This window comes from Lolium rigidum, chromosome 1, assembly GCF_022539505.1.
Source record: "Lolium rigidum isolate FL_2022 chromosome 1, APGP_CSIRO_Lrig_0.1, whole genome shotgun sequence".
Classification (NCBI taxonomy): Eukaryota; Viridiplantae; Streptophyta; class Magnoliopsida; order Poales; family Poaceae; genus Lolium; species Lolium rigidum.
In genome coordinates this window covers 123,994,282-124,064,441 of record NC_061508.1, presented here as the reverse complement: position 1 = coordinate 124,064,441, position 70,160 = coordinate 123,994,282, and the positions used below count along the sequence as shown (strand labels likewise).

At 43.9% G+C, this 70,160-nt stretch overlaps 1 protein-coding gene and 2 long non-coding RNA genes across 4 annotated transcripts; 2 read left to right on the top strand and 1 right to left on the bottom strand.

Annotated features, from left to right (window-relative positions):
- Positions 1-29,545: 29,545 nt before the first annotated feature.
- LOC124681697 (tuliposide A-converting enzyme 2, chloroplastic-like) lies at positions 29,546-31,574 on the bottom strand. Its single transcript, XM_047216544.1, has 2 exons — positions 31,548-31,574; positions 29,546-30,742 (listed from the first exon to the last, which is right to left on the bottom strand). Exons 1-2 carry the CDS (start codon positions 31,572-31,574, stop codon positions 29,804-29,806), a joined length of 966 nt encoding a protein of 321 aa, XP_047072500.1. The 3' UTR covers positions 29,546-29,803.
- Positions 31,575-37,372: 5,798 nt separating this feature from the next.
- Positions 37,373-38,199, top strand: LOC124684773. The gene is made up of 3 exons (XR_006997150.1): positions 37,373-37,431; positions 37,953-38,035; positions 38,132-38,199. It is a non-coding gene; the product is annotated as an uncharacterized LOC124684773 (long non-coding RNA).
- Positions 38,200-40,065: 1,866 nt separating this feature from the next.
- Positions 40,066-42,404, top strand: LOC124681687. Of its 2 annotated transcripts, none has more exons than XR_006995999.1 (3): positions 40,066-40,152; positions 40,258-40,389; positions 42,352-42,404. It is a non-coding gene; the product is annotated as an uncharacterized LOC124681687 (long non-coding RNA). The 2 variants fall into 2 exon arrangements; XR_006995998.1 differs by having other exon boundaries at positions 40,066-40,181; positions 40,292-40,389.
- Positions 42,405-70,160: the final 27,756 nt, after the last annotated feature.

The window sequence follows — 70,160 nt, the reverse complement described above, 5'->3', positions numbered from 1 at the left end:
GGCTAGGGTTTGGGAGAGGGGGTGGCCGGCCTCAAGGGGTGCGGCCAGCTTGGTGGCTTTGTGGTGGTCGGCCCCCTCCCCTATGTCCCTCATTATATAGGTGGAACCCCAAGTGTTGGACTACAAGTCTTCGAATAAGACCCCAACCCAAAACCTTCCATGTTGTAGGGAAACCTACCCAAGGTGCGACTCCCGCCTCAAGTGGGATTCCCACCCTTCCATGTGGGGGGGTGGCCGGCCCCTATGGTGGAGTCCACTTGGGACTCCACCCCTCTTAGGGTTGGCCGGCCATGGTGGTGGAGTCCCTCCGGGACTCCGCCTTCCAAAGTGATTTCTTCCGGACTTTTCTAGAACCTTCTAGAACCTTCCATAAATGCACCGGATCATTTCCAAACTTGGAATATGACTTCCTATATATGAATCTTATTCTCCGGACCATTTCGGATCTCCTCGTGATGTCTGGGATCCCATCCGAGACTTCGACAATACTTCGAACTCCATTCCATATTCAAGTTCTACTATTACAACATCAAACCTTAAGTGTGTCACCCTACGGTTCGTGAACTATGTGGACATGGGTGAGAACTCTCTCCGACCAATAACCAATAGCGGGATCTGGAGATCCATAATGGCTCCCACACATTCAACGATGACTTAGTGATCGAATGAACCATTCACATACGATACCAATTCCCTTTGTCAAGCGATATTTTACTTGTCCGAGGTTTGATCATCGGTATCACTCTATACCTTGTTCAACCTCGTCTCCTGACAAGTACTCTTTACTCGTACCGTGGTATGTGGTCTCTTATGAACTTATTCATATGCTTGCAAGACATTAGACGACATTCCACCGAGAGGGCCAGAGTATATCTATCCGTCATCGGGATGGACAAATCCCACTGTTGATCCATATGCCTCAACTCATACTTTTCGGATACTTAATCCCACCTTTATAACCACCCATTTACGCAGTGGCGTTTGATGTAATAAAAGTACCTTTCCGGTATAAGTGATTTACATGATCTCATGGTCGAAAGGACTAGGTAACTATGTATTGAAAGCTTATAGCAAATAACTTAATGACGTGATCTTATGCTACGCTTAATTTGGGTGTGTCCATTACATCATTCATATAATGATATAACCTTGTTATTAATAACATCCAATGTTCATGATTATGAAACTAATCATCTATTAATCAACAAGCTAGTTAAGAGGCTTGCTAGGGACTCTTTGTTGTTTACATATCACACATGTATCAATGTTTCAGTTAATACAATTATAGCATGGTATATAAACATTTATCATAAACATAAAGATATATAATAACCACTTTTATTATTGCCTCTTGGGCATATCTCCAACAGGATGAACCACGGGGGCATCCCAAGCTTAGACATTTCACTCTTCTTGATCATATTGTATCATCCTCCTCTCTTGACCCTTGAATACTTCCTCCACACCAAACTCAAAACAAACTCATTAGAGGGTTAGTGCATAATCAAAAATTCACATATTCAGAGGTGACACAATCATTCTTAACACTTCTGGACATTGCACAAAGCTACTGGAAGGTAATGGAACAAAGAAATCCATCCAACACAGCAAAAGAGGCAATGCGAAATAAAAGGCAGAATCTGTCAAAACAGAACAGTCCGTAAAGATGAATTTTGTAGAGGCACCAGACTTGCTCAGATGAAAATGCCCAAATTGAATGAAAGTTGCGTACATATCTGAGGATCACGCACGTAAATTGGAAGATTTTTCTGAGTTACCTACAGAGAATCATACCAAAATTCGTGACAGCAAGAAATCTGTTTCTGCGCAGTAATCCAAATCTAGTATTGACTTTACTATCAAAGACTTTACTTGGCACAACAATGCAATAAAATAAAGATAAGGAGAGGTTGCTACAGTAGTAACAACTTCCAAGACTCAAATATAAAACAAAAGTACTGTAGTAAAATAAACACATGGGTTATCTCCCAAGAAGTGCTTTCTTTATAGCCATTAAGATGGGCTCGGCAGTTTTAATGATGCACTCGCAAGAAATAGTAGTTGAAGCAAAAGAGAGCATCAAGAGGAAAATTCAAAACAAATTTAAGTCTAACCCACTTCCTATGCATAGGAATCTTGTAAATAAACAAATTCATGAAGCATAATGCAACAAGCATAGAAAGATAAAACAGGTGTAACTTCAAAAATTTCAGCATATAGAGAGGTGTTTTAGTAACATGAAAATTCCTACAACCATATTTTCCTCTCTCATAATAATATCCAGTAGCATCATGAACAAATTCAACAATATAACTATCACATACAGCATTCTTATCATGAGTCTCATGCATAAAATTATTACTACTCCCAACATAAGCATAGTCATTCTTATTAATTGTAGTGGGATCAAATTCAACAAAGTAGCTATCATTATTATTCTCATCAAGTGTAGGAGGCATAGTATAATCACAATAAAATTTACTCTCCATAGTAGGCGACACCAAAAGACCACTATCATTATAATCATCATATATGGGAGGCATATCGTAATCAACATAAACTTTCTCCTCAATACCCGGAGGGCTAAAGAGATCATTTTCATCAAAACCGACCTCCCCAAGCTTAGAATTTTCCATAGCATTAGCAACAATGGTGTTCAAAGCATTCATATTAATAACATTCCCATTAGCATGCATATAAAGTTCCATGGGTTTTTTTAATTATCTCTTCAAACACATCATGTCCTAATTCAAGATAAAGTTCATAAAGATCTCTCATATTTTTGTTGTTTTCCATTATGCCTAACTAGTGTAAACAAGAAACAAAAAGATGCAATTGCAGGATCTAAAGGAAATAGCTTCGAGCACACACACAACGGCAACGAGAAAAGTACTTAGTTACCTGGGACCGGAGTATGAGTGCCTTTTACCTTTCCTCCCCGGCAACGGCGCCGGAAAAGTGCTTGATGTCTACGGGTCTTCTATTCTTGTAGACGGTGTTGGGCCTCCAAGAGCGAGAGGTTTGTAGAACAGCAGCAAGTTTTCCTTAAGTGGATCACCCAAGGTTTATCGAACTCGGGGAGGAAGAGGTCAAAGATATCCCTCTCAAGCAACCCTGCAATCACGATACAAGAAGTCTCTTGTGTCCCCAACACACCTAATACACTTGTCAGATGTATAGGTGCACTAGTTCGGCGAAGAGATAGTGAAATACAAGTAGTATGGATGTATATGAGTGGTAATAGCAATCTAATTAAAATATGGCATCGAGTAAACATGCAATAGAACAGTAAATAAACGGAGTTTCGATGCTTAGAAACAAGGCATAGGGATCATACTTTCACTAGTGGACACTCTCAACATTGATCACATAATAAAACCACTCTACACTCTCTTGTTGGATGATGAACACCACTAATTGCGTAGGGCTACAAGAGCACCTCAATGCCGGAGTTAACAAGCTCCACAACATTCGATGTTCATATTTAAATAACCTTAGAGTGCATGATAGATCATTGCAATTACACCAAGTACTAACATAGCATGCACACTGTCACCATCACACTATGAAGGAGGAATAGATCACATCAACACTATCATAGCAATAATTAACTTCATAATCTACAAGAGATTACAATCATAACCTACGCCAAGTACTACATGATGCACACACTCGTCACCGTTACACCATGGAGGAGGAATAGAGTACTTTAATAACATCACTAGAGTAACACATAGATGAATAGTGATACAAAACTCATATGAATCTCAATCATGTAAGGCAGCTCATGAGATCATTGTATTGAAGTACATAGGAGAGAGATTAACCACATAGCTACCGGTACAGCCCTTAGCCTCGATGGAGAACTACTCCCTCCTCATGGGAGACAGCAGCGTTGATGGAGATGGTGGTGGTGTTGATGGAGATGCCTTCTGGGGGCACTTCCCCGTCCGGCGGCGTGCGGGAACGGAGACTCCTGTCCCCGGATCTTGGCTTCGCGATGGCGGCGGCTCTGGAAGGTTTCTCGTACCGTGGCTTTTCCGTATCGATGTTTTAGGTCAGGGACCTTTAAATAGGCGAAGAGGCGGAGTCGGAGGGCTGACGAGGCGGTGACACAATAGGGGGCGCGACCCAGGCCCTGGCCACGCCACCCTGTCATCTGGTGGCCCTGTGGCCCTCCTCTGCTGGCTCTCGGGTCTTCTGGAAGCTTCGTGGAAAAATAGGATGCTGGGCATTGATTTCGTCCAATTCCGAGAATATTTCCTTACTAGGATTTCTGAAACCAAAAACAGCAGAAAACAACAACTGGCCCTTCGGCATCTCGTCAATAGGTTAGTGCCGGAAAATGCATAAATATGACATATAATGTGTATAAAACATGTGAGTATCATCATAAAAGTAGCATGGAACATAAGAAATTATAGATACGTTTGAGACGTATCAGGGGCCCATGGCGGCCCTCCTCGGCTCCTCCTTTTGGCTCTCTCCGTCTTCTGGAAAAATAAGATTTTCCGTGTAATTTCCGTCAATTGTTGATCTTCCGAAATATTGCATTCTGACGGTGCTTTTTCCAGCAGAATCATGACTCCGGTGCGCGATTCTCCGGTAATCATGAAACATGCAAAATAGATGAAATAACATAAGTATCATCTCTAAATATGAAATATATCAATGAATAACAGTAAATTATGATATAAAATAGTGATGCAAAATGGACGTATCATAGGCCTCCATCTGAGCTTAGCGGAGGCTTACATGCTCGTCAAGCGAGAGGGGATCGCCGGCGTTGCTCCTCCTGCCTCGTCGGTGAGCTCGGTAAGTTCCCAACTGCGTCCTGGAACTCCCGCTCCCTTGCAGGTCCACACGGCGTCGCGGTTCGCCTCCGGGGTGGCGCCGCTGCAGTTCAATGGGGCGCTTCCCGACCTCAACCGGATGCCTAGAAGCGGTGAATCGTGCCCGGGCGCGACACACACGACGCGTCAGCAGCCGGAGGAGAGCATGCCGGTGCCCCGCATCCTGTTTGACGAAATGGCACCAACTGCGCCGACGATGGATGACCCGGTACGTGAGCTCTCTCACTGTGTGTGATTTCCGTGTATCATGCGTCTGATGTCCCGTGATTCGTAGGCCTATTGGAAGGACCGGAATGACAAAGACATCGAGGCCATGATCTTTGGCGGTGGTTTCGTTGGCGACGCCGGGGCCGGGACATGCCCGCATGATGAGTGGACACCGACGCAAGATGCGGAGGACATCGATGCCGCACGGCTGTTCTCCACCCAACCCACGCAGCCAACACCCGTGTTCGTCGACAGCTATGAGGACGTGCCAATAGGGCCTGTCCTCGCCACGGAAAATGCTACCAAGAAGAAGCGGGAGAGCCACAGGACACAAGGATTCATCGACGATGAGGACAGGTGTTTGTGCGACGTGTGGCTGGCAACAAGCCATGACTGCATTAATAGCGCCCAACAAAAGGGCAAGGTGTACAGGGCTAAGGTCATGCATGAGTACAACAAGAGAAAAATACACGAGCCCTACCACATCCCATGCCCTCGCGCGGAAGAGTCCATCAGAAAAAAATGGAACTACATCAAACAAACAAGAGACAAGCAAGTTCTGCTCCGCCGTCGAACATACTATCAACCACCCCATTAGCGACGCTGGCGTGATTTCAGTGGTAAACAAGAGACAACCATCATCATTCTATTCTATTTACATCATATTATGGACATCATTAGCGGCGTTGGCATGATTGCAGGTATCCCGGGCCTTGGAGAGATTCAAGGCAGTGCATAAGAAGGGCTACCATATGGTCCATTGCTGGAAGAAGCTCAAGGACGCGCAAAAGTAGAAGACAAGCTTTGCGGCCTACGATGAAGCTGTGAAGAATGGAACAGCGGTTAACCTCGACGGCGAGGACGACAATCATGGCTATCAAGTCCTTCCACCTCGTCCCCGGGCCATAAGGCAACCAAGGCCGATCTAGCCCGGGAGGCACAGACTATTGCGTTCACCCAGAGTTTGGAGAAGATGATGGCCGACAATCATGCCGCCATGGCTGCTAGGGACGAGAAGAAGCGTCTGGAAAAGAGGTTGCAGCTGCCATCTACCTCAACCTGTGGTGACCCTGCATACCACTGCATGATGTAGTATGCCAGTCGTTGACATAATATTCACGAAGTACCAATCCGCAAATATTACATCCCTCAGAGTAGTACAACAGAACATAGCAGGTCCATAACTCATTCATTTATTATTACAAGCCATATATACATATCATCTCGGAGTTCCTCTTGGGTCCTAAGAGGAATACTCCTGGGTTCGAGGTGAACCCGACTCGACTTACAATATAGAAGTCTTATTAAGTTATACATTTATTCTCATCGAGCAGTTAAGTACTAAGTGTTTGTACTTCTCGGCTACTACTATGATCAGATACGCCTACGCTTGTTCTCCTCCGGAACCCTCCCCGGTTCCGTAGACGATGAGGTAATCCACTCCTTCTACACCTCCGGAGAGGTCTGGTTCTTCATAGCAGATGTCCTCTGCTCCTTCTTGGTTGTCGTTGTCCTCCTCAAGTCGATTCAGACAATCTAAGCAGGGGATTTAAGAGTGGTATGAGTACGAGCGTACTCAACAAGTTCATTATAGAAAAGAGGTGTTTAATGCACTAGCTATGATATCAGACCAGAAGGTCTAATACCCATGCAAGTTTTGGTAACCATTTCTTCAAGAGGTTGCTTTTATTCAAAAGAACTATGTCCGTCAGCCTTCACCGGTTTACTAGAATTTCATGGAGTTCCTTTCCGGCAGCGTTCGCAGTTCCAAATCCTGGAACAGGGAGTGACAGGTCACGATTCATTACACTCTGCAGAGGGGTGTTGCTTTACCCATAAGAGATCTTAACCTTGGTGCCAACCGGGCAGCTTTCCCGTCCACACTTCCTTTGGTGTGAGGCCCGGTATAAGGTCATAGCCAATCATATACCTCCGCTACCTCGCACACCCACCCTTTGTTGCAATCCCTGACCCTGGGTCCTCGCCGGTGTACTTATACCAATTAAGGATGGCCCCCGACCATGACTACAGTTCTGGGATCTAACCATATACTCCTTCGCCGGTAGATGCAACCCATCATAGACCGCAATACCATGGGGAATTAGAGTGGGATCCCCACCCTCCGGTTGTTCTCGCAAGATACAACTTCTACGGTAAGCGCATCCGTTGATGTATGAGAGGTGGAAATACAATTGACTAGTCCGTCCCATTCCAGATCTTATGGTTAACACGAGTTTTACGGCACAAGAATCACTGGACGACATTTGTTGTTTAATCCTAGATGGATATAAACCCATTGCAATGGAACCTCCACCATGTCAACACATTCCATGGTTCCATTGCCAACCACATAGTCATATTCATAGTTATGAAAATAGTGGTTTTGCTTTTTATGCAAGAGTGATAAGTATAGTACTTTGCAAGTAATTTGGTAAAAATACTCAAATGACATGAGCAAGCGATGAACTTGCCTGAAGACTGCAAAGTGTTGCAGTTCGAAGGTGTGGACTGACCCTTGTCCTCTGTTGCTGAAAAATAGCATCATTATCCGATAAGGGCAATGGTTAAAGAAGCAATTATACATGATTCCGTTTGTAGGGTTGGTTCCTCCCTTTTCCGATGTCTTATCACTTCATGTGAGAGGTAATTACTAAGAATGATTTAGAGATACTCTGTTGAGAGTAAAATACTACCTTGAAATGTTGTCAAGGTGTTTTTAGAGTCCAAATGCATTTATGGACTTATTTTTATTATTGAAAATATTAAATGTGATTTGAATGATTATAATATTCATCAAATTAAGACTTAATCTTATTTGTATCCAAAAATTCCTTTTTATATTTTATTATGATAGAGAATTTTATGCTGAGTGGTTTTCATATTTTTATTTATTTTTTTAGAGCTCTTAATCATTTTCTATTCAATTTCAAAGTTTCTGGTTTATTTGGAAAAGGGAAATGACCAATTTGCCCTTGGGCCCACCTGTCAGTGGATCCCATCGGGTTTGGTCTAACTCGAGCCGCACAGTCCGGCTCGGTCGGACTCACTCGCCCCCTTCCTCTCGCTCTCTCTCGCGGAAACCCTAACCCCCTCGCTCGCTCTGGCGACCCGTGTCGCCTCCACCGTCGCCGAATTATTCCGGCCGTCTCCGACCAGCTCCGGCGACATGGTTGGTCGCAAAAGGTCCGCCTCTCGACGGCGAACCCGATGGTCCGCGTCGATCTGGCCCTCGTCGCCTCCTCTGCTCGCCCCCAACGCATCTGCACACACGGCCGCACGGATCCGTGGTGCTCCGTCGCTCGCCGGCGTTCCTGGCGCGATGGGGGCGCCGTGATGATGCTGGCGTTGCGGCGAGGCTGGGGCCTGGCTCGGCTTGGCCTGGCGCCGCCGTTCGCCCGACGTGTGCCGCCGTGCCGCCATGGCCGTGCTCATTTCCGCTTCGCCTGTAAGTGATCCCCTCCTCTCTCTCTCACCTGATCTTCCTCCTCCTCCACTGGATGCCTTGGCATCCAGATGGTGGTGTTGCTGCTGCTCCTGCGCCTATGTGCTATGCGACATACCACTGCTTGTGCTGCCTTGGTGTGCTAGCTGCTGCTGCTCTATGTGCCATGTTTCTAGCTGCTACTGCTCTCTAGCCCTGTTCTATGCTTTGCTGATGCGTATTCCATGTCCTTGCTTACTGTCTCTATTCAATCCTGTGGTTGTGCATGCTACTATCTATCTAGATGCTCATCTGAGCAATCCTAGCCATTGCTGTTGCTTGTTTACTTGTGCTATGCTAATGTTCTGGCCCCCTGGCTCACTACTGTGAGTAGTTCTTGCTTATAGCAAGTGCCAGTGCCTCTGGTGGTTTGTTCATTGTGTTCTAATTCATGGTAATGCTCAACTGAGCATGATGGTTGATGACCCACAAGTATAGGGGATCGCAACAGTCTTCGAGGGAAGTATTACCCAATTTATTGATTCGACACAAGGGGAGACAAAGAATACTTGAAAGCCTTAACAACGGAGTTGTCAATTCAGCTGCACTGGAAACAGACTTGCTCGCAAGAGTTTATCGGTAGTAACAGTTTTATAGCGATAGCAGTAGTGAAATAACGACGACAGAGTAACAAAGACAGCAGTAGTGATTTTAGTAAACAGCAGGATTAAAATACTGTAGGCACGGGGACGGATAACGGGCGTTGCATGGATGAGAGAAACTCATGTAACAATCATAGCAGGGCATTTGCAAATAATAATAAAAAGGTATCCAAGTACTAATCAATCAATAGGCATGTGTTCCAATTATAGTCGTACGTGCTCGCAATGAGAAACTTGCACAACATCTTTTGTCCTACCAGTCGGTGGCAGCCGGGCCTCAAGGGAAACTATCTGGATATTAAGGTACTCCTTTTAATAGAGTACCGGAGCAAAGCATTAACACTCCGTGAACACATGTGATCCTCACATCACTACCATCCCCTCCGGTTGTCCCGATTTACGTCACTTCGGGGCCATTGGTTCCGGACAGCGACATGTGTATACAACTTGCGGGTAAGATCATAAACAACGAATATCTTCATGAATCAATAACATGTTCAGATCTGAGATCATGGCACTCGGGCCCTAGTGACAAGCATTAAGCATAACAAGTTGCAACAATATCATAAAAGTACCATCTACGGACACTAGGCACTATGCCCTAACAATCTTATGCTATTACATGACCAATCTCATCCAATCCCTACCATCCCCTTCGGCCTACAGCGGGGGAATTACTCACACATGGATGGGGGAAACATTGCTGGTTGATGGAGAGGCGTTGGCGGTGATGGCGGTGATGATCTCCTCCAATTCCCCGTCCCGGCGGAGTGCCGAACGGAGACTTCGGCTCCCGCGACGGAGTTTCGCGATGTGGCGGCGTTCGGAGGGTTTACGGCGACTTCGACTTCTCCCCGTGCGTTTTTAGGTCGAGGCGAATAAGTAGTCCGAAGGGGGGCGTCGGAGGCCGGCCGAGGGGCCACACCACATGGCCGCGCGGGCCCCCACGGGCCGCGCCGCCATGTGGTGTGGGGCCCTCGGGCCTCCACTTCAATTGTCCTTCTGGCTCCGTCATTATTCTGGGAAAATAGGCCCTTTCGTCAAAATCCCAAGGTTTTTCCTAAAAGTTGGATTTCTGCACAAAAACGAGACACCAGAACAGTTCTGCTAAAAATAGCGTTAGTCCGTGTTAGTTGCATCCAAAATACACAAATTAGAGGCAAAACAATAGCAAAAGTGTTCGGGAAAGTAGATACGTTTTGGACGTATCAACTCCCCCAAGCTTAGCTTATTGCTTGTCCTCAAGCAATTCGGTTAACAACCGAGCGATAAAAGAACTTTCACGAACACATTTGCTCATATGATGTATATATTCTCATGATATGGCTAATACTTGAGCGAGTTCATAATGAGGTACATGCAAATAAGATCATCTAACAGCTATGTCAATCATGAAGAGGTACCAACAATTAATAATAAGCATCATGAATCATGTATATAAGCAGGATTGCAATGTTCATAAGAGAGTATGATAAAGTGGTATCTCGCTTACCTGTATTTGATTGGCAAAACATAAATGCCCGGGCACCTTTGAAGTTCATAGAAAGACTAGAAGTAGTGATTGTCAAAGATAAAAAGCATCAAAGTTATACCACAATCAATCATATTTTGAGACAAGCATATTATACTAAGAATGACAGTTGTGCTCTCAAGAAAGTGCTCAAAGAAATAATGGAGACACAACATAAAAGTAAAAGATTGACCCTTCGCGAGAGGGAAGCGAGGGATTAACATGCGCTAGAGCTTTTCATTTGTAAATCAGGAGTAAAATTATTTTGAGAGGTGTTTGTTGTTGTCAACGAATGGTAATGGGTTCACCAACTACCTCGCCAACCGGACTTTCAAGAGCGGCTCCCATGAATTATTTGCATTCTTATGTGGCACTCCTTCCAACCTTTCTTACACAAACCATGGCTAACCGAATCCTCGGGTGCCTGCCAACAGTCTCATACCATGAAGGAGTGCCCTTTTTAGTTTACTTTTATTATGATGATGACACTCCCCCCAACCTTTGCTTACACAAGCCATGGCTAACCGAATCCTTCGGGTGCCGTCCAACAATCACAAACCATGGAGGAGTGTCTATTTAAGTTAATTAATTCGGGACTAGGAATCCCATTGCCAGCTCTTTTTGCAAAATTATTGGATAAGTGGATGTGCCACTATTCCATATGAGAGTCCGTCAAAAGTAAATGACAAGGTTGAAAGCTAAACACCACATACTTCCTCATGAGCTATGAAACATAAACACAAATTAAGAAGCATTTTGAAGATTTTAAAGGTAGCGCATGAGAATTTACTTGGAATGGTTTGAAATGCCATGCATAGGTATTTATGGTGGACACTCTGGAATAACTTGGTTTTCATGTGTTTGGAGGCACGAGCAGCGTTCCCGCTCGAGTACAAGTGAAGGCTAGCAAAAAGACTAGGGAGCGACGAATCAAGAGAGCAAGATATCGTCATAATCATGCTTGCGGCAAAATAAATTAACCGAGGCATAAAAGTGATACAAGAACTCTGAAGCAATGTAAGTCATTGAGGCTTAATTGACTTTTGTTCAGTCATATGCATGCGTGAGCATGTGCCAAGTCGATATAAATGAATTATTCGGAGGAGGATACCACAATGCCATACTTACTTATGAATAAAACAATGCAAGCAAACATCCATGACATGCTACTCCTATTAATAGATTGGAGCTAATTATGAGAGATCATGAACTACTAGACTTTCTTAAATAACATATACCTCACATGAACCGACTAAGAATGCTCACATGGATGAGTATATGTACAAAAATGAAAACAAATAGAGTTCATACCAGCCTCTCACCACAATCAGATTGTCGTAGATCGTCATTAATGCCTTTTCACTTGTGTAGCTTGGATAATATGAAATGAAAACCACGCTCCAGCCACCGAAAACCATTGAACTCAAGATGAACTTTACAAAACCAAAGAAGAACAGCAAATATTTTTGGTGTTTTCGAATTTGAGAGCAAGAACAAAAGGAAACAAGCAAACAAAGCAAAATCTTTTTGGGTTTTCTTATAGCAAACTAGCAATAGCAAATAAAGCGAAACAAATGCAAAAACCAAGATAAACAAATGATGAAGAGAAACAACAGAAATATTTTTGGTCTTTTTGTGTTTTGGGAAAGAAACAAAATGGAAACAAGAAATAGCAAACTAAAAGAAACGCAGGAAAACGAGATGACAGAAATCTGCCAAAACCTGACAGCAGTACAGAAATCTATTTTTACAAAAATCTTACGTTGCTCAGTTCGAAAAGTGTTCAACTAATGAAAGTTAGATAACAACCTGGGGAACATGCACAAAAATTTGCAACTCAAAATACTGTTCTGGCTGGGCGCACGAATTTTTACGGTAACAGCCCAGAATCTGTTTTCAGGCAGCATTTCCCAAAATATCATCTTCCTCTCATTAGAAAACCACTCAAAGAGACTAAACAAGTATATACAAGTATCCAGCAATCATAATATGCAAAGAATGAGTGATGCCGGTATACCTCCCCCCAAGCTTAGGCTTTTGGCCTAAGTGGAGTTCAATCCCATCGATCCCATGAAGTAGTGTCTCCGTAATATGAAGATGGGTCGTATTCCGGGTATGTGCTAGAAGAAGCACCCGGATATGTGACGGTGTGGTCGTAGGAGGTCCCGACGTCCTCGGAGTCATGTTGCTGGTGGAAGTCTTTTATCTTCAAATGCTCATCCACTTCCTCCTTAGTGCACGACCATGATTGCCTGTCAATACTTAACAAATCTGGTTGGGGAAGAGGGATTTCCTTCTCCTCCCCGTCAGAAAACAACATTCTATATACCATATTATATAAAGTAGAGTCAGTTGTAACAAAATGATGACTCTTCATAGCAGTAATATCGAGTCTCCTAGGGGCCAATGGCACATCATTAGGATCAATAGGAAGATTAAGAAAAGTTAAAACACGCAGCGCAATAGTTCCTCCAAAAATAGGCCCCCTGGTAGTCAGGCGGCGAGCAATAAGAGCACCAAGGTGATAAGATGTTTGACCAGTAAGTGCAATGTTCAAGAAAGCAAGATGGTAGCTAGAAATATTACTAGTGTTCTCCCTACCAAGAATGCTAGTAGCAATGTAGTATGCAAAATATTTAATGGCGGGGAGTTGAATGTTCCTTATCTTGCCCCGCTGAATGGTGCGACAGTCATCATCGGTGATCCCTCGGTAGAGCTCCAGCAAGTCCCGGGGGTTGTCATCAATCCTACTTGCTGTACCTACAGGGGCAATATCCAAGGCACAACAAAAATCCTTCAACGGCATAGTCATAGTATTACCATAGATCCTAAATGCAACCGTTGGCTCATAATGTTTGTTGTTGAACTGGAAACTCTCGACGAAGATCTTGGTGAGCAAGTAGTATTGCTCCCTTTCATCGCCCATATAGGTGGTTAACCCTGCCCTGTTGACAAGGGTTAAGAAATCCTCCAATATTCCTGCATTCCTTAGGAAATCATAGCATGGAAAAGTAGAAGCATTAGGAGGCCCGTTGTCCTCTTCGGGCGCGAAGCTAGGCGCGAGGATGTCTTCATTGTACGACCGCCTAATTTGGGTGGAGGTCCTAGAAGGCCTCCCGGTGCTGGTTGTTCCCTTCTTGAACAATTCTCCAAATTTGAACTTCTTCATTTTCTGAAATTTTCAACAAACAATATAAAACTTGATTTGGTGACATATAATTGAGGGAAACTACCATAGGAACTTGTTAGAGTACTAATCATGCATCAAAACTAATTTCTACCAATTAGAACAAGCATGCAAGCTCACCAAACATGTTACCTACAGCAGCAAAATATTCAAGATATACTCAACCAAACAAAATTCTACTTGGATGGGTGGAGGAGTCACATACCAAGGAGCAAATGTGCCAAATTTCAGCAGGAAATCGGGGCTGAGCAAAGAGATCGAGAAATCTGGAGTTCTTGAGCAAAAACGCGAGTGAGAGGAATTTGGTACGGGTTTTTTCGGGAGAGAGAAGGTGCTTGGGAGGAAGAGATGACAAAGTGGGGCAAGGAGGGGCCCACACCACATGGTGGCGCGGCCACCTCCTTGGCCGCGCCGGCCTGTGGTTTGGCGCCCTCTGGTGCCCCACAGGTCATCCTCTGGTGCTCCCAGGTGCCTTGTCGAAAAATAGGACCAACGGTATAATTTTCGCGAATTTTTGAAAACTTTGAAAAATGCACATTTTCTGGGTATTAAGTTTATTATTACCGGCCGGGAAAATTTTTGAAATCTCAAATCAACTAAGAAACTTTGCAAATTAAAAGTGCTACAGCAACTAAAGCAAGTGGAGAAAGAAAGAGATGTTGTTTACCTCCTCTATGCATATAAAAGGTATTTGTTAACAAGGTTGATCAAGTCTTGCCACCAAATAAATTTTATATAGCATATGAAGAAATAAACCTCAAATCAATCATGTTACCTTGAATTGTATTGATATGGATCCAATCACAAGAGTTTGATATTCTTCTTTAGGCTCATATATAGGGCAATCAATAGTTCCCACTTTGATAGTTCTCACATGAGAAATAGTATTAACTCCGCACGCTTTTTCAATCCTCTTGGGGAAATAGACGGTGTGTTCCTTGTCATCAACATTGAAAGTAACCTTTCCTTTATTGCAATCAATAACAGCCCCTGCGGTGTTAAGAAAAGGTCTCCCAAGAATAATAGACATATTATCATCTTCGAGCATTTCCAACACAACAAAATCAGTTAATATCAAGCGGTTATTAGTAACTTGAACAGGAACATCCTCACATATACCAACAGGAATAGCAGTAGATTTATCAGCCATTTGCAAAGATATATCAGTAGGTATCAACTTATCTAAGTAAAGTCTCTTGTATAGAGAAAAAGGCATAACACTAACACCGGCTCCCAAGTCACATAGATCAGTTTTAACATAATTATTCTTAATAGAACAAGGAATAGTAGGTATACCTGGGTCGCCCAACTTCTTTGGAACTTTGCCATTGAAAGAGTAATTAGCAAGCATAGTAGAAATTTCCTCATTGGGGATTTTCCTTTTGTTAGTAACAATATCTTTCATATACTTTGAATAAGGAGGCAATTTAATAGCATCGATCAAAGGGATTTGCAAAAATAAAGGTTTCATCCAATCACGAAATTTATTATAGTGTTTTTCTTCCTTTGATTTTAGTTTCTTAGCAGGAAAAGGCATTGGCTTTTGCACCCAAGGTTCTCTTTCATTACCATGTTTCTCAGCAATAAAATCTTCTTTAGTATACTTTTTATTTTTAGCATGCTTTTCGGGTTCTTTTTCAACCTCTTCTTTATCGGAGTATCATTCTTATCATTATCTTCACTATTATCATGTTCATTGCCACTTTCGGTTTCAGCATCGAAATAGAAATACTATTAGGATCATTAACGGGTTCGAGAGGATTCTACAACATTTTTATGTTTCTTTTTCTTTTTCTTAGAATGAGCTCTAGGTTCAATGCGTTGAGAATCTTGTTCAATTCTTTTGGATGCCCTTCAGGATATAGAGGATCCTGGGTAGAGACACCACCTTTAGTTGTTACTTCATAAGCATGTTTTTCTTTAGCATTATTTCCTAACAAGTCATTTTGCACTTTAGTGAGTTGATCAATTTGAGTTTGAATCATATGAAAATGTTTAACAAGCATCTTAACATCATTGGAGGTTCTCTCCACAATATCATGCAATTGACTAATAGCTTGAGAATTTTCCATTAGATGATTCTCTACTCTCATATTAAAATTTTCTTGCTTAACAATATAATTATCAAACTCATCTAAGCATTGCGCAGGAGGTTTTGAATACGGAATATCTTCCCTAGTAAAGCGTTGAAGGGAATTTACCTCAATCATGGATGAAGGGGGAATTATCTCACATATATCTTCTATAGGAGGTAGATTCTTCACATCTTCAGATTTAATACCTTTCTCCTTGAGAGACTTCTTGGCTTCCCTCATATCTTCATCATTCAATTTAATTAAACCCCTCTTCTTCACTATTGGCGTTGGAGTTGGTTCAGGCGAATTCCAATCATCATAATTCCGGCCTATTTTAGCCAATAATTCTTCAGCGTCGTCTGGAGTTCTCTTCCTGAAAACACAGCCAGCACAACTATCCAGGTATGCCCTAGACTCAATGGTTAGTCCACTATAAAATATATCAAGTAAATCATGTTTTTCCAAATCATGGTCAGGCAGAGCTCTAATAAGAGAGCAAAATCTCGCCCAAGCCTCAGGCAATTTCTCTTCATCTCCTTGATCAAAATTATAAACTCTCTGCAAAGCAGCATGTTGAGCACTAGCAGGAAAGTATTTCCGAAAGAAAACAACAAGTAATTCTTTTGGACTTTTAATAGAACCAGGTGGCAAACTATTATACCAAGTTTTAGCGTCATCCTTTAATGAGAATGGAAAGATTTTAGCAACAAAGTAAGTACGCTTCTTAATATCATCAGAAAACAAGCTACTCAAAGTAGATAACTCGATCATGTGTTCAACAGCACTCTCTTTTTCAGTACCACAAAAAGGTGTTTTCTCAACAATAGCTATATGAGATAGATCAAGAGAAAAATCATAATCTTTATCCCTAATGTTTATAGGAGATGTGGCAAATTTAGGATCAGGAGACAAGATTATATCTAACGAGTATGTTCCGCAAGCAACTTTTTAATTTTTCTTGCATCAGTAGTAGCATGGCATTTTTCAATAAAATCATCATCAAGTTCCACATAATCTTCATCAAGATCATCACTAGAGTATTCAAGTTCGGGTGAATTAACGGGTGTAGTAACATCGGGAGTTTCGAGTATTTTCAATTTGTCTAGATCTAGCAATTCTAGCATCTAGAAAAGTTCCCAATGAACCACTATCATCAAGCACAGCAGAAATATTATCAATATTATGAGAGTTTTCAGATTCAGCAGAAGTACCAGCATTTGAAGCATGTGGCGGTGAAACAAGTTTATCAATCACAGATGGTGAATCAAGAGGAGCAGAGGTACTCAGAGTTGTACCTTTTCTTGTAGTGGATGGTAATATGGCGACCTTAGTATCGCGAGGTTTACCCATGATGGAGAATTTGCAGCGAACAATATTAATCCAAGTGAACTTCCAAATAAAGCTATGATCCCCGGAAACGGCGCCGTGAAAATAGTCTTGATGACCCACAAGTATAGGGGATCGCAACGATCTTCGAGGGAAGTATTACCCAATTTATTGATTCGACACAAGGGGAGACAAAGAATAGTTGAAAGCCTTAACGAGCGGAGTTGTCAATTCAGCTGCACCTGGAAACAGACTTGCTCGCAAGAGTTTATCGATAGTAACGTTTTATAGCAAGTAGCAGTAGTGAAATAACAGACACAGAGTAACAAAGGCAGCAGTAGTGATTTTAGTAAACAGCAGGATTAAAATACTGTAGGCACGGGGACGGATAACGGGCGTTGCATGGATGAGATAAACTCATGTAACAATCATAGCAGGGCATTTGCAAATAATAATAAAAAGGTATCCAAGTACTAATCAATCAATAGGCATGTGTTCCAATTATAGTCGTACGTGCTCGCAATGAGAAACTTGCACAACATCTTTTGTCCTACCAGCCGGTGGCAGCCGGGCCTCAAGGGAAACTATCTGGATATTAAGGTACTCCTTTTAATAGAGTACCGGAGCAAAGCATTAACACTCCGTGAACACATGTGATCCTCACATCACTACCATCCCCTCCGGTTGTCCCGATTTCGTCACTTCGGGGCCACTCGGTTCCGGACAGACGACATGTGTATACAACTTGCGGGTAAGATCATAAACAACGAATATCTTCATGAATCAATAACATCTTCGGATCCGAGATCATGGCACTCGGGCCCTAGTGACAAGCATTAAGCATAACAAGTTGCAACAATATCATAAAAGTACCATCTACGGACACTAGGCACTATGCCCTAACAATCTTATGCTATTACATGACCAATCTCATCCAATCCCTACCATCCCCTTTGGCCTACGAGCGGGGGAATTACTCACACATGGATGGGGGAAACATTGCTGGTTGATGGAGAGGCGTTGGCGGTGATGGCGGTGATGATCTCCTCCAATTCCCCGTCCCGGCGGAGTGCCGGAACGGAGACTTCGGCTCCCGCGACGGAGTTTCGCGATGTGGCGGCGTTCGGAGGGTTTACGGCGACTTCGACTTCTCCCCGTGCGTTTTTAGGTCGAGGTGAATAAGTAGTCCGAAGGGGGGCGTCGGAGGCCGACCGAGGGGCCACACCACATGGCCGCGCGGGCCCCCCCTGGGCCGCGCCGCCATGTGGTGTGGGGCCCTCGGGCCTCCACTTCAATTGTCCTTCTGGCTCCGTCATTATTCTGGGAAAATAGGCCCTTTCGTCAAAATCCCGAGGTTTTTCCTAAAAGTTGGATTTCTGCACAAAAACGAGACACCAGAACAGTTCTGCTGAAAACAGCGTTAGTCCGTGTTAGTTGCATCCAAAATACACAAATTAGAGGCAAAACAATAGCAAAAGTGTTCGGGAAAGTAGATACGTTTTGGACGTATCAATGGTTGGCTAGACAGCTCCCTCTCTTGATGATGTGCTTCTGGATACAATTCACATGCATATATTTATTTATCTGTGATATATGAGTTGATTAATTGTGGCTCTGGATGATCATTTGATCACTAGGACCTCCTGTTGGTTCTGGTATATGCATGAGTTCAATTCTCCTGCTACTGTTATTTCTAGGCTTAGCTCTAGCATGCTCTGTCAAGCCCTGATGATCATATGATCATCAATTTCTTGAGAAATGGTTGCTTTACCATGTTGGTGTCTCACTGATGCTCTCCCTTGTGTCTGTGTGACACACAGGCATATGCTGGTGTATGCTTATGCCTATTCCAGCACCTGTTATTGCTTGCAGTGATCACCTGGATCATTTGCAAGGTCTGGTGCACTGTTTAATTATGCATCTCATTTATCTGTGTAGTCTAGCTTGATTGAATAGATAAATGAGATGAACTGTTTGGCAGTGATGATCCTATTAACTGAATAATTGAAGCTAGATGGATGCCAACCACTGTTTGGGAACCCTAGCTCACTTCTGAACCCTATTGGGTGATGATGTAGTGACTTAGTGTGTTGGTATGTGGGTTTGAGGTGGCCCTGACAGCTCTTTGGTGCTGTCCAAGGGTGGCTCCCCCTCTGTGGCTTTGCTGTGCCTCTCACATGCTATTTGTTTGATCCTTGATTGGATTTGTAGTGGCTTTTGATGTTGACAAACATGAATAGACACTATATTGTCTATCTGTCTGATGGTGTACTAGTTATAGGTGCTAGGTGACTTTGGCTGGCTAGATAGGATCATATCATTGCTGGATTTCCTTGGTTATGCCACTGATTTGGCATAACCAGTGTTCCCTTGGGTGATTTCCTATTGGCTTCTCCCATATTTGCTTGCACCAAATGGCTAGTAGCCAGATGATGATGCAACAGGGTTTCTACCCATTCTTGCTTCTGTGATTGATGCATATGCTTATTTATGAGCATAACAGTTGCTTGCTCATGTTTATCTTGGTATACCTCACTCCAGCTCCTAGAAAGGTTGTTGGTGTAGAGGTTTTGCTTCTGAATTGTGGTTTGTGCTTGCCCTGCTCCTCCTGGTGGCTTGTGATGATCTACTCCATCTTGTGCTTGCTCAACAGCCAACAGTTTTTGGTGAAACTGTTTCTGGATAGTTTCTGGTGGTGTGTTGTTCTTCCTGTTCTAGTGTTCTTACCCTTTTGAGCTGCCATCGATGAGCTGCTAGGGTTTGCTGGTGAAAAGCTTTTATACTGGCCCTCCTTGTGCTCCTTTGGTCGACAGCAGAGCATGTACTGGGGTTCTTCTCCCCTGGCTGTGTGTGTGTGGAGGGCATGCAGCTCTCCTTGTGTGCTGCCTGTGTGTTTCACAGGTTGGGACTTGGTCCCTGGCTTGGCTCTCCCGGCAGTGTTGAGATTATCCTCTCAATTTCACTTGTTTTGCTAACCTGCCAAGTGGCTTTGCCACTTGGCCTAACCCTTATTTCTTTTTGTTGTCTTTGATTGCAGGGATCAAAGATGATGAAGATGATCAAGAATTCACGAAGAATTCTAGCTTATAGTTTAGTTATGTGATCATCTTTGTAATTTTCTATTTTTCTTTTCATTTCTTTTAATTTCTGTAAAGTGTTGTAATATTTATAATTCAATTTGGAATATTGTAATTGACAATGTAAATTGTGTGATAATCAATAAAGCTCAAATTTCTCCAATGAGCTTTAATTATATGTGATATTCCTTTATATGTTAGCTTATCTATTTGTGTTAATGAATTTGAATTATGATATATTCATTTAATGTTTGAATTTTGAAATTCAAACATATCTTATTTGAATTCAATCATGCAACTTAAATTTAGATGCACAGTTCCCCTCTCTTCTCGAAAACCATAGTTTAGTTCATTGAGGTCCAAGTCTATCGAACTCTCAAAACCCTAACCCTGTAAGGTGTCGAGAGAGAAACTTGTCCCCCTTTAATGCAGTTTTCTTATAAAAGCACGAAATTTCCCCAGATTTTACATGCAATGCACATCCCTTTCTAAATTCTACCCCTCGATCGTCGCTAAACCTGAGACATTACACAACCTCACGAAAGAGGCCATTGAGGTCCAATGGATGGACGTCGAGGCAAAAAAGGCAGACGCCGAGGCCAAATTGCGTGACGCCGAGGCTAGGAGGATGGACGCCGAAGCCAAGACCCGTGCACAGGACACAAGGATCATGTTAACCGACTTGAGCAGCGTCGACAACGACACCAGGGCCTGGTTCATGAAGAGGCGCGCCGAAATCCGCGCGCGAGACGCCTGATCAGCGGCGCCATGCGCTCAGCACCATGGCCTCCTTTTGAACTTTTTATGTTGTTTAGGCCTTGTTGTGCCCCTTTCGGACTCCACTTTGCGCCGTACCGTGTGCAAAGTGTGATGAACTTATTTCAGACCTTAATTTGACGTAATTTGAGGCTATAATTTCGTGCAAATTTGAGCTAATTGAGGCTACAATCTCTTTTCTAAATTTTCTGAAACTAAACTCGCCCGCGCCGAAAATGCGTTGGGCCGCTAGAGCCAAACCCAACACAAACGGACGCACGACTATTTCTGTGTCCGCGGGCTAACACAAACGAACGCTCACGCACAATTTAAACGTTCGAAATACGGCGCTCCGTTAAAGATGCCCTTATGGAAGAACCTACACAAATGGCCCAGCGTCGGCCTTGGTCTGTCAGTCGGTGAGCACGGATCGGACTTCGTTGATGCAACTGCTACCTGATGCTTCAGATTGCATTGCCTTGTCTTTGCAATGTCGATTTTTCGTTCCTATCAATTTGCAATGTCGAATTGGTGTGTTTTTAGAACGTAAAATCAAGTTTTAATGTATATATACACATAAATGATGAAATAAAAAAGATAAGGAACCAAGGATGTCTTGAAGTAACGGCCCCAAGAGAAACATGTATGGGCGATTAGCGTACCCTGCCTCCCATCGGTGCCGCTGTCGATATGCCTCGCTTATGTGGCCTTTGGGCCATGGAGGTGGGATGGATCTCGGCTCCCGTCGGCGGGAGGTCTCCGCTTTCCTTGTTTTAAGGTTAAGCTTTTGGTGGGGCGGCATTCAGGCGGCGGCGGCGGTGCATTGTCCGATATAGTCTCCCCAGGTAGAGCCTCATCTTGATGATAATATCAAGAAGTTTGTGGGAGTGGTATCGTTCTCGAGTACTTCTGGCTATGGGGATCGCTAGATCGTCAAGGAGCTTCGTGGACGGTTATCCCTTCTTCTTCGTCTCCAGGACGAATGTGGTCTTCTTGATCCGTTCGGTGACATCCCGTTCGCAACCAACAACATTAGGCCGGCTCAGCGAGGAGCGGCAGTGGCCGCGTGCCGTCGACAATGTCTGGAGGTTGAAGAAGAAGTACATCTCGAGTATTTTGTTGTAATTTTCATTTTTATTAATGAGCTTTCTATTGTTCGGTGTTTCTTTTAAGGGTTTTGCTACACAGCGGCGCCGCATAATTGAGAATCTGTGCGGCGGCTTCCGCTGGCCCGAACGACCGAGCAGTGCGCACCATATGCATGCAGTACAGTACACGTGCATGCATATATTTAGACAATACTTGATCATATTTTGTTGGACGCGAACAAGCACGCGTGCATGTGATAAAATCTCTTCGGTGCATGTAGGTGTCACCTATCCTATTCAACAATTAGTAGTAGTTAGCAATAGTTTTAGGTTTTAGCTAGTTTTTAAATTTAAGTGCACAATTACCAAGTTAATTATATTTTTGTTCCGAGCCAAAACTAGCGCTTAACTATCAGGATAATTTTACCTAGTTAACTAATTTGCAGTGCATGACTACCAACTTAATTACATTTGGTGGCCACCCAAAATAAGTGCATAACTACCAGGTTAATTTCACATAGTTGACAAATTTACAGTGCATGATCACCTAATTAATCAAATTTAAATTAATTACATTTGGTGGCCAGCCGAAATTAGTGCCTAACTGCCTGGTAAATTTCACCAGTTGACAGATTGACAGTGCATGATTATCAAATTAATTACAGTTGATGGCTACTCAAAATTAGTGCCTAATTACCAGATTAATTTCCCCTAGCTACCGAAATGGCAGTGCATAATTAACAAGTTGATTGCATTTGGTTGCCAGCCAAAATTAGTGCCTTAATTCTACCTAGTTGCCAAAAGTCGCAGTGCATGATTCAAAGTTAATTTCTCAAAAGGGGCGATGTATCTCCTGCCCTCAAAAAACGAAATCGAGACACATAACGAAGGAATCATTCACAGAACTTGGTTCACATACAAAATTCCAAAATTAAACTGCAAACAAATCAAGATCAGGGAGGAGAGGAAAAACTCAGCAAGTATCACACCAGCTGCCGGAAAAAAATCACCGCACGCGCATATGTCGCGTGTCCTTGTGCTCAGTGCGATGGCCGGCGGAGCCCTCTGCGCCCGTCTGAAGCAGCCAACCGGAGACCCCGCTGAATCGCACTTCCTCTCCACTTGTTGGAGGCGGACTAGTAAAGCTCTTGCCGCAACGCGCCTCCTTCTCCCTTGTCGCCGGCAGCCGGCTGGAGTTCTTGCTGCAGCGCACATCCTCCTCCCTTGTCGTCGACGGCCTGGTGCCACGTCTCCTCCGCTCATCGGGGCGGTGGAGCGCTCCTCTTGGCGGAGCCAGGAGTGTGCCGCGCGTCCTCGTAGCTCGGCGGCCGTGGCTTGGCGGAGCCGTCCGTGCGCCGCGCGTCCTTCCCGCTCGACAGCGGCTTGGCGGAGCCAGGCGTCCTCCTCGCTCGGCGGCTTGGCGGAGCCGTCCCTGCACCGCGCTTCCTTCTCCCTCGGTGGCGGCGGCTGGGCGGAGCCGGGCTTGCGCTTTCGTGGCGCTTTGTTTGTCAAAGGGGGAACGAGTGGACAGGAGAAGTCAGCGTGAGGGGATAAGAGAGAAGGGAACGAGTGTTTCTCAACCGCGCGATCCCTTTATGCGAATCGTCATGAGCCGCCGCACGCGGAAGCGATCCGTGCGGCGCTTATTTGTAGCTTTTCCCTTCTTTTAATGCAGGGTCCTTTTCGCAAAAAAAAAGTAACCAAGGATATCTTTGGTGCTGACTGGGCGGAAAGCCACCTGCTACGGCACGCAAGCACTCGTACTGTGCACGCCTTTACGCTGATGCGAGAATTTGGGACTGGCCTTTTTTGGTGATCTAGGGTTTTTGATTCTTGATGCTAATTTTGTTTGGTTTTTTTTTTTCTGTTTTCCGTCTTAGTTCTGGTTTTCTCGGGGTTCTTTGCTTCGGTTTTGCTCTGTTTTTTTGCGCCACAGGTTTTTTCGTTGGTTTTTCGGCCATTTCTCTGTGTATTTTTTCTATTTGATTTTAAACATTTAAAAAATGCTCAGTTTTGAAATTTTTCACAAAAGTTCAGGTTTGAAAAAATTTATGTTTTTAAAAAACGTTCAGTTTTCAAAAAACATTTATATGTTTGGAAAATGTTCAAATGTAACAAAAATCAGTTTTAAAAATTGTTCGGATTGAAAAGTATTCATTGTTTAAATAAATCAGTTTCCCAAATGCTTATATTTCTAAAAGCGCAAAAGAAAACATGAAATAATCAAAAGGAAATAAAAACAATGTTTGGTGCATAGAATTGGGGTGTGGAATTGAATTGGACTAAAATTTCAAATCCAAGATGGAAATGAATTGGCTTCTAATTCGATTATGTTGTTTGGATGTGTTTGGAAACTACTGTTGGAATCAAATGGTGTTCCTATTTCCAAATCATGTTTGGATTGCAACAACCGTGGAAATGAATTGGATGCGGTGGAGGGGTCATCGGTTACCAGAGTCAGTCGGAGAGAAGGGAGACGGGGAGATGCGCCGCCGCCATTTCCTCCCACGAGCCGCTGCCGTTTCCTCCCACTGTCGCCGCTGCCACCCTTCGAACCTAGTGGAAACGGAGGGAGCGCACGGAGGGGCCGACGGAGCTGTGGATGGGGGCGAGGAGGGCGGGGAAGGGGAGAGGAAGACGTGGGAAGGGCGCAGACACGGAGCTCAAAGAACGGCGTGGATGCGGAACTCTGACGATGATGCGCGCGGATGGGGAGCGGTGGCGGAGGAACCTGCCGGTGGGGGAACCTGGCAGCGAGGCCAGGCGGCAGCGGCGGGGGAACGACGGCAGGCGGCGGTAGAGGCATGTGGTGGAGGGGCCATGCGATGGGAGGGAGGCGGGGAGGGACAAGGCTCAAAGCGGTACGCTCGTTTCCGAGCGTTTCCAAGGGAGCGAGCTCGGAAAGTTTGGCCGGCTATTTGCACAGGAGGATTTGGAGCACGGAATTTGGTTAGGTTTCCATGCAAAGATTTCAAGTGCAGGCCAAACGGCAAAATTGGCCCATTTGACCCAAATTCTAATTTCACGCCCCAATTCTATGCAACTAAATACCGAAACCGAAGACAGATGAAACAGCTAAACTATAAGACAAGTAAGCTTCTTTAGACCATACAAATGCATGTCGAGCCTCAAAGGGTTTGGTTAAGATATACTAAATTCCGCCAAATACACAAATGAAACCCAACCATACATATCCACCAATTGTATCATCTAAATCATCCACACTAACAATCCACCCTTCTTCCACAGACGTAGATTTTAGTAAAAGGAAACGAAAAAAAGAGCTCGCTCACGTATCCTACTGATGCCGTACGAGCTCACTCATGTTAATGGGCCAGCCCGTGTCGCATTGGCTTCAGCCGTGCCAGTCTTCTCGTACCGCAATGGGCTACAGGAGCCCCTGACGAGCCCGAATTGTTCGTTTGCGAACAATAGAAAAAAACGTTTGACTCTAAAATATGGGCTTGCCGTTAGTTCGATAGCTTATCCTTTGAGACTTGGGACGATGGGCCTTGAGACTGTTCCAGACAAATTGGACATACCTACGATGTTCATCTATTAATTCTTTCTCTCTCTCTCTCCCCTTAAAAAAATCTGCTCTCTGTCTTGTCCTTCCTCCAAAGAAATTGTGCATTATTTTGTTTTGCTCAGGCAGGAAAATCTGGCCTCTATCCACTTTGGACACGGCTAGGAGCAATCGGGTGCTAGTTATTTCATTCAAGCACTCACGCTGAAAAGATAGGAAGTTTAGCACACGAAGACTACACGACTACATGTGCATTTAATATCGTGTGATTTTTTTTTTTAAAATCATAATTTTCAAATCGTGTGTTGAAATGGCGTTTCGTTTTCAATGTTAGGCCTCTCGCCATGAGATCTTCAAAACAAGTAGATTCTAATTATATATGTTTCGATAAGAAAAATCGAAAAGCAACTTTGTTGATGTGGAAAACCAACTTTAGTGTTATAGCAAATCAATTCCGTACAAATAGTTGCTTACATTATATTTTAATATTTGAAACCAACCTAGCTTCCGACATACTTACTTAGCAACAATAGCAACAATTTCATACAAATGAGACTTGCAACATTGAGCTACTAGCCCACCATATTTTTAATATCATTATTAACCAGACAACTTAGTAGCAACGAAAATACAACTTAATAACAAAACTGTAAACAACTTAGGCACAGTTGTAGGTAACTCCACGAAAAAGTACATAACCTCACAACAGTGATGCTAGCCGACTTAGTACTACCAGCATGCGACTTAGGCACCTTGATAGGGTTCACTATATTTTTTTTATTTTGTATGCAACTTACTTCCGAGATAGTTAACTCAATAATAATAGCCCGCAACTTCATAATACCAGTACTATTGTTGGTAAGTTGGTTTTCGAGTTAGCTAAATTATGGGAAATTCAATTCGGCTCTCAGGTGCGTATGCTCCCTCTACCAAAAAATCTTATTTTAAAGTGTCAAAAAAATTTGACAAATTTTTTTACATGTACATCTTCATAATATATGTACATTCGTCAAGTTTCAAGAAAAACCAACATTTTTTGTGGACTATGTAAAAAAGAGAAATTTTATCTTGTAAAAAGCATCAATTCTAGCACTGAGTTTTGTCTTTTTTACACATGTCACATGATAATTCGATTTTTTGTGAAACAACTTTGTAAGCGTGTAGCACGTGAAGATGTACGTGCGAATTTTTCGTTTTAATTTTTTTGAAATTTAAAATATGTGTAAGATGCATTTTAAACTAAAGGGAGAATATGCTCCCATGTTCCAAAACATCACTCCCCTAAATTATTACCAACAATATACATCTTCATATACCAAATATTACACAACTTAAACTCGGCGGTAGCCTACTTCACAACATTGATGCACTACATCACAATAAATCATAGTAGTCGACTTAGTATTAACGTACGCAACTTAGACGCATGGACATGCAAGTTTACGACGATGGTATGCAGCTTCACCATAATGGTTCTACCCAACTTAGTAGCGGTGGTTCACAACTTAGACGTGGTGAAACTACATTGGATAATGGATAAATCTTAATGATAGTGGGTATATGTAACTTAACAATAATGGGTATACAATTTAGAAATAGTGGGTATGCAACTTACCACATGTGAAACTACATTGGATAATGGATACAACTTAATGATAATGGGTATATGTAACTTAACAATAATGGGTATACAACATAGAAGTAGTGGGTATGCAACTTACCATATGTGTGAAGCAACAATATACCACCTACTCCATGGCACAGTTGGACGGGCCAACCTTCACGGCCACCGTTGGCACGACGCTGACCCACACACGTGAGGAGAGCTCTGGGAAAGAAGATGATAGAGAATTTTTTTGGCCCCTTCTGTCATCTCTCATTCAAATCCGGCGGCCGAATCTTTGTCCACATCATCATCGACAAATCTGGGTCGTACCAGAAGCCCTCAACTGGTTCCCCAATTGATTGGAGGGAGGCGCGTTGGCCGGCCGTGCACGCGCCGCCCCTGCCTGGAGCTCAATGCAGAACAGAGCCTCACACCCGACGTGGTGGCGGAGGCTGATCTCCCTCCTCGTCTGAGGGGATGGCTGCATCAGAGGTTGGAGGGGCAGTGTGAGGGACGATGGGTTGTGTAGTGATGGAGGAGAAGTGGCGTGGGGCTACGTTTGCGGTGGAGGAGGTGAGGCTCGGGGTGAGGAACAAGGACGGCGAGGAGAAGATGGCCAGGTTGCGGAGACGAGAAACTAGGCCCAGGGAGTCGCAGCGGTGGTACATTAGGGATATGGATGTATTAGCGGGGACGAACAGACCGGTTCGACACCTGCAGGAGCACGTGCCAGGTGGGAGCCTCAGGTGGAAATTTGTCTGAAAGCACTATCGATCAAGCACATCGGACGACCAAAATCGAGTGCTGGAATTGACAGCCAGCATCCAAGCACTTTTTAGCACTTGGGATCCACTTTATATATTCTATAGAAAGTAACAAAGAAAATTGAGAGCTATGGTTTGAGGACCAAGTAAGAAAAAAGTCTATTTTCAAAGATTCACTAAAAAGACAGTTGGCAAGTCTATCCCGTTGTATAGAACTTACTGATTATTTTTTCTCCAGAATCAGAAGTAAAATAAGGGTTCTGAGAAATGGGTTAGACCCGACCATTTCTCAAGAACACTAGCTAAAGGCCCTGATACTACACTGTTTTTAATGAAATTCAAGATCTTAAAGGGAGATGTATATCTTTTGAGTAGGTTCAAGCTAAGACCGAGGTAACGTAGCAGCTCATATACTCTCGTAAGTTTGCCTCAATTTCAATTCTTCAGCGGACTTGGATGTATGAAATCACTGATCTTATTCTGACATGTATCAATCAATACTGGTAATGGTTTTTTTTATTAATCTTTATAAGCTCTTGATTCTAAAGAAAATACTGTTGTATCCCTTGCCTCCTGGAGGTAAGATGGATGTGAACCTTTGTATCGTGCCAAACGGATGGCCCACACAGTCTGCCCGAGAGCATCCCAAAATTTCTCGTATTTGTTACCTCTGTGGTAATAGCACACGAAGTTCTTAGGTTCTCACAGTGCATTGTTGCAGAGACTGAGTGTAATTGGTATCTTCACGATATTCATATATATTTTTTTATCGAAAAAAGGTTTGCATAGGAGGTGACCAGCTCTCCCTTTGGTCGATGGCGCCACCGCCACTGGAACCCCTTTTCCCTCCACCAGACGGTAGGGAGTCTAGGGGAACCTTAAATTATGTCTGGTCTCGTTGTGTCTTCAAGGTTTTTGGTCTCTCGTGAAGGGGCATCAATGGCAGTGAGAATAGAGGTCATTTAGCCCGCCTAGATCGATGTATTTTTTTCCCGAAGGAGCATCGACAGAATGGAGGTTGAACTCAATCGTCGGGCATTAGGTCTAGAATGATAAGCGTGTGTCTACGGCCGCCTCCGTGGCTCCACCTCATGAAGCTTAGCCAGGTACGGCTCCATCGGAAAACTTGCGAGTTTTGCATCTCCCGTCTCTATCTAGGCCGAAGTTGGAATTATCTTTCAGCCCATCTTGTTATTAGGAGGCTTAGAGCATCTCCAATCGCGTCCCCCAAAGATAATTCTGAACTTCTCAAGGACTTGTATGGTGCTATTTTTCTTGAAGAAAGAAGATGAATAGATGATGGAGAACAAGCACCGGTGCAGGCCTATCCGCTTGCGTGTGTAGCGACTCGAGTGATCGTGCACGCCGACGCCGTGAGGTCATGCATGCCGAGGGGCGTGGATGAAATGAAGACGATGAACACACTTCAAGATTCAGCCGGCAACATGGGAAACACGTAGCCGACGGCTTGCTACACGAGCCACTTCTGTCTTTATTAACTTGGGGCAAGCCGAAATCGATGTAGCCATCCATATATCTGTTCCGAAGTTCAACAATGGTGGCACGGGAGGAATACAGTGCATTCTCCGGCCGCGGCGAACAAATTAAGCCATTTGTCACTGCCGTTACAAACAACGAAACAGAGGTGGCAGTAACACACCCTCTCACTCACTAATGTACTTATTACGCTATGTATATAACCGTCTCTCCAAAGTTACCGCGCCGCCGGTCGATCAGAGAGTGACTCAGGCTTGGTTAACGAAGTCGGCGAGCGTGGCCATATGCATGGCGGCCTTGGGCGACGCGAGGTAGTTGAGGAAGAAGCAGTGGCCCTCGCCGGGCGTCTCGTACAGGCGCGCCTCCCCGCCCCAGCCGCTGCCCCGGAGCGCGCCGACGTAGCCGCGCTGCCACGGGCCCAGCCGGTCCCGCCCCGACACCGTCACCAGCACGCGCGCGCCGCCCAGCCGCCGCCACGCGCCCGCCGGCAGCGCCGCCGGGTCGACGTACGGGTGGCCCGTCCCGTACCGCCCCGCGCAGATGAACCCCCACGTCCGCTCCGCCCACGGGTCCGCGCGCGCGCCCAGGAAGTACGGGTCCAGCAGCGCCACGCCCCTGATCCTGACGGTGGTCCGCGCGTTCGTGCTGTTTAGAACTAGAAGGCTCTGCTCCTCGCCGCCCGCGCGCATCGCCAGGTTGTGCGCGATGTTGCCGCCGGCGCTGTCGCCGCCGACGAACAGGCGGGACACGTCCCCGTGCCTAGCGAGCCAGGAGGAGCGCGAGCCGTTCCGCGCGCTGGAGAGGACCCACTGGAGCGCCGCCCAGGAGTCGTCGTAGGCGGCCGGGAGCGGGTGCTCGGGCGCGAGGCGGTAGTTCACCGACACCGCGATGACGCCCGCCCTCGCCGCCAGCGCGTTGAGGTAGCCGTGGTACGCCGGGCCGAAGGCCGACTCGACAACGAACGCGCCGCCGTGGAAGTAGAGGAGCACGGGCAACTTCTTGTTGGTGCGGCTCTGGCTCGGGCGGTAGACCCTGACGGCGAGGCCCGTGGCCCGGTCGATCACCACGTCCCTGGAGGCGACCCCCGTGCGCGCGTCCAGCGACGGCGGCACCACGCTCGTGCCCATCAGCCGCTGCACCCGGCCGCTCCGGTACTGGATCAGGAACGGCGTGAAGTCGAACTTCACCTCGTCCACGTACGGCGCGCGGCTGCGCAATGCCGACCCTTCTTCCTCCCTCGCGCCACCGCCGCTGCTCCCTTCCCCGAGAGACAAGCAGCATAGCGCGACAAGGAGCGAGACGAGTATGGCGGCTCGCGGCGTCGCCATGACCGGAGAGCACGGAGATCGGGGACGGCGCGGCCGGGAGTGATCTACCTGCACCGTGCCGTGGTGCTGCTGCTGCGAGTGTAACTGCCCGGCGCTCGCGCGCTTATATGCGCCGATCGATCGATGCGGCCGACACGGTGGGCAGCGCGCACCATTTGGGCTCGGGACGAACGGGTGGTGGTGCGCGGGAAACGACCGATGGGTGACGTGGCGCGCGCACTCGCGGAACGGTTTTCGGCTCGGGGTCAATGCGCACGCAGGGCCGTTTGCCGTTTAATTTGCTTGGGTAGTGGGGCGGCACACTCGCCACGGCACTAGTGACCGTAACCATCGGGCGCCTAGTGCTTAAGTGCGCGGACCTATCCTACTCCTGTCCATCGTCACTCACCCAAGCCGTAACTGGCGCCTAGCTAATCAAGCCCCACGCACAAACAAAACCGAAAGCGTCACGGGGCAGAAAAACATTACTCCTCACCTAGCCGTTCATTGAGTTGATAGCATGAACCAACCGTTTTTATACTCAAATTCACCAAATACCATAACTTTACTTTTAGAGAAAGTAACAATCATACTTTTCTACTTCAAAAAAAAAATCATACTTTTCTATTTTTTTGACAAAAAATGATATGACCAGTGGGTCCCAATGTCAGCACCGAGGTGGCACCACGCCTGGTGAAGCCAATGTGGACATAGGTCCCACTGGTCAGCCTATGTTAAAAAATAAAAAAATATACACAAATGGGAGGAGGTCGTCTCCGTACCAAACCCGACCGGATCTTCACTGCCGCACTGTTGGCCCTCCACTTGCCACCGTTGTAATCTGCTAGGCCCGCCCTCACCCACGGTGCTTCGCTTCCCTCACACGTCCTCTCTAACGCTCGCCTCTTTGCCACCTGTTCTAGCGATAAGCTCCCCGTTGACAACCGAAACCAATCAGTATGTGATCACGAAACAACTTTCGCTTGGGGTCAATGTGCCAATTGTTGTTTCCTTCCATAGTTTAACGGCACACTCATTACAACGCTAGTGACCTACTATCATCACTGATCCAAGCCGTATGGGGCGAATAAAAGGCGGTTCTAGTTACAGGGTCACTCGCTGGTGATTCCTCCGCTCGCTTTCCTCTCCAATTGGCGCCCTAGCGTCGTGAGGGGTGGCGAGCTTGGGTTCTCGTTCGAGCGTATGTTTTAGCCCTAGGTTTTCCCGTTTCCCCTGTCGTTGTCATGGTGGGATAGATGTCAATGGTGCTAGTAGGAATAAAGGTCTCCCAACCCATGCTCCTGCTCGTCGGAGGGGTTGATGGCACCGGCGAGAGCATTGTGGAATCAAAGTTTTTGGAGTGGCTCTGATGTGGGTATCACCCTTCGGGTAACCTATATTATGTTACCTCTTACGTCCCAACAAGGGGCCCATGAAGATCATCCACCAACCAAGGTGGACCGCTACGTCGGTTCCGAAGAAAGATACTTGGTGAACAAGGCAAGAAGACAAAGAACAAGGAAGGTTTAGGTGTAGAACTCTTTGTAACCTAGTCGAACCCGGACAGAACTCTCGAGACCTGGCTCGCAATATAAGGGCCAGGAGAGGGTCTGCCGAGGGACACACAATCAACTTAGCCAGAATCACCGCAAGTCTAGAGCTAGGTCGTAAGAAGTCTTAGCCTCTCGACGAGATCTTAGTCTTAGCCTTCGGCTACCCCATTGTAACCCGATAATTTCGATAATCAAGATCAGACAAGCACGAAGTAAGGGTTTTACCTCATCGAGGGCCCCGAACCTGGGTAAATCTCTCTCCCCGTTTGTTTGGTATCCGATGTCTCATGTTAGCCTGCAGGATTCCGTCAACCCTAAGCCCCAAAAGGTGGGCATTGCCGAGGAGCACCCTCAACAATTGGCGCCGTTTGTGGGAAACCTACATGTACAAGGCATGTCATCGATAGCTCCGGTCACATCAGCAGCGTTTGTGTTGGCTTCACCGACACCTTCAAGTCGAAGAAACTCAGTTCGTTGCGGTTCCTTCGAGTACACACCACGTGTTGAGGCCTCGCGATCAATCTCTTCAGAGTCACGCGGCGGTATGGATGCAACCTTTGGTGGTGTCCACTTCATCATTGATTCCAGAGGATTTCTTCGACTTCCAAGTTCAACCGCATCAGGCCTAAAGACTTCGGCTCCAGAAACCATTGTTCCACTGATAGCTTCGGTAGGCTTGCCTGGGAATAGCAACGAGAGCTGCCGAAGGATTTTCGGTAGCAGAGAGGGGCAACGGAAGAGGCAAAGGGATCTACGCCGCGAGGAAGAAGAACGAGCCGCAAGTCACCTTCGTCAATGCGAAAAAGGATGTTATAGCACGCAATCAAGCAAGAACTGCATCCATACACCTTATTTATCAGCCGCGGAACAGCTTGACGCGCCATGTTATTTGCACTCTTATGTCGACCCAAAGGATAACATCGAGAAGGCCACTCATTTACTCAAAGAGTCTCGGCAGTTCCTTGACATTCAGATGTTATGTGACGAGTTAATGTCCGATTCAGAGGCACAAACTCATTCGGCAAGAGAAAGGGCAGTAGCTTACAGCTACTCCCAGCGACAACAGTATGTACCAGACGAAGATATATACATATCAACCGAAGTTTATCTTGCGTCTTGATGACCCACAAGTATAGGGGATCGCAACAGTCTTCGAGGGAAGTATTACCCAATTTATTGATTCGACACAAGGGGAGACAAAGAATACTTGAAAGCCTTAACAGCGGAGTTGTCAATTCAGCTGCACTCGGAAACAGGACTTGCTCGCAAGAGTTTACCGAGTAGTAACAGTTTTATAGTAGTAGCAGTAGTGAAGTAACGACGAGCAGAGTAACAAAGACAGCGGTAGTGATTTTAGTAAACGAGCAGGATTAAAAATACCGTAGGCACGGGGACGGATGACGGGCGTTGCATGGATGAGAGAAACTCATGTAACAATCATAGCGGGGCATTTGCGGATAATAATAAAACGGTTTCCAAGTACTAATCAATCAATAGGCATGTGTTCCAATTATAGTCGTACGTGCTCGCAATGAGAAACTTGCACAACATCTTTTGTCCTACCAGCCCGGTGGCAGCCGGGCCTCAAGGGAAACTACTTGGATATTAAGGTACTCCTTTTAATAGAGTACCGGAGCAAAGCATTAACACTCCGTGAACACATGTGATCCTCACATCACTGCCATTCCCTCCGGTTGTCCCGATTTCGTCACTTCGGGGCCATTGGTTCCGGACAGCGACATGTGTATACAACTTGCAGGTAAGATCATAAACAACGAATATCTTCATGAATCAATAACATGTTCAGATCTGAGATCATGGCACTCGGGCCCTAGTGACAAGCATTAAGCATAACAAGTTGCAACAATTTCTCCTATAAATGTTCAAAGACTACCCTCTCAACCAGGGGGTCTGAAAGGGGCACATCAATCCTGGTCGCACGTTTGTGAAATCCAACTCCCACTTTCTTCCTCAGCCATCCGATGTGGTGAATTTTTTCTCACCAGTTGCTTCTCTGGATGAGTCTATGACGCCTGGGACCAGCTACGTGCGGGGCCAACGGTTAGAGACAGCCACGTACACTCGTTCGGGTCACCTTCCGTCTCCATCCGCGGGACAGTGAAAACCTAGATCGAGGCATCCAAATCCGCGACCCAATCCCCGCCCCTCCTCCTCCCCAATCCTCGTCTCACCTCCTCCCCAATCAGCGGAGGCCAGCGGCGCGCCGCCTCTCCCCCGAATCCGCGGCGCCGGAGAAGGAGCAGCCAGCCCGAGCAGCTTGGGCGGCCCATTCGGGTGGCGACATCGGTGGCGGCGGGTGGAGGTGAGGCGGGCGAGGTCGGAGACAGGGCCGGCGCGGGGCGGATCCTCGGCAGCGGCGAACGGAGGCGTCGGGCGCGGCCGGAGACGGTCCGGCGCGTGACGGAACCGCGGCGGCGGCGACCGGAGGCGCCGGGCTCGGCCGGGGACGGGCCGGCGTGGGGCCCTCCTGCTTGGGGTTGGCGGCGATGGGCAGGAGGCGGCCCATTGCTTCTCCGCCGCCACACCCCTCCTCCTCTCTTCTCTCGCGCTCATCCGTTCTCTTCTGCCTTGTGCTTGTCTACAGGCCGTCGCAACCCCTAGCCCCAGCGATTGGAGGATGCCCTGCGGCGGGATCCGTCGGGGAAGAAAATCAGTGCTCATGGGAGGAGGCGGCGCGGGGGAGACCGGCAGCGACGAGGACCTATCCACGAGCGGCATTACGCGGCGCGCGCGGTGGGTCTGGGTGTGGTGCTGCTGGTAGCGAGGGCCAGGCGCGAGTGTGGCGTCAAGTGGATGCGCGTCGATTGGCGGGCGGAGGCGCGGCGCTGGTCCGAGAGGAAACATCATCTTTCTCGGTGAGCGCCCCTTCCCTCCCCTCACTTCACCTCTCATGCCGTCCGCCTCAGGTCCAGTGGAGAGGAACGGAGATCTCTCAAAATGAATTCCCTTATCTTTGATTTTTCGTTCCTACTCCTACATTCATTAGCATCACGTCTTAATGTGTAGCAGCCGCTTATGATTCAGCCTCTTTTTTCCTCTGTGCAGCAGCACACTCTATATTCGCCCTGCTTGAGTGTTGCAGTCTCGGTTGGTTTATCCCCCTTCCTCCTCTTCTCTTCTCTCTACTTATAGATTGCTAGAACGATTCATCTTGATGTAACGTGTTAGATACTGATTTTGTTCTTTGCTTATCACTGCTTGAAGGTCAAGGACATCAAAAGTGTTGACTCCATTATGATTTACATTTCAACACTCTTACAACCGGGGATTTCACGAAAATCAACAAGCTCAGCGAAGAAGGATTCAGTGAGGTTTACAAGGTACTCCCTCTGGTCATGTTTAATTGACGAGCCGTTGGTGGTATGTACGTAGCTGTATTCCTCTGCCTAGCCCGCGTCATTTTAATCCGACCGGAGGGAGTACATATGGAGAAATCAAACAACACATTGAAATTCAGATAGCCCCGTTGCAAAAAAGGAAATTCAGATAGCACAACATATTATTAGTTCCATTTTGCAGAGGGTACTCTGCCGAATAGGGAAGAAATAGCAGTGAAAAGACTGCCAAAGAGGTGTCAACACAAGGTGTGGAGGAGCAAAAGTACCTTGTCAGGCTTGTCGGCGTCTGCTTGGAGCAGCAGGAGCGGCTGTTCGTTTACGAGTTCATCCCAAATCGGAGCCTTGATAAGATCCTATTTGGTACTAACACGAATCCTATTTCAGTTTATATCTCTATTTTCACTTCAGTATTTGGTGCTTTTCGAACAAATAGATGAGACATTGAAAAAAGCGTCCAGCCTTATTGGGGAAAGAGGTAGCATCAACATTCGTGTGATGCAAATTAATCATATTACATTCATGTTGTTTGCTCTGCATTTAAGATTTTTTAAAATGTTATATTGTCTATACTGATCTATGTAAGTGCCATGTGGTCGTTTTCTTCTTTTATTTTTGACGTTCTCTCTAATGCATGACCTCCCAGTTTCATAACTAAGCATTCCACAGGTTGCAACGGTGTCTAATATAATATATCGTGCTTTATATCGTGGTTTTATGTTACCACATCATTGACTCCATGTTCTTGGTGTAAAATCTAAGTGACCAGACTTATGAAAAGTTTCATTAATAGCTTGGTTTGTTGTTGTTATTACCATTCAGATAAAAGTGATAGGCTGTTCTAAGAGGAATTTGCAAAACTGAAATTTTTATGAAATTTTGTATGCTGGGTTTGTGGATGAGTTTCTATGAGTTTTGTTTTGATTTTTTTATGGCAGAGTACTAAAGCTTGACCATATTAAAAATGATAAATCAATATTTTTGATTGCCTGACTTACTTTTTACTCAGGTAGTTTCAAGGAGATAAAACATTGTTGTGTTTGCTGATCAAGTATGAGAAGGAATCATGTTCAGAGACAGGTTCAATACAACATTTATAATATCTGACATATGTGAGATGCCAAATATCCGTTCTCGGAGGAATTTAGAGCTGAGGTATTTAATTCTCACAGTAGTCAACTTATTCTTTATAAATCGAGGAGAAACTAAAGTTTATCGTTCTCCTATGCGGTTAAAGGTTATTCTTTTGGAAATGGATGACATAGGAGAGGTCTGGCCAGACAAATTATTTGAGGCTGAAGAGATGTTCAGTAATACGGAATGGATAAATTCGAAAATGCAGCAGGTTACTTTCTCGAAAAGCATACAGCTGCAGCAAGCGTTGGTGTCTCCAGTCAAGAATGGTTCAGTTTCTCGGACTAATGAAGAATCTGACAATGCTCTCAACAATATTCTTCTGTTATACACTCATTCTCTCTTGTTATCTACAAAATTAACTTATGGTAGGCATTCCTGCTGTAACAAAGGATACACCATCTCCGCCTCCTCAGTCATCAACGCCAATATCGGTGGCATCTGATGTTGTTATGATGTCCGTGTCCCAAAACTTGTCTCAATCGTCTCAGAACCTTTGCGTTCATGGACTGCATGTCTGCTCCGGGTATGTTTATCCTCCCCCTTCCCCTTGCATAATTTCCCAACTCCATATGCAGATTGCCCCTATTTCTCAAATCAATGTAGGAAGAAAAATAGTCTTATGTGACAGTAACTTTACTGTATGTGGTAAGCAAGCTGTTTTACAAAATTAGCATTGATTTTTTACATTCTTGAATTCTATGAATGAGATTGTGAACTTGGTGTTCCATTATCCATCACATATCTAAAAGTAGGCTTTGCCATGTATCCGTTTTATGCTTATTCAGGTTCTAATAAAAAACATACGATACCTCTGTATTTTCCTTCACAATTATTCATGTTGGTGCTAACCGGCTCTCATATTTTTTCTTCTCCCATCTGCTCACTGAAAGGCTAATTGATGTTACTTTTATTTTCTTTATACAAGCGCTTTCAGTTGGTATTGCATGTTACAGATCGCGAAATATCAATTTATCTATGTGTCTCATGTCTGTAGGGCCAGGAATTGTGTATATATACTTATGCTTGGTGTGGTTTATTGTTCAGCATTGAGTTAAGAAAATCCATGGTGTGTGCACCTATCTTGTGATGTTGGCAGCAGAAAGGGTTGGTGTCTCTAGGCAAGAATGGTTTGTTTTCTCCGACTAACAAAGAATCTGACAATGCTCTCAACAATATTCTTCTGTTATACACTCATAGTCTCTTGTTACCTACTGCATTTCCAGTGAGTGATGCTGCTGAAGCTTTAGCCTTCGAAAGGAGATTTAAAGAGGCTGCACATGTTCAATGTCAGGTACGTCTCTCAAATCTGCACTAAAGAGGCTTGATGTTGTTCAGGTTGAACCTGATGTATCACCAGTCGAGTGTCAAGCGATAGATGTGTCCTGCTTCAACATTTTGTGAAGAAACCGTTACTTATCATATTTTGGTCCTAATTTGTCTGGTCAATGATAGGCTGTGTCTTTCAGTGGAGTTTCAGTTGCGTGATTGCATGAAACTTTGACTTGACTCAACCTCACTCTTCAACCCTTTCAACAGGGTTGTATCCACAATGGGTATCACTGGCGCATGTGGCAAAATCATGTCAGAATTTGATCAATAAATTTTATCTTGTTTTAGTGCTGAAGCATGACCATCTGTACATAAATATCTATTTCACTTAGGTGGCAAACAAGAATGGCCTCTATAGTTTTAAACTGGGCAAGTCTTTGCTCTAAATCGTTTTTTTGTGATATCAGGGCAGCTCAGCTTTTGTATGTCCCAACAGATGGCACCGGAGAAGACATGTTTTTCTGCTGGCAGGGATGCGCCCTCGTTCTTCCCATAAGAGCCGCCAGGCTACCCGGCCAACCAGGTGGTCTGAAGGGGCAAATAGATCAGCACCACTCATTTCACCTGCGCCAGTAATTTCCATCCCCCGCTTTTCACCTCAGTCGTTCGATATGGTAAAAAAAATTCACCAGTTGCTTCGGGTTCTTGGTGCATGACAACTAGGCCAGAGCGCGTGCGGGACCTTCAGGCAGAGACAGCGGAGACAGCTCGTTCTCGTCGGCCTTCTCCTATCCATGTGAAAACCTAGCGTCGTGGGGTGCCCCAATCCCCCGTCTCGTCCCCTCCCCCAATCGCCGCCTCGCCTCCTCCCCGAATCCGCGCCTACTCTCCTCCCCCAACCTGAGGGCGGCAGCAGGTCGGCAAACGTGGTCACTGGATGGAGGAGGATCTCGTGGAGGCGAGCAGCCGCAGATTGGCTTGATCTTGTGGAGGCAAGCATCCGCAGATCGGCTTTGTTTTCGCGGCCGTGGGGGCGCACATGGAGGAACAACGCCCGCTCCTCGTCCTTGCGGCGCGGAGGTTGGGGAGGACCGGGGAGAAGGCACGCGGGGCTGGGCTGGCCTGGTTCGTCGCGGGCGCGGGGAGACCGGCGGCGGCGGCCAGGACCCATCGACGAGCGCCTCCACATGAGGAAAAGAATAAGAGGAGGTGGCGCTGGGAGACCGGCTGTGGCAACGGCCGGCGAGCTCCGCCATGATCGACCACGAGCCGCCACCGCCGTCGGGCCTCTCCCCCTCGACCCACCTAGCGCCGGAGGTTGAGGAGCGGCAAGGGGTGGCACTGGGACGGAGGAGGAGAAGCACGGATTCGGCGCCGACGAGCTTCTCCACGAGTAAGGCCGTCGTCTTCATCTCAATGCATCTTCCCTCTCCCTCTCTCACTTTCTCTCTTTGTCCACAGATCGGTTCATGCGTGAGATGGCGGGGGCGTATGTGTGATGGCGCTGCTCCGTGAGATCCATGGACGTGAGATGCGAAGGTGAGCTCTTTGTCGTTTTGTTGCTATGGGATCTGCTGACCCGTAAGACGTCTATGGAAGGTGGGGCCTGAGCTCCTTTTTTGGTAGGAGGCGGGGCCTGAGCTCCTTTTTTGGTAGGAGGCAGAGGATTCCCATGGCTAGGAGGCTGGATAAAATCCCCAAGCTAAATTCCCCGGTTCTTTGATTTGATTTGATTTGAGAAGTGGAGTAGAACCACTCACCATTCCCAGGCCATCTCGCCCCCAAACTATCATTATTTGAAAACTCATTGATTTGTTTTGCTGAAAATATCAGTGCTCTTTGATGTGATGAGTAGCTTCGTATTCAACATGCCAAAGAGACACATGCGACCAAATGAGCCCACCGCCACGCCTGGCCGCGGGTGGTTGGATGATGGCGGCGGTCACATAGCGCGTGCCGAGCAACGGCAGTGAGTGTGCGTCGAGCGATGGCTTTGGATTTCCGGTATAATTCTTTATTTGAATTTACATGACAGTCTCAATGATTTACTTGATTTTATCTTTGTTTTGAAATTCTTTAGATAGGAAGCAACATTTGTACATGCTCCGTTCCAGAATATGCAGAGAAGATGGTCACCGCAATTGATGAAGAACGAGTTGATGGAAATTAGATTGGTGGAGCGGCCACATGTATTGCGAGAAATGTTCCTCATGTAGGTACTACCATGTTATGTTCATTTTGGTGTGTTCCAGCATAATAAACCAAATAAGGCCCCCTCTATTTTTTTCTAATGACGAGCATGGTTTGGGCTACGTCATATATAGTAACACAATGACTTTGGATTTCCGGTATAATTTATAGGCCTCACACTTCTTTTGCTATGACCCATTGAATTTCCCCCCTTAAACGCCAGTTGAATGTATATTTGAAACACTAGCTGAGCATATCAGGTAAATGAAAAGGGTAGGCCAATACTGAATGATGGCAATGCTACTTGCAGAGTTATTACAAAATGAAATTAGCTTCAGCATTTTCCTTTGTTAATCTACTTGAATTACTCCATTTGTTGTGTACCTTTAAACTCTTCTTCAAACAACTTGGTTTATTTTCCATTTGTGAAGTAATGGTTTGTAGACTTAAAACAACCCATTGGTATATTTTGTTTTACAGATACTAACCCATATATAAACATATGTTTGATTCTTTTCGGCATAAAAAAGGGTCTTAGTTCATTAATAGAAACAAATGCCTATGGTTTCCAAAAAAATCTGATAACTGTTTACACGATTGCCCACCAAGAAAATGAGATGGTACTATTTGAAATGGTACTTATTCTGTTGTTCCATATTTTTTAATGGTCCGGGCATACATAAAACTGTTTATGATAAAATTGTTGGATCTCCTTGCCATAATATTTTCGTATGCCTAAACAGAAACAACTACAATAGCACTACTTGTGGCAAAGTTACTTTTTGAACTGAAATATGTTAGTTGGAGTTTCTGCTCCATAGTAATCCTAAAGTAGATCTACTTGTAGTAGTTCAGATTTCTATGACATTGGGAGTAGGAGTATGTGCTAATATTTATACTGAAGGATAGTGTATGGTTCTCTGTAAGAATTTGTTGATGCATTGCACGTTTTCCTGTGGGTTGCAAACTGAAGATATGGCTATAGAAATATTTGAGTCTGTTAAATCTTGATATGGTGGCCCTCCTTTCTTTTCGAAATAATTTGCATCATGTTTGCTGTTATCCTGAGTCAACTGAGATTTCTTTTTTCACAAGAACATAATATGTGATGTCAATATAGTTCTTAGATTTAGCATTGTAAGCGATAGGATGTGTCGTGTTTTGGTACATATCAGTGGCGGAGCGTGAGGAAATGTCAAGGGAGGGCCATTTTTGATATTGACACGGAATAGCAGGGAAAATCCTTCTAGACACTAAGAAAGCTTTCTTCACCACAAGCAGTTACAATTCTGTGGTAATTATTAGCTTTGCAGCCAACTCTCAGCAAGCAAGCAATATCCATTTTTTTATATCAAAAACAGGTGAGATGACAGACAGACGAAGTTCAACAGATTTTTCTTCTTCAAAATGAGTCCTTTTGTCTTGCTCTATCTCTCACGACGTGCTCGTCCGGCACGAGAGCCGCGCTGTGGTGGCCTGCGTTCCTGTGGCAGAACTCGGCGTCAACTTTGGCGCAGTGGATACAGAAGAAGGAATCAGGTAGAGGCGAGGAGTTCTGATGCTCTCGTTGAATGAGTAGGTTAGCTAGTGGCCACCATGGTTACTACGCCTACTTAAAAAAAATTAGTAGTTTTGAAAGGGGGGGCCAGGACCCAGCTTGGCCTCCATGACGCTCCGCCAATGGTACATATGGTTGCAACATGCCACGTGTTTGGTTCTTGGCCTATTATCTTTGGTTTTCGCGAGTTAGATTTCTTCTCGACTCATGCCATCATGATGTCGAGCATTTCATTTTGTTAATCATGTCAGACTATTTGCGCAGATGAGCTGTACTGCATTAATTGTATGCTAATACTTTTTCTTGCACTTAGTGTGCGATCAGGCAGATTATAGAAGTGAGCACTGCCTTACAATACACAGTGCACTCTATGCCTCCATGCTCTCGAAGATGTGAACCACCTGTTCATGCAATGTTCTTTATCAGGTGAGTCCCAGATCAGACCGCGTAAAACGAAGCGTGCAGTTTTTTGGAGCCTAAGAAACGGGACACAGTCCGGGAATGGTGGTATTGGACCAGATGCCCAAGTGTAAAACACAAAGAGGTGGCGTCAATGGCGATTCCAGGGGTGATTAGTAGCCAGGATTTTGTTTCAATGGAGGTGGCTTCTAATCAATCTTGTAACTTATCTGTTCCAAATTTAATGTAGTGTCAAGAAACCTTTTCCTGTTGTCTCTCGGAAAAAATACTTTGGCTTGCATTATCATGTGTGGACCATTTCCTTCTTATAATCGTTTGATGAACTTCTGCTTTCTTGATAAGGTAGGTTACTTTTTTGTGAATGTTAACAGAGATTGCTGTGTTATTTACATGTAAGTTAGTCAAAATAATTACATGTTCTGCTATTTGGCGTCAAATAATGTTCAGTATTGTGTCTTCTTCCACTATCGATACAACCATATAGCGGCATGCCTTATCGGTAACATTCCATCCGATACATACTAAGCATTGCTGATTTATCGTAGTTTTGTGCAAAGTATACTCTTCAGTCCAACTGCTTCCTAATGGAGGACTGCCATGTGTATCACCGTTTAAAGCCAATAAATCTTAATCATATATAACAATATGGATAAAACTTATGGTTACAATAAGACTCGCTTTTTTTCTTTTGCGCCGGGGACCAGACGCTTAAAACTTATGATTATAGTATTGTCTTTCATTTGCCTGTGCGCCGGGGCGCACCGGGTCATCTAGTATCATAAAAGTACCATCTACGGACACTAGGCACTATGCCCTAACAATCTTATGCTATTACATGACCAATCTCATCCAATCCCTACCATCCCCTTCGGCCTACAGCGGGGGAATTACTCACACATGGATGGGGGAAACATGGCTGGTCGATGGAGAGGCGTTGGCGGTGATGATGGCGATGATCTCCTCCAATTCCCCGTCCCGGCGGGGTGCCAGAACGGAGACTTCTGGCTCCCGAGACGGAGTTTCGCGATGTGGCGGCGTTCTGGAGGGTTTCTGGCGACTTCGACTTCTCTCCGTGTGTTTTTAGGTCGAGGCGAATAAGTAGTCCGAAGGAGGGCGTCGGAGGCCGGCCGAGGGGGCCACACCACATGGCAGCGCGGCCCCCCCTGGGCCGCGCCGCCTATGGTGTGGGGCCCTCGGGCCTCCACCTTACTTGTCCTTCCGGCTCCGTCGCATTCCGGGAAAATAGGCCCTTTCGTCAAAATCCCGAGGTTTTTCCCGAAAGTTGGATTTCTGCACAAAAACGAGACACCGTAACAGCTCTCGCTGAAAACAGCGTTAATCCGTGTTAGTTGCATCCAAAATACACAAATTAGAGGCAAAACAATAGCAAAAGTGTTCGGGAAAGTAGATACGTTTTGGGCGTATCAACTCCCCCCAAGCTTAGCTTATTGTTTGTCCTCAAGCAATTCAGTTAACAACTGAGCGATAAAAGAACTTTCACGAACACATTTGCTCATATGATGTATATATTCTCATGATATGGCTAATACTTGAGCAGTTCATAATAGGATACATGCAAATAAGGTCATCTAACAGCTATGTCAATCATGAAGAGGTACCAACAATTAATAATAAGCATCATGAATCATGTATATAAGCACGATTGCAATGTTCATAAGAGAGTATGATAAGGTAGTCTTGATGACCCACAAGTATAGGGGATCGCAACAGTCTTCGAGGGAAGTATTACCCAATTTATTGATTCAACACAAGGGGAGACAAAGAATACTTGAAAGCCTTAACAGCGGAGTTGTCAATTCAGCCGCACTGGAAACAGTACTTGCTCGCAAGAGTTTATCGAGTAGTAACAGCTTTATAGCAGTAGCGATAGTGAAATAACAAGTAGCAGAGTAACAAAGACAGCAGTAGTGATTTTAGTAAACAGCAGGATTAAAATACCGTAGGCACGGGGACGGATGACGGGCGTTGCATGGATGAGAGAAACTCATGTAACAATCATAGCAGGGCATTTGCAGATAATAATAAAACGGTATCCAAGTACTAATCAATCAATAGGCATGTGTTCCAATTATAGTCGTACGTGCTCGCAATGAGAAACTTGCACAACATCTTTTGTCCTACCAGCCGGTGGCAGCCGGGCCTCAAGGGAAACTACTCGGATATTAAGGTACTCCTTTTAATAGAGTACCGGAGCAAAGCATTAACACTCCGTGAACACATGTGATCCTCACATCACTGCCATTCCCTCCGGTTGTCCCGATTTCTGTCACTTCGGGGCCATTGGTTCCGGACAGCGACATGTGTATACAACTTGCAGGTAAGATCATAAACAATGAATATCATGATGAAATAATAACATGTTCAGATCTGAGATCATGGCACTCGGGCCCTAGTGACAAGCATTAAGCATAACAAGTTGCAACAATATCATAAAAGTACCATCTACGGACACTAGGCACTATGCCCTAACAATCTTATGCTATTACATGACCAATCTCATCCAATCCCTACCATCCCCTTCGGCCTACAGCGGGGGAATTACTCACACATGGATGGGGGAAACATTGCTGGTTGATGGAGAGGCGTTGGCGGTGATGGCGGTGATGATCTCCTCCAATTCCCCGTCCCGGCGGAGTGCCGAACGGAGACTTCGGCTCCCGCGACGGAGTTTCGCGATGTGGCGGCGTTCCGGAGGGTTTCCGGCGACTTCGACTTCTCCCCGTGCGTTTTTAGGTCGAGGCGAATAAGTAGTCCGAAGGGGGCGTCGGAGGCCGGCCGAGGGGCCACACCACATGGCCGCGCGGGCCCCCCGGGCCGCGCCGCCATGTGGTGTGGGGCCCTCGGGCCTCCACTTCAATTGTCCTTCCGGCTCCGTCATTATTCTGGGAAAATAGGCCCTTTCGTCAAAATCCCGAGGTTTTTCCCGAAAGTTGGATTTCTGCACAAAAACGAGACACTGTAACAGTTCTCGCTGAAAACAGCGTTAGTCCGTGTTAGTTGCATCCAAAATACACAAATTAGAGGCAAAACAATAGCAAAAGTGTTCGGGAAAGTAGATACGTTTTGGACGTATCAACTCCCCCAAGCTTAGCTTATTGCTTGTCCTCAAGCAATTCAGTTAACAACCGAGCGATAAAAGAACTTTCACGAACACATTTGCTCATATGATGTATATATTCTCATGATATGGCTAATACTTGAGCAGTTCATAATAAGGTACATGCAAATAAGATCATCTAACAGCTATGTCAATCATGAAGAGGTACCAACAATTAATAATAAGCATCATGAATCATGTATATAAGCAGGATTGCAATGTTCATAAGAGAGTATGATAAAGTGGTATCTCGCTTGCCCGTATTTGATTGGCAAAACATAAATGCCCGGCACCTCTCGGAGTTCATAGAAAGACTAGAAGTAGTGATTGTCAAAGATAAAAGCATCAAAGTTATACCACAATCAATCATATTTTGAGACAAGCATATTATACTAAGAATGACAAGCTTGTGCTCTCAAGAAAGTGCTCAAAGAAATAATGGAGACACAACATAAAAGTAAAAGATTGACCCTTCGCAGAGGGAAGCAGGGATTAACATGCGCTAGAGCTTTTCATTTGTAAAGCAGGAGTAAAATTATTTTGAGAGGTGTTTGTTGTTGTCAACGAATGGTAATGGGTACACCAACTACCTCGCCAACCGGACTTTCAAGAGCGGCTCCCATGAATTATTTGCATGTTTATGTGGCACTCCTTCCAACCTTTCTTACACAAACCATGGCTAACCGAATCCTCGGGTGCCTCGCCAACAATCACATACCATGAAGGAGTGCCTTTTTAGTTTAGTTTTATTATGATGATGACACTCCCCCAACCTTTGCTTACACAAGCCATGGCTAACCGAATCCTTCGGGTGCCGTCCAACAATCACAAACCATGGAGGAGTGTCTATTTAAGTTAATTAATTCGGGACTGGGAATCCCATTGCCAACTCTTTTTGCAAAATTATTGGATAAGCGGATGTGCCACTATTCCATATGAGAGTCCGTCAAAAGTAAATGACAAGGTTGAAAGCTAAACACCACATACTTCCTCATGAGCTATGAAACATTAACACAAATTAAGAAGCATTTTGAAGGTTTTAAAGGTAGCGCATGAGAATTTACTTGGAATGGTTTGAAATGCCATGCATAGGTATTTATGGTGGACACTTCGGAATAACTTGGTTTTCATGTGTTTGGAGGCACGAGCAGCGTTCCCGCTCAGTACAAGTGAAGGCTAGCAAAAGACTAGGGAGCGACAAATCAAGAGAGCAAGAATCGTCATAATCATGCTTGCGGCAAAATAAATTAACCGAGGCATAAAAGTGATACAAGAACTCGAAGCAATGTAAATCATTGAGGCTTAATTGACTCTTGTTCAGTCATATGCATGCGTGAGCATGTGCCAAGTCGATATAAATGAATTATTCAGAGGAGGATACCACAATGCCATACTTACTTATGAATAAAACAATGCAAGCAAACATCCATGACATGCTACTCATATTAATAAATTGGAGCTAATCATGAGAGATCATGAACTACTAGACTTTCTTAAATAACATATACCTCACATGAACCAACTAAGCATGCTCACATGGATGAGTATATGTACAAAAATGAAAACAAATAGAGTTCATACCAGCCTCTCACCACAATCAGATTGTCGTAGATCGTCATTATTGCCTTTTCACTTGTGTAGCTTGGATAATATGAAATGAAAACCACGCTCCAGCCACCGAAAACCATTGAACTCATGATGAACTTTACAAACCAAAGAAGAACAGCAAATATTTTTGGTGTTTTCGAATTTGAGAACAAGAACAAAAGGAAACAAGCAAACAAAGCAAAATCTTTTTGGGTTTTCTTATAGCAAACTAGCAATAGCAAATAAAGCGAAACAAATGCAAGAAACCAAGATAAACAAATGATGAAGAGAAACAACAGAAATATTTTTGGTCTTTTTGTGTTTTGGGAAAGAAACAAAGTGGAAACAAGAAATAGCAAACTAAAAGAAACACGAAAAGCGAGATGGCAGAAATCTGCCAAAACCTGACAGCAGTACAGAAATCGATTTTTACAAAAATCTTACGTTGCTCAGTTCAAAAAGTGTTCAACTAATGAAAGTTAGATAACAACCTGGGGAACATGCACAAAAATTTGCAACTCAAAATAACGTTCTGGCTGTGCGCACGAATTTTTACGGTAACAGCCCAGAATCTGTTTTCAGGCAGCACTTCCCCAAATATCATCTTCCTCTCATTAGAAAACCACTCAAAGAGACTAAACAAGTATATACAAGTATCCAGCAATCATAATATGCAAAGAATGAGTGATGCCGGTATACCTCCCCCAAGCTTAGGCTTTTGGCCTAAGTGGAGTTCAATTCCATCGATCCCATGAGGTAGTGTCTCCGTAGTATGACGAAGATGGATCATATTCCGGGTATGTGCTAGAAGAAGCACCCGGATACGTGACGGTGTAATCGTAGGAGGGCTCGGCGTCCTCGGAGTCATGTTGCTGATGGAAATCTTGTATCTTCATATGTTCATCCACCTCCTCCTTAGTGCGCGACCATGGTTGCCTGTCAATATCGAACAAACCTGGCTGGGGAAGAGGGATTTCTTTCTCATCCCCGTCAGCAAACAACATTCTATAGGCCATATTATCTAAAGTAGACTCGGTGGTAACAAATTGATGGCTTTTCATAGCAATGATATCAAGCCTCCTAGGGGTTAATGGTACATCATTAGGATCAATAGGAAGCTCTAAATGTGTTAAAATGCGCAAGTGCAATAGTTCCTCCAAAAATAGGCCCCTTGGTAGACAAGCGGCGAGCAATAAGAGAACCAAGATGATAAGATGTCCGTCCAAGTAAGTGCAATATTCAAGAAAGCAAGATGGTAACTAGAAATATTGCTAGTGTTCTCCCTACCAAGTATGCTAGTGGCAATGTAATATGCAAAATATTTAATGGCGGGGAGTTGAATGTTCCTTATCTTGCCCCGCTGAATGGTGCGACAGTCATCATTGGTGATCCCTCGATAGAGCTCCAACAAGTCCCGAGGGTTGTTATCGATCCTCCTTGCTGTACCTACAGGGGCAATATCCAATGCACGACAAAATTCATCCAATTCCATAGTAACAGGAGTACCATAGATCTTGAATGCAACTCGTCGGATTATATTCCGTGTTTTGGAACTTGAAGCTCTCAACAAAAATCTTGGTGAGCATGTGGTATTGCTCCCTTTCATCTCCAACGTAGGTGGCTAAGCCCGCCCTGTTGACAAGGGTGAAGAAATCATCCAATATCCCTGCATTTGTCAGAAAATCATAACATGGGAAGGATGAGGCATTAGGAGCCCCATTGTCCTCTTCGGGCGCGAAGCTAGGCGCGATGATGTCCTCATTGTACGACCGCCTAATTTGGGTGGCGGTCCTAGAAGGCCTCCCGGTGCTGGTTGTTCCTTTCTTGAACAATTCTCCAAATTTGAACTTCTTCATTTTCTGAAATTTTCAACGAGCAATATAAAACTGATTTGGCGACATATAATTGAGGAACTACATAGGAACTTGCTAGAGTACTAATCATGCATCAAAACTAGTTTCTACCACTTAGAACAAGCATGCAAGCTCACTAAACATGTTACCTACAGAGAAAATATTCAAGATATACTCAACCAAACAAAATTCTATTGGATGGTGAGGAGTCACATACTGGAGCAAATGTGCCAAACGCGAAATGCTGAGCAAAGAGATCGAAACTGAGTTCTTGAGCAAAACGCGAGTGTGAGTTTTCGGGAGAGAGAAGGTGCTGGGAGAAAGAGATGACAAAGTGGGGCAAGGAGGGGCCCACACCACATGGTGGCGCGCCCACCTCCTTGGCCGCGCCGGCCTGTGGTGTGGCACCCTGTGGTGCCCCACAGGTCATCCTCTGGTGCTCCCAGGTGCCTCGTCGAAAAATAGGACCAACGGTGTAATTTTCGCGAATTTTTGAAAACTTTGAAAAATGCACATTTTCTGGGTATTAAGTTTATTATTACCGGCCAGGAAATTTTTTGAAATCTCAAATCAACTAAGAAACTTTGCAAATTAAAAATGCTACAGCAACTAAAGCAAGTGGAGGAAGAAAGAGATGTTGTTTACCTCCTCTATGCATATAAAAGGTATTTGTTAACAAGGTTGATCAAGTCTTGCCACCAAATAAATTTTACATAGCATATGAAGAAATAAACCTCAAATCAATCATGTTACCTTGAATTGTATTGATATGGATCCAATCACAAGAGTTTGATATTCTTCTTTAGGCTCATATATAGGACAATCGATGGTTCCCACTTTGATAGTTCTCACATGAGAAATAGTATTAACTCCGCACGCTTTTTCAATCCTCTTGGGGAAATAGACGGTGTGTTCCTTATCATCAACATTGAAAGTAACCTTTCCTTTATTGCAATCAATAACAGCCCCTGCGGTGTTAAGAAAAGGTCTCCCAAGAATAATAGACATATTATCATCTTCGAGCATTTCCAACACAACAAAATCAGTTAATATCAAGCAGTTATTAGTAACTTGAACAGGAACATCCTCACATATACCAACAGGAATAGCAGTAGATTTATCAGCCATTTGCAAAGATATATCAGTAGGTATCAACTTATCTAAGTAAAGTCTCTTGTATAGAGAAAAAGGCATAACACTAACACCGGCTCCCAAGTCACATAGAGCAGTTTTAACATAATTATTCTTAATAGAACAAGGAATAGTAGGTATACCTGGGTCGCCCAACTTCTTTGGAACTTTGCCATTGAAAGAGTAATTAGCAAGCATAGTGGAAATTTCCTCATTGGGGATTTTCCTTTTGTTAGTAACAATATCTTTCATATACTTTGAATAAGGAGGCAATTTAATAGCATCAGTCAAAGGGATTTGCAAGAATAAAGGTTTCATCCAATCACAGAATTTATTATAGTGTTCTTCTTCCTTTGATTTTAGTTTCTTAGCAGGAAAAGGCATTGGCTTTTGCACCCAAGGTTCTCTTTCATTACCATGTTTCTCAGCAATAAAATCTTCTTTAGTATACTTTTTATTTTTAGCATGCTTTTCAGGTTCTTTTTCAACCTCTTCTTTATCAGGAGTATCATTCTTATCATTATCTTTATCATGTTCATTACCACTTTCAGTTTCAGCATCGAAATAGAAATACTATTAGGATCATTAGCAGGTTCGGAGGATTCTACAACATTCTTATGTTTCTTTTTCTTTTTCTTAGATGGAGCTCTAGGTTCAATGCGTTGAGAATCTTGTTCAACTCTTTTGGGATGCCCTTCAAGATATAGAGGATCCTGGGTAGAGACACCACCTCTAGTTGTTACTTCATAAGCATGTTTTTCTTTAGCATTATTTCCTAACAAGTCATTTTGCACTTTAGTGAGTTGATCAATTTGAGTTTGAATCATATGAAAATGTTTAACAAGCATCTTAACATCATTGGAGGTTCTCTCCACAATATCATGCAATTGACTAATAGCTTGAGAATTTTCCATTAGATGATTCTCTACTCTCATATTAAAATTTTCTTGCTTAACAATATAATTATCAAACTCATCTAAGCATTGCGCAGGAGGTTTTGAATACGGAATATCTTCCCTAGTAAAGCGTTGAAGGGAATTTACCTCAATCATGGATGAAGGGGGAATTATCTCACATATATCTTCTATAGGAGGTAGATTCTTCACATCTTCGGATTTAATACCTTTCTCCTTGAGAGACTTCTTGGCTTCCCTCATATCTTCATCATTCAATTTAATTAAACCCCTCTTCTTCACTATTGGCGTTGGAGTTGGTTCAGGCGTATTCCAATCATCATAATTCCGGCCTATTTTAGCCAATAATTCTTCGACGTCGTCCGGAGTTCTTTTCCGAAAACACAACCAGCACAACTATCCAGGTATGCCCTAGACTCAATGGTTAGTCCACTATAAAATATATCAAGTAAATCATGCTTTTCCAAATCATGGTCGGCGAGCTCTAATAAGAGAGCAAAATCTCGCCCAAGCCTCGAGCAATTTCTCTTCATCTCCTCGATCAAAATTATAAACTCTCCGCAAAGCAGCATGTTGAGCACTAGCAGGAAAGTATTTCCGAAAGAAAACAGCAAGCAATTCTTTTGGACTTTTAATAGAACTAGGTGGCAAACTATTATACCAAGTTTTAGCGTCATCCTTTAATGAGAATGGAAAGATTTTAGCAACAAAGTAAGTACGCTTCTTAACATCATCAGAAAACAAGCTACTCAAAGTAGATAACTCAGTCATGTGTTCAACAACACTTTCTTTTTCAGTACCACAAAAGGGTGTTTTCTCAACAATAGCTATATGAGATAGATCAAGAGAAAAATCATAATCTTTATCCCTAATGTTTATAGGAGATGTGGCAAATTTAGGATCAGGAGACAGTTTATATCTAACGAGTATGTTCCGCAAGCAACTTTTTAATTTTTCTTGCATCAGTAGTAGCATGGCATTTTTCAATAAAATCATCATCAAGTTCCACATAATCTTCATCAAGATCATCACTAGAGTATTCAAGTTCGGGTGAATTAACAGTGTAGTAACATCAGGAGTTTCAGCATTTTCAATTTGTCTAGACCTAGCAATTTTAGCATCTAGAAAAGTTCCCAATGAACCACTATCATCAAGCACAGCAGAAATATTATCAATATTATGAGAGTTTTCAGATTCAGCGGAAGTACCAGCATTTGAAGCATGTGGCGGTGAAACAAGTTTATCAATCACAGATGGTGAATCAAGAGCAGCAGAGGTACTCAGAGTTGTACCTTTTCTTGTAGTGGATGGTAATATGGCGACCTTAGTATCGCGAGGTTTACCCATGATGGAGAATTTGCAGCGAACAATATCAATCCAAGTGAACTTCCAAATAAAGCTATGCTCCCCGGCAACGGCGCCGGAAAATAGTCTTGATGACCCACAAGTATAGGGGATCGCAACAGTCTTCGAGGGAAGTATTACCCAATTTATTGATTCGACACAAGGGGAGACAAAGAATACTTGAAAGCCTTAACAGCGGAGTTGTCAATTCAGCTGCACCTGGAAACAGACTTGCTCGCAAGAGTTTATCAGGAGTAACAGTTTTATAGCAGTAGCAGTAGTGAAATAACAGCAGCAGAGTAACAAAGACAGCAGTAGTGATTTTAGTAAACAGCAGGATTAAAATACCGTAGGCACGGGGACGGATGACGGGCGTTGCATGGATGAGAGAAACTCATGTAACAATCATAGCAGGGCATTTGCGGATAATAATAAAACGGTATCCAAGTACTAATCAATCAATAGGCATGTGTTCCAATTATAGTCGTACGTGCTCGCAATGAGAAACTTGCACAACATCTTTTGTCCTACCAGCCGGTGGCAGCCGGGCCTCAAGGGAAACTACTGGATATTAAGGTACTCCTTTTAATAGAGTACCGGAGCAAAGCATTAACACTCCGTGAACACATGTGATCCTCACATCACTACCATTCCCTCCGGTTGTCCCGATTTCGTCACTTCGGGGCCATTGGTTCCGGACAGCGACATGTGTATACAACTTGCAGGTAAGATCATAAACAACGAATATCATGATGAAATAATAACATGTTCAGATCTGAGATCATGGCACTCGGGCCCTAGTGACAAGCATTAAGCATAACAAGTTGCAACAATATCATAAAAGTACCATCTACGGACACTAGGCACTATGCCCTAACAATCTTATGCTATTACATGACCAATCTCATCCAATCCCTACCATCCCCTTCGGCCTACAGCGGGGGAATTACTCACACATGGATGGGGGAAACATTGCTGGTTGATGGAGAGGCGTTGGCGGTGATGGCGGTGATGATCTCCTCCAATTCCCCGTCCCGGCGGAGTGCCGGAACGGAGACTTCGGCTCCCGCGACGGAGTTTCGCGATGTGGCGGCGTTCCGGAGGGTTTCCGGCGACTTCGACTTCTCCCCGTGCGTTTTTAGGTCGAGGCGAATAAGTAGTCCGAAGGGGGCGTCGGAGGCCAGCCGAGGGGGCCACACCACATGGCCGCGCGGGCCCCCCGGGCCGCGCCGCCATGTGGTGTGGGGCCCTCGGGCCTCCACTTCAATTGTCCTTCCGGCTCCGTCATTATTCGGGAAAATAGGCCCTTTCGTCAAAATCCCGAGGTTTTTCCCGAAAGTTGGATTTCTGCACAAAAACGAGACACCGTAACAGCTTCTGCTGAAAACAGCGTTAGTCCGTGTTAGTTGCATCCAAAATACACAAATTAGAGGCAAAACAATAGCAAAAGTGTTCGGGAAAGTAGATACGTTTTGGACGTATCGTGTATCTCGCTTGCTCGTATTTGATTGGCAAAACATAAATGCCCGGGCACCTCTGGAGTTCATAGAAAGACTAGAAGTAGTGATTGTCAAAGATAAAAGCATCAAAGTTATACCACAATCAATCATATTTTGAGACAAGCATATTATACTAAGAATGACAAGTTGTGCTCTCAAGAAAGTGCTCAAAGAAATAATGGAGACACAACATAAAAGTAAAAGATTGACCCTTCGCAGAGGGAAGCAGGGATTAACATGCGCTAGAGCTTTTCATTTGTAAAACAGGAGTAAAATTATTTTGAGAGGTGTTTGTTGTTGTCAACGAATGGTAATGGGTACACCAACTACCTCGCCAACCTGGACTTTCAAGAGCGGCTCCCATGAATTATTTGCATTTTTATGTGGCACTCCTTCCAACCTTTCTTACACAAACCATGGCTAACCGAATCATCGGGTGCCTGCCAACAATCACATACCATGAAGGAGTGCCTTTTTAGTTTAGTTTTATTATGATGATGACACTCCCCCCAACCTTTGCTTACACAATCCGTGGCTAACCGAATCCTTCGGGTGCCGTCCAACAATCACAAACCATGGAGGAGTGTCTATTTAAGTTAATTAATTCGGGACTGGGAATCCCATTGCCAGCTCTTTTTGCAAAATTATTGGATAAGCGGATGTGCCACTAGTCCATATGAGAGTCCATCAAAAGTAAATGACAAGGTTGAAAGCTAAACACCACATACTTCCTCATGAGCTATGAAACATTAACACAAATTAAGAAGCATTTTGAAGATTTTAAAGGTAGCGCATGAGAATTTACTTGGAATGGTTTGAAATGCCATGCATAGGTATTTATGGTGGACACTCTGGAATAACTTGGTTTTCATGTGTTTGGAGGCACGAGCAGCGTTCCCGCTCGAGTACAAGTGAAGGCTAGCAAAAGACTAGGGAGCGACAAATCAAGAGAGCAAGTAACTATCATAATCATGCTTGCGGCAAAATAAATTAACTGAGGCATAAAAGTGATACAAGAACTCTGAAGCAATGTAAATCATTGAGGCTTAATTGACTCTTGTTCAGTCATATGCATGCGTGAGCATGTGCCAAGTCAATATAAATGAATTATTCAGAGAAGGATACTACAATGCCATACTTACTTATGAATAAAACAATGCAAGCAAACATCCATGACATGCTACTCATATTAATAAATTGGAGCTAATCATGAGAGATCATGAACTACTAGACTTTCTTAAATAACATATACCTCACATGAACCAACTAAGCATGCTCACATGGATGAGTATATGTACAAAAATGAAAACAAATAGAGTTCATACCAGCCTCTCACCGCAATCAGATTGTCGTAGATCGTCATTATTGCCTTTTCACTTGTGTAGCTTGGATAATATGAAATGAAAACCACGCTCCAGCCACCGAAGACCATTGAACTCTAGATGAACTTTACAAACCGAAGAAGAACAGCAAATATTTTTGGTGTTTTCGATTTTTAGAACAAGAACAAAAGGAAACAAGCAAACAAAGCAAAATCTTTTTGGGTTTTCTTATAGCAAACTAGCAATAGCAAATAAAGCAAAACAAATGCAAGAAACCAAGATAAACAAATGATGAAGAGAAACAACAGAAATATTTTTGGTCTTTTTGTGTTTTGGGAAAGAAACAAAGTGGAAACAAGAAATAGCAAACTAAAAGAAACACAGAAAAACGAGATGGCAGAAATCTGCCAAAACTTGACAGCAGTACAAAAATCGATTTTTACAAAAATCTTACGTTGCTCAGCTCGAAAAGTGTTCAACTAATGAAAGTTAGATAACAGCCTGGGTAACATGCACAAAAATTGGTTTCGCAAAATACTGTTCTGGCTGTGCGCACGAATTTTTACGGTAACAGCCCAGAATCTGTTTTCAGGCAGCACTTCCCCAAATATCATCTTCCTCTCATTAGAAAACCACTCAAACAAACTAAACAAGTATATACAAGTATCCAGCAACCATAATATGCAAAGAATGAGTGATGCCGGTATACCTCCCCCCAAGCTTAGGCTTTTGGCCTAAGTGGAGTTCAACCCCATCGAGGGTCTGGGTTCCACGCCGGTGGATCATACATGGAGTAGTCATAATAAGGTACCGATGCCGAAGAAAAGCGTGGGGGTTCCTCATACCCAGCTTGTGGATGCGAAGAGCTTGCTGCATCGGATGACGAGTCGAGGTGTTCCTCGACCTCATCCGTGTTGTCTCGTGCACGATGGCTTCCTCCCTCGATGTATGCATTAACTGCACTTTGCGTGACTGACCAATCCTCCCTGGAATCAAGGTTAAACAGAGAAGGTGCAGGCAATCCTACTAATTTTTCCATTTTCTTAGTCCTTGTCCAAGATTTCTTGTAAAATGTTATTCTATAAGACAGGTTCCCTAAATTAGACGAATTAGAAAGAAATTCATGCTTAATCATGGAAGTTATGTCAAGTTTCTCCATGGGGAGCGGAATATCAAGACGGTGAGGCCCCACATTATGCATAGCTAATAAACGAGAGGCGATGAGACCCCCACAAATTCCTCCCTTCTCACGGTTAATGGCAAGTCTGTTGGCTATCAAAGCTCCCAAGTTATAAGTCCTATTACCTTGTAATGCAGCAGCTAGAAAGGCTAGATCAGGGATAGTTAATTTACCTCCATTCTTTCTCCCTAGAACGCACTTGGTAATGAAATAAGCAAAGTAACGAATAGCTGGGAAATGAATACTACTAATTTTACCATCATCCTCTGAGACGCTTCTTCCATGACAAATCATCTTGAAGAGGTCCAAGAACTCTTGCGGCGATCCCTTTATCTTCTCGCATGATCCCCACTGCGGCACTTTGATTGCTGCACAAAAATCACTGAATGGCAAGTTGACAGTTTTATTATAAATTTTGTACTGAACCATGGGGTTAGATCGTGACCAATTGAATTTAAAATCTTGCACTACCGACATAGTCAGCTTCACATATTGGCATGGTTCCCCATCAACAAAATCATCCAATCCTGCACGAGAGATTAAATTTTGGACGTCCCGCAAGATCCCTGCACTTCTCATGAAATCCGCACACGGATAGTAAGTGGGATATACTCCTTCTTCTCGGTGAACTCTCATGACCTGTGGCACCTCCAACTCATGTTGGTTGAGTTGGTGCCTACCTCCTTCCATTTTCTGAAATTTTCAACAAACAATATAAAACTTGATTTGGTGACATATAATTGAGGGAAACTACCATAGGAACTTGCTAGAGTACCATGCACCAAAACTAGTTTCTACCACTTAGAACAAGCATGCAAGCTCACTAAACATGTTACCTACAAGCGACAAAATATTCAAGATATACTCAACCAAACAAAATTCTATTTGGATAATCGAAGGAGTCACATACCGGAGAGCAAATGTGCCAAATTTCAGACGAAATCTGGGCTGAGCAAAGAGATCGAAAAATCCTGAGCTCTTGAGCAAAAACGCGAGTGAGAGAAAGTTGGTTCGAGTTTTTTCGGGAGAGAGAAGATGCTGGGAGAAAGAGATGAAGAAGTGGGGCAAGGAGGGGCCCACACCACAGGGTGGCGCGCCCCCCTCCTTGGCCGCGCCGGCCTGCAGGTCATCCTCTGGTGCTCCCAGGTGCCTCGTCGAAAAATAGGACCAACGGTGTAATTTTTGCGAATTTTTGAAAACTTTGAAAAATGCACATTTCTGGGTATTAAGTTTATTATTACTGGCCAGGAAATTTTTTGAAAACTCTAATCAACTAAGAAACTTTGCAAATTAAAAATGCTACAGCAACTAAAGCAAGTGGAGGAAGAAAGAGATGTTGTTTACCTCCTCTATGCATATAAGATGTATTTGTTAACAAGGTTGATCAAGTCTTGCCACCAAATAAATTTTACATAGCATATGAAGAAATAAACCTCAAATCAATCATGTTACCTTGAATTGTATTGATATGGATCCAATCACAAGAGTTTGATATTCTTCTTTAGGCTCATATATAGGGCAATCAATAGTTCCCACTTTGATAGTTCTCACATTAGAAATAGTATTGACTCCACACGCTTTCTCAATCCTCTTGGGGAAATAGACGGTGTGTTCCTTATCATCAACATTGAAAGTAACCTTTCCTTTATTGCAATCAATAACAGCCCCTGCGGTGTTAAGAAAAGGTCTCCCAAGAATAATAGACATATTATCATCTTCGAGCATTTCCAACACAACAAAATCGGTTAATATCAAGCAATTATTAGTAACTTGAACAGGAACATCCTCACATATACCAACAGGAATAGCAGTAGATTTATCAGCCATTTGCAAAGATATATCGATAGGTATCAACTTATCTAAGTAAAGTCTCTTATAAAGAGAAAAAGGCATAACACTAACACCGGCGCCCAAGTCGCATAGAGCAGTTTTAACATAATTATTCTTAATAGAACAAGGAATAGTAGGTATACCGGGTCGCCCAACTTCTTTGGAACTTTGCCATTGAAAGAGTAATTAGCAAGCATAGTGGAAATTTCCTCATTGGGGATTTTCCTTTTGTTAGTAACAATATCTTTCATATACTTTGAATAAGGAGGCAATTTAATAGCATCAGTCAAAGGGATTTGCAAGAATAAAGGTTTCATCCAATCACAAAATTTATTATAGTGTTCTTCTTCCTTTGATTTTAGTTTTTTAGCAGGAAAAGGCATTTGCTTTTGCACCCAAGGTTCTCTTTCATTACCATGTTTCTCAGCAATAAAATCTTCTTTAGTATACTTTTTATTTTTAGCATGCTTTTCGGGTTCTTTTTCAACCTCTTCTTTATCAGGAGTATCATTCTTATCATTATCTTTATCATGTTCATTACCACTTTCAGTTTCAGCATCAGAAATAGAAATACTATTAGGATCATTAGCATGTTCAGAGGATTCTACAACATTCTTATGTTTCCTTTTCTTTTTCTTAGATGGAGCACTAGTTTCAATGTGTTGAGAATCTTGTTCAATTCTTTTGGGATGTCCTTCAGGATATAGAGGATCCTGGGTAGAAACACCACCTCTAGTTGTTACTTTATAAGCATGTTTTTCTTTAGAATTATTTCCTAGCAAGTCATTTTTCACTTTAGTGAGTTGATCAATTTGAGTTTGAACCATTGATGCGTGTAGCTGACACGTCCGTTGGGAACCCCAAGAGGAAGGTGTGATGCGCACAGCGGCAAGTTTCCCTCAGTAAGAAACCAAGGTTTAATCGAACCAGTAGGAGTCAAGAAGCACGTTGAAGGTTGATGGCGGCGGGATGTAGTGCGGCGCAACACCGGAGATTCCGGCGCCAACGTGGAACCTGCACAACACAACCAAAGTACTTTGCCCCAACGAAACGATGAGGTTGTCAATCTCACCGGCTTGCTGTAACAAAGGATTAACCGTATTGTGTGGAAGATGATTGTTTCCAGAGAAAACGAGTAAAACAAGTATTGCGAGCAGATTTGTATTTCGGTATTAAAAGAATGGACCGGGGTCCACAGTTCACTAGAGGTGTCTCTCCCATAAGATAAAAGCATGTTGGGTGAACAAATTACGGTCGGGCAATTGACAAATAGAGAGGGCATAACAATGCACATACATGGCATGATAAGTATAGTGAGATTTAATTGGGCATTACGACAAAGTACATAGACCGCCATCCAACCGCATCTATGCCTAAAAAGTCCACCTTCGAGTTATCGTCCGAACCCCTTCCCGATATTAAGTTGCAAAGCAACAGACAATTGCATTAAGTATGGTGCGTAATGTAATCGACAACTACATCCTCGGACATAGCGCCAATGTTTTATCCCTAGTGGCAACAGACACAGACACAACCTTAGAACTTTCGTCACTCGTCCCGGTGTCAATGCGGGCATGAACCCACTATCGAGCATAAATACTCCCTCTTGGAGTTAAAAGCAAAAACTTGGCCAGAGCCTCTACTAGTAACGGAGAGCATGCAAGATCATAAACAACACATATGTAATAACTTGATAATTAACATAACATGGTATTCTCTATCCATCGGATCCCGACAAACACAACATAGAGTATTACGGATAGATGATCTTGATCATGTTAGGCAGCTCACAAGATCCAACAATGAAGCACAATGAGGAGAAGACAACCATCTAGCTACTGCTATGGACCCATAGTCCAGGGGTGAGCTACTCACTCATCACTCCGGAGGCGACCATGGCGGTGTAGAGTCCTCCGGGAGATGAATCCCCTCTCCAGCAGGGTGCCGGAGGAGATCTCCAGAATCCCCCGAGATGGGATCGGCGGCGGCGGCGTCTCTGGAAGGTTTTCCGTATCGTGGTTTTTCGCATCAGGGTTTTCGCGACGGAGGCTTTAAATAGGCGAAGAGGCGGCGCAGGAGGGTCGAAGGGGTGGCCACACCATATGGCGGCGCGGCCAGGGCCTGGGCCGCGCCGGCCTATGGTCTGGGGGCCCAGTGCCCCCCTCTGGTCCTTCCCGGGTGTTCGGATGCTTCCGGTGAAAATAGGAACCCGGGTCTTCGTTTCGTCCAATTCCGAGAATATTTCGTTACTAGGATTTCTGAAACCAAAAACAGCGAAAACAGAACCGGCACTTCAGCATCTTGTTAATAGGTTAGTTCCGGAAAATGCACGAATATGACATAAAGTGTGCATAAAACATGTAGGTATCATCAATAATATGGCATGGAACATAAGAAATTATCGATACGTCGGAGACGTATCAGCATCCCCAAGCTTAGTTCTGCTCGTCCCGAGCAGGTAAAACGATAACAAAGATAATTTCTGAAGTGACATGCCATTATAACCTTGATCATACTATTTGTAAACATATGTAGTGGATGCAGCGATCAAAACAATGGTAATGACATGAGTAAACAAGTGAATCATAAAGCAAAGACTTTTCATGAATAGTACTTCAAGACAAGTATTAATAAGTCTTGCATAAGAGTTAACTCATAAAGCAATAAATCAAAGTAAAGGTATTGAAGCAACACAAAGGAAGATTAAGTTTCAGCGGTTGCTTTCAACTTGTAACATGTATATCTCATGGATAATTGTTAACATAGAGTAATATAAAAAGTACAATATGCAAGTATGTAGGAATCAATGCACAGTTCACACAAGTGTTTGCTTCTTGAGGTGGAGAGAGATAGGTGAACTGACTCAACATAAAAGTAAAAAGAATGGTCCTTCAAAGAGGAAAGCATCGATTGCTATATTTGTGCTAGAGCTTTTATTTTGGAAACATGAAACAATTTTGTCAACGGTAGTAATAAAGCATATGAGTTATGTAAATTATATCTTACAAGTTGCAAGCCTCATGCATAGTATACTAATAGTGCCCGCACCTTGTCCTAATTAGCTTGGACTACCGGATCTTTGCAATGCATATGTTTTAACCAAGTGTCACAATGGGGTACCTCCATGCCGCCCTGTACAAAGGTCTAAGGAGAAAGCTCGCATTTTGGATTTCTCGCTTTTGATTATTCTCAACTTAGACATCCATACCGGGACAACATGGACAACAGATAATGGACTCCTCTTTAATGCATAAGCATGTGGCAACAATTATTATTCTCATATGAGATTGAGGATGTGTGTCCAAAACTGAAACTTCCACCATGATTCATGGCTTTAGTTAGCGGCCCAATGCTCTTCTCTAACAATATGCATGCTCCAACCATAAAGGTGGTAGATCTCTCTTACTTCAGACAAGACGGACATGCATAGCAACTCACATGATATTCAACAAAGAATAGTTGATGGCGTCCCCGAAGCATGGTTATCGCACAACAAGCAACTTAATAAGAGATAAAGTGCATAAGTACATATTCAATACCACAATAGTTTTTAAGCTATTTGTCCCATGAGCTATATATTGCAAAGGTGAATGATGGAATTTTAAAGGTAGCACTCAAGCAATTTACTTTGGAATGGCGGATAAATACCATGTAGTAGGTAGGTATGGTGGACACAAATGGCATAGTGGTTGGCTCAAGGATTTTGGATGCATGAGAAGTATTCCCTCTCGATACAAGGTTTAGGCTAGCAAGGTTATTTGAAACAAACACAAGGATGAACGGTACAGCAAAACTCACATAAAAGACATATTGTAAACATTATAAGACTCCATACCGTCTTCCTTGTTGTTCAAAACTCAATACTAGATGTTATCTAGACTCTAGAGAAACCAAATATGCAAACCAAATTAGCAAGCTCTAAGTATTTCTTCATTAATGGGTGCAAAGTATATGATACAAGAGCTTAAACATGAGCACAACAATTGCCAAGTATCAAATTATCCAAGACATTTTAGAGTTACTACATGTAGCATTTTCCAATTCCAACCATATAACAATTTAACGAAGAAGAAACTTCGCCATGAATACTATGAGTAGAGCCTAAGGACATATTTGTCCATATGCTACAGCGGAGCGTGTCTCTCTCCCATAAAGTGAATGCTAGGATCCATTTTATTCAAACAAAACAAAAAAAACAAAAACAAACCGACGCTCCAAGCAAAGTACATAAGATGTGACGGAATAAAAATATAGTTTCAGGGGAGGAACTCGATAATGTTGTCGATGAAGAAGGGGATGCCTTGGGCATCCCCAAGCTTAGACGCTTGAGTCTTCTTATAATATGCAGGGGTGAACCACCGGGGCATCCCCAAGCTTAGAGCTTTCACTCTCCTTGATCATATTGCATCATACTCCTCTCTTGATCCTTGAAAACTTCCTCCACACCAAACTCGAAACAACTCATTAGAGGGTTAGTGCATAATAAAAATTCACATGTTCAGAGGTGACACAATCATTCTTAACACTTCTGGACATTGCATAAAGCTACTGGACATTAATGGATCAAAGAAATTCATCCAACATAGCAAAAGAGGCAATGCAAAATAAAAGGCAGAATCTGTCAAAACAGAACAGTCCGTAAAGATGGATTTTATTAGGCCACCAGACTTGCTCAAATGAAAATGCTCAAATTTAATGAAAGTTGCGTACATATCTGAGGATCATGCACGTAAATTGGCTTAATTTTCTGAGCTACCTACAGGGAGGTAGACCCAGATTCGTGACAGCAAAGAAATCTGGAACTGCGCAGTAATCCAAATCTAGTACTTACTTTTCTATCAAAGACTTTACTTGGCACAACAAAACATAAAACTAAGATAAGGAGAGGTTGCTACAGTAGTAAACAACTTCCAAGACACAAATATAAAACAAAAATACTGGAGTAAAAACATGGGTTGTCTCCCATAAGCGCTTTTCTTAACGCCTTTCGGCTAGGCGCGTAAAGTGTAACTCAAGTGACATCGAAGGATGGAGCATTGATATCATAAGCTCCCCCATTTGCAAGTGGTACTAGGGGCTTTGTCAATTTTAGGCCTATAATAATATTTCTTTGGTTTAGGCACTTTAGAGGTATACATAAACTTTTGCTCCTTTCCCACATAAGCTTTCTCTCTAAACTCGTAAAGATGAAAAGGTTGAACCCAAGGTTCCCATAGCTTTTTCAAGTTCGCCAATCCTATTAATTTGATTATCATGGTCAACACAAGTTCCTAGGACACTAATTCTTTCATCAATTCCTCCTAAGGATTTATCAAGTTTATCAGTTTTAACAAGTAACATCTCCAACTTAGTTTCAACACTGAAATTTTTCTCTAAGGTTTCCAATTTTTTCATAACATCCTCAAGGGAGGTTTCAATTTTAATTTCATTAACAGGTGGTGTTCCAAATAAACTCTCAATAATGCAACTAGCTTCTAAAGCGGGAGCACCTAGGAAATTACCTCCCGCGAGACAATCAAGAACATATCTATTCCAGCTAGAGATACCAACATAAAAATTCCTGAGTAGGATAGTGGTGGAGTGTTTTTTAGTGCACCTATTATGGGCATCACTAATTCTATACGAAGCATCTTTTAAACATTCTCCTCCTTGTTGCTTAAATGAACGAACTTCAACTTCAGGATTACTCATTTTAGCAGTAGTAAATAAAGCAAACTAGATAAAGTAAATGCAAGTAAACTAATTTTTTTGTGTTTTTGATATAGAGTGCAAGACAGTAAAACTAGCAACTAATTTTTTTTTTGTGTTTTGATATAATGCAGCAAACAAAGTAGTAAATAAAATAAAGCAAGACAAAAACAAAGTAAAGAGATTGGGAAGTGGAGACTCCCCTTGCAGCGTGTCTTGATCTCCCCGGCAACGGCGCCGTGAAAAGTGCTTGATGTCTACGGGAGCTTCTATTCTTGTAGACAGTGTTGGGCCTCCAAGAGCGAGAGGTTTGTAGAACAGCAGCAAGTTTCCCTTAAGTGGATCACCCAAGGTTTTATCGATCTCAGGGAGGAAGAGGTCAAAGATATCCCTCTCATGCAACCCTGCAACCACAAAGCAAGAAGTCTCTTGTGTCCCCAACACACCTAATAGGTGCACTAGTTCGGCGAAGAGATAGTGAAATACAGGTTGTATGAATAAGTAGTAGCAACGGCACCAGAAAAGTGCTTTGCCCAGGACAGTAAACAAGCAGTAGTAACGCAGCAGTAGTAACGCAGCGAGTAGTAACGCAGTAAAACAATGAAACAAGCAGCGATAGCGATATTTAGGAACAAGGCCTAGGGATTAGACTTTCGCTAGTGGACACTCTCAACATTGATCACATAACATAATAGATAAATGCATACTCTACACTCTTGTTAGATGATGAACACATTGCGTAGGATTACACGAACCCTCAATGCCGGAGTTAACAAGCTCCACAATTCAATGTTCATATTTAAATAACCTTAGAGTGCAAGAAAGATCAACACGACTAAACCAAGTACTAACATAGCATGCACACTGTCACCTTCACGCCACGTAGGAGGAATAGATCATATCAATACTATCATAGCAATAGTTAACTTCACAATCTACAAGAGATCATGATCATAGCATACGCCAAGTACTAACACGGATGCACACACTCGTCACCATTACACCGTGCAGGAGGAATAAACTACTTTAATAACACATCACTAGAGTAGCACATAGATAAATTGTGATACAAAACACATTGCAATCATAAAGAGATATAAATAAGCACTTCACTACGCCATTCATAACGAGTGAGTAAGTATTCCGTGAAATATAGCCTAAGAGACCCACACGGTGCACACACTGTCACCTTTACACACGTGGGACAAGGAGTCTCCGGAGATCACATAAGTAAAACTCACTTGACTAGCATAGTGACATCTAGATTACAAGCATCATCATATGAATCTCAATCATGTAAGGCAGCTCATGAGATTATTGTATTGAAGTACATAGGAGAGAGATGAACCACATAGCTACCGGTACAGCCCCGAGCCTCGATGGAGAACTACTCCCTCCTCATGGGAGCAGCAGCGGTGATGAAGATGGCGGTGGAGATGGCAGCGGTGTCGATGGAGAAGCCTTCCGGGGCACTTCCCCGCTCCGGCAGGGTGCCGGAACAGAGACTCCTGTCCCCCGGATCTTGGCTTCGCGATGGCGGCGGCTCCGGAAGGTTTTCCGTATCGTGGTTTTTCGCATCGGGGTTTTCGCGACGGAGGCTTTAAATAGGCGAAGAGGCGGCGCGGAGAGGGTCGAAGGGGTGGCCACACCATATGGCGGCGCGGCCAGGGCCTCGGGCCGCGCCGGCCTATGGTCCGGGGGCCCGGTGCCCCCCTCCGGTCCTTCCCGGGTGTTCGGATGCTTCCGGTGAAAATAGGAACCCGGGTCTTCATTTCGTCCAATTCCGAGAATATTTCGTTACTAGGATTTCGAAACCAAAAATAGCGAGAAAACGAGAACTGGCACTTCGGCATCTTGTTAATAGGTTAGTTCCAGAAAATGCACGAATATGACATAAAGTGTGCATAAAACATGTAGGTATCATCAATAATATGGCATGGAACATAAGAAATTATCGATACGTCGGAGACGTATCAACCATATGAAAATGTTTAACAAGCATCTTAACATCATTGGAGGTTCTCTCCACAATATCATGCAATTGACTAATAGCTCGAGAATTTTCCATTAGATGATTCTCTACTCTCATATTAAAATTTTCTTGCTTAACAATATAATTATCAAACTCATCTAAGCATTGCGCAGGAGGTTTTGAATACGGAATATCTTCCCTAGTAAAGCGCTGAAGGGAATTTACCTCAATCATGGATGAAGGGGGAATTATCTCACATATATCTTCTATAGGAGGTAGATTCTTCACATCTTCAGATTTAATACCTTTCTCCTTGAGAGACTTCTTGGCTTCCCTCATATCTTCATCATTCAATTTAATTAAACCCCTCTTCTTCACTATTGGCGTTGGAGTTGGTTCAGGCGTAGTCCAATCATCATAATTCCGGCCTATTTTAGCCAATAATTCTTCAGCGTCGTCCGGAGTTCTTTTCCGAAAACACAACCAGCACAACTATCCAGGTATGCCATAGACTCAATGGTTAGTCCACTATAAAATATATCAAGTAAATCATGCTTTTCCAAATCATGGTCGGGCGAGCTCTAATAAGAGAGCAAAATCTCGCCCAAGCCTCAGGCAATTTCTCTTCATCTCCCTGATCAAAATTATAAACTCTCTGCAAAGCAGCATGTTGAGCACTAGCATGAAAGTATTTCCGAAAGAAAACATCAAGCAATTCTTTTGGACTTTTAATAGAGCTAGGTGGCAAACTATTATACCAGGTTTTAGCGTCATCCTTTAATGAGAATGGAAAGATTTTAGCAACAAAGTAAGTACGCTTCTTAACATCATCAGAAAACAAGCTACTCGTAGTAGATAACTCAGTCATGTGTTCAACAACACTTTCTTTTTCAGTACCACAAAAAGGTGTTTTCTCAACAATAGCTATATGAGATAGATCAAGAGAAAAATCATAATCTTTATCCTTAATGTTTATAGGAGATGTGGAAAATTTAGGATCAGGAGACAGTTTATATCTAACAGTATGTTCTGGTAAGCAGCTTTTTAATTTTTCTTGCATCAGTAGTAGCATGGCATTTTTCAATAAAATCATCATCAAGTTCCACATAATCTTCATCAAGATCATCACTAGAGTATTCAAGTTCGGGTGAATTAACAGGTGTAGTAACATCGGGAGTTTCAAGCACTTTCAATTTGTCTAGACCTAGCAATTGTAGTATCTAGAAAAGTTCCCAATGAACCACTATCATCAAGCACAGCAGAAATAATATCAATATTATGAGAGTTTTCAGATTCAGCAGAAGTACCAGCATTTGAAGCATGTGGCGGTGAAACAAGTTTATCAATCACGGATGGTGAATCAAGAGCAACAGAGGTACTCGTAGTTGTACCTTTTCTTGTAGTGGATGGTAATATGGCGACCTTAGTATCGCGAGTTTTACCCATGATGGAGAATTTGCATCGAACAATATCAATCCAAGTGAACTTCCAAATAAAGCTATGCTCCCCGACAACGGCGCCAGAAAATAGTCTTGATGACCCACAAGTATAGGGGATCGCAACAGTCTTCGAGGGAAGTATTACCCAATTTATTGATTCGACACAAGGGGAGACAGAGAATACTTGAAAGCCTTAACATCGGAGTTTTCAATTCAGCTGCACCTGGAAACAGACTTGCTCGCAAGAGTTTATCAGTAGTAACAGTTTTATAGTAGTAGCAGTAGTGAAGTAACAGCAGCAGAGTAACAAAGACAGCAGTAGTGATTTTAGTAAACAGCAGGATTAAAAATACTGTAGGCACGTGGATGGATGACGGGCGTTGCATGGATGAGAGAAACTCATGTAACAATCATAGCAGGGCATTTGCAGATAATAATAAAACGGTGTCCAAGTACTAATCAATCAATAGGCATGTGTTCCAATTATAGTCGTACGTGCTCGCAATGAGAAACTTGCACAACATCTTTTGTCCTACCAACCGGTGGCAGCCGGGCCTCAAGGGAAACTACTGGATATTAAGGTACTCCTTTTAATAGAGTACCGGAGCAAAGCATTAACACTCCGTGAACACATGTGATCCTCACATCACCGCCATTCCCTCCGGTTGTCCCGATTTCTGTCACTTCGGGGCCATTGGTTCCGGACAACGACATGTGTATACAACTTGCAGGTAAGATCATAAACAACGAATATCTTCATGAATCAATAACATGTTCAGATCTGAGATCATGGCACTCGGGCCCTAGTGACAAGCATTAAGCATAACAAGTTGCAACAATATCATAAAAGTACCATCTACGGACACTAGGCACTATGCCCTAACAATCTCATGCTATTACATGACCAATCTCATCCAATCCCTACCATCCCCTTCGGCCTACAGCGGGGGAATTACTCACACATGGATGGGGGAAACATGGCTGGTCGATGGAGAGGCGTTGGCGGTGATGATGGCGATGATCTCCTCCAATTCCCCGTCCCGGCGGGTGCCAGAACGGAGACTTCTGGCTCCCGAGACGGAGTTTCGCGATGTGGCGGCGTTCTGGAGGGTTTCTGGCGACTTCGACTTCTCTCCGTGCGTTTTTAGGTCGAGGCGAATAAGTAGTCCGAAGGAGGGCGTCGGAGGCCAGCCGAGGGGGCCACACCACATGGCCGCGCGGGCCCCCCGGGCCGCGCCGCCCTATGGTGTGGGGCCCTCGGGCCTCCACCTTACTTGTCCTTCGGCTCCGTCGCATTCTGGGAAAATAGGCCCTTTCGTCAAAATCCCGAGGTTTTTCCCGAAAGTTGGATTTCGCACAAAAACGAGACACCGAACAGTTCTGCTGAAAACATCGTTAGTCCGTGTTAGTTGCATCCAAAATACACAAATTAGAGGCAAAACAATAGCAAAAGTGTTCGGGAAAGTAGATACGTTTTGGGCGTATCACGTCTCGAGGTCAAGTGAACATGATTCATAAGACTAGATTTTCGAAGAGAGAGGCCAAGAAGTTTTCTCGGGAAATAAAATTCGTAGAAGTAGCTATGGCAGCGGTACCCGATTATATCGACTGGTCCAATCAGAGCATCCTGTTCAGCAGAGCAGACCACCCGATAGCCGTTCCTAGGCCTGGTCACGCTGCGCTAGTCCTTGAAGCACAGATTGGAGGAGACAACATGAGCAAAGTATTCATGGATGGAGGAAGTGGTCTAAACCTTTTATTTGCAAGAACAATGAAGGCAATGGGATTATCGATATGCTAAAAGAATATGATACTGGCTTCTACGGCATCATCCCAACCCGACCCGTTTATCACCTTGGTAAAATTTCATTCGATGTCGTCTTCGGCACACCTAGAAATTTTAGAAAGGTTAAACTCGAGTTCGAAGTAGTCGATTGGGAATCACAGTACCACGCCATCCTCGGCAGACCAGCGTTTTCCAAATTCATGGCGGTTCCTCATTACGCGTATTTGAAGCTAAAGATGCCAGGCAACAATGGGACAACAATAACTATTCATGGGAGCTTTTCTCGTTCTGATAACTGCGACAGCGATTTCCAGAAGATCGCATCCAAGTTCGGAGTCAGGGAAGAACTCAATGCAATCGATGCAATCACCGATCATACACTGCCACCTGCCGATAATCGGAATACAAAGTCCGACGAATTCAACGTTGCCAAGGAAGCAAAGATGCATCAAGTGCATCCCTCTGACCCGAAGAAGACGGTCAATGCATAGGCAGACCTTACTACCGCATAGGAAATCACGCTCATCAAGTTCCTCCGTGAGCGCTGGGAAATATTTGCATGGGAACCATCCGACATGCCAGGTATTCCCAGGGAACTCGCTGAACACGCCCTTAATGTTGACCCCAAAGCCAAACCAATGCAGCAGACATTGCGTCATTTCTCAGAACCAAAAAAGAAAAACTATTGGCGAGGATGTTAATCGGCTCCGAAAAGCTGGTTTTATTCGAGAGCTCAAAGAAGCTGAATGGGTAGCTAATCCAGTCATGGTGCCAAAGAAGGATACGACATCTCTTCGTATGTGTATCGACTACACAAGTCTCAACAAACATTTCCCGTAGGATCGTTTCCCGTTGCCTCGCATCGATCAAATAGTCGACTCTACGACAGGCTACGATCGCCTCTCCTTTCTCGATGCCTATTCAGGATACAATTAGATCAAGCTCAAAAATAAGATCAGGAGTTAACTGCGTTCATAACTCCACATGGTGTTTATTGCTACAACGTCATGACCTTCGGGTTAAAAAATGCAGGTGCAACTTATCAGCGGTGCATGCAAGCCTGCCTCGGAGAGCAGATTGGCCGCAATATCGAGGTTTACATTGATGACATCATCGTAAAAACCAGAAACACGGCCACGCTCATTGATGACT

What these genes read in the sequence shown, in the direction of transcription:
- LOC124681697 (XM_047216544.1), bottom strand. Translation starts at nt 31,574, where the DNA reads ATGTCCACATTGGCTTCACCAGGCGTG. An exon ending in CATTGGCTTCACCAGGCGTG is followed by an intron (nt 30,743 to 31,547) that starts GTGCCACCTCGG and finishes TACGTGGACGAG; the next exon opens with GTGAAGTTCGACTTCACGCC.